The sequence below is a fragment of the Notechis scutatus genome, chromosome 2 (genome assembly GCF_049901735.1).
Source record: "Notechis scutatus isolate UNSWTSFEM ecotype Mainland chromosome 2, rNotScu1.2, whole genome shotgun sequence".
NCBI classification, from domain to species: Eukaryota; Metazoa; Chordata; class Lepidosauria; order Squamata; family Elapidae; genus Notechis; species Notechis scutatus.
Genome location: NC_142010.1, coordinates 168907703 through 168979791, shown reverse-complemented (window position 1 = coordinate 168979791; position 72089 = coordinate 168907703). Strand labels below are relative to the sequence as shown.

The 72089-nt window shown below is 38.3% G+C and overlaps 2 protein-coding genes, 1 pseudogene and 1 gene segment (V, D, J or C); 2 read left to right on the top strand and 2 right to left on the bottom strand.

Moving 5' to 3' along the window:
* Positions 1-26831: 26831 nt before the first annotated feature.
* Positions 26832-30182, bottom strand: LOC148132401 (trypsin-3-like; annotated as a pseudogene).
* A 5331-nt stretch (positions 30183-35513) lies between these two features.
* On the top strand, positions 35514-51183 carry LOC148132400 (T cell receptor beta variable 2-like). The segment is given in 3 exon segments: positions 35514-35770; positions 45525-45689; positions 50494-51183. Coding segments are annotated over 3 exon segments (615 nt in total).
* Positions 36413-38945, bottom strand: LOC113425235 (trypsin-like). Its single transcript, XM_026687287.2, has 4 exons — positions 38176-38945; positions 37633-37886; positions 37109-37245; positions 36413-36622 (listed from the first exon to the last, which is right to left on the bottom strand). Exons 1-4 carry the CDS (start codon positions 38460-38462, stop codon positions 36473-36475), a joined length of 828 nt encoding a protein of 275 aa, XP_026543072.2. The 5' UTR covers positions 38463-38945; the 3' UTR covers positions 36413-36472.
* Positions 51184-66391: 15208 nt separating the features above from the next.
* LOC113425236 (trypsin-like) lies at positions 66392-70543 on the top strand. Its single transcript, XM_026687289.2, has 3 exons — positions 66392-66629; positions 68757-68893; positions 70394-70543. The coding sequence occupies exons 1-3, from the start codon at positions 66500-66502 to the stop codon at positions 70541-70543; spliced, it is 417 nt and encodes a 138-aa protein (XP_026543074.2). The 5' UTR covers positions 66392-66499.
* The last annotated feature ends 1546 nt before the right edge of the window (positions 70544-72089 follow it).

The window sequence follows — 72089 nt, the reverse complement described above, 5'->3', positions numbered from 1 at the left end:
ACTGAACTGTTGGGGACAGAGGATTTGCTGAAATAGCAGTCACTTTCTAAAACAAACTTAAAACAAGCCACACTTTCTCCCCCCCCCCCCCCCCCCCAACACATTCTTCCCTCACTACTTTCTAAACCCAACCCACCCCCCCCCCCCACCCCCACAAAACACACCCCCCCCAACAAAAAAACACCCACCCCCCCCCCCCCCCCCCCCCCCCCCCCCCCCCCCCCCCCCCCCCCCCCCCCCCCCCCCCCCCCCCCCCCCCCCCCCCCCCCCCCCCCCCCCCCCCCCCCCCCCCCCCCCCCCCCCCCCCCCCCCCCCCCCCACATTTGGTTTAAAAAATATCCTTCTGTCATTTTACATATCCACAAGAACCACTCCTCCCCCCCCCCCCCCCCCCTCTTACACAAACTGGATAGACACTCTGGCATGAATGCCTTTCGGTGCTTAGCTCAGATGTTTCCCAACCCAATGCCCTCCACGTGTGTTGGATGTGTTATTCCTAGGATTCCTAGCCCAGTCTGCTCAAGACCTGAAAATAATGATTTCAATGCATATGCAGACACTCAGATATGCAGGCACTCAGACAGAGACCTTTGAGCCTGCAAAGCTTGTTCTAAAGCTCACACTGATTCATCAAGACTTCCTTTATTTCTATTTCACTTGCTATACCATTATGTATCTTAAGCGCAAGAGATACTTGATACGCATAATGGAATGCATTCTAGCTAATATGAAAATGCAGAACATTTAAATGAACCTGGACTATTTAGCTCCTTAAATCCACTCATCCTTAGGAACCTTGGAAGACCTTTTTTGCAGAAAACAGTAATATATATCATTATTGTACCAGACTTGCCCTTTCCTAAGAGAAATCTGGGAGAGGAGCAACAGCTCTTCACAACTTCCATGAGGTTGTGATTATTGTCTATGGAAGACTTCAAGGGTCTTTGATCTACTTTGGGGAAGGAAATTATTCTGGCTGCTGCCCTCTGTGAAAACAGTTGCCCTCACCACCACTGGCCCATTCCTTCCATGGATTGCCTATTATCTTTTGCTGCTCAGTGGTTTCTATTTTTTTTTCATTTTAAACAACAAACATAAACAAATACAAAACATACAACATTATATAAAATCTTCTTTCCATTATACAGTGTGTCGGTTGGTACATATCTCTTGTGCACAATATCAATAGTCATTACATCCTGTTTTTATATTGCAATTCATGTTGTATATAACTACTATTCACTTAATATCGTATTGTTATCAAATCACCATCTGACTGTAATTTCAAGTTCACCTCATCCTTTTTGAGCAAGAATCAACTATTATGAAACCTAGTTTATAGTATCATTCATTCCCATATAATCAAATATAAAATAACATATTATAATTCTTTCCATAATAATCACATCATTACATTATATTATGTTTATATTATATTATGTTATATTTCTCTATCTTCTTGTCTAACCATTGATAAAATAAATCCCATATTTTATAATATTCTTTTTCTTCTTGCTCTCTAATAGCAAATGTCGCTCTACTCATTTCTGCACATTCCATTATTTTCATTATCACTTCCTCCTCTATTGGAACTTTTTCATTTTTCCAGTTTTGCGCAAATACAGTTCTAGCTGCTCAGTGATTTCTTAGCAGCAACAGAAGCACACGTTCTCATTTAGACATAAGAGCCTGGTGGGCATTTCATTTCCTTATCTTTTTTAGGGATAAGGGCAGAGATCATAACCATTGATCCCCTCTTCTTCTCATTGTTTGGGTTTGGAGCAGGCTACATGCATGCAAACCCCTTTAACCTGCCTTTATGTACACTTTTTTCCCTTTGTAAAAGGCATAGCATTGCCATTTCTTTTCATGGTTTTAAAATATAGCAATAAACGAATACCACTACCATTAAAGTAAGAGCTAGCAGCTCAGGTAAAGATACTTCAAAGTAGGTGTGACTAAATGCATGAGTGGTTAAAAAGGATTTTAGCCAGGACCAAGAAGAAAACATTAGCATCTTTTGTGGGGACACCAAGGGACATCTTCCAATCAAACCTGGCTCCTGCTAGCTTCATGGAGATGCGGACTAAAATTTCTTACCAATAATGAGACTGATTTTGTTTTATTGGTTTTTTAAACCAAACATAAACAAACAAAACATAACAACATCAAGTCATCTTCCATATATATACATACAGTGTGCCGGTTGGTTTACAAATTGTTTTGTGCTTCCATTTCATAGTCTTCAATTACAATTACATTGTATATAATCTCGTATTTTCAATCAAATATTAAATACATTAATATCATTATTAATCAATCATTTGACTATACTTTTATTCATTCATGTTTTACGAAATAATCATATTTTACTTAATTTGTTTTATGACAGTTCATATTATCATCCCAAATCTATCCTAGAATCATTTTGTAGATATAATAAGAAAAGAATACATCTTTATATATTTATTATTTTCTAAAAGTCTACATATTTCATTACTATATTTTATTGTCTAACCATTGATAGAATAGATCCCAAATTTTATAAAATTGTTTATCATCTTGTTCTTTAATGTCAAATGTCAATCTACTCATTTCAGCACATTCCAATATTTTCTTAATGATTTCCTCCTGTGATGGTGTTTTCTCATTTTTCCAGTTTTTAGCAAATACAATCGTAGCCGCTGTTAATACATTTACAATCAGGTATTTCAAGTCTTTACTATATATTTCAGGTAAAATTCCCAATAAAAATATCTCTGGTTTCAAATCTATATGTTTTTTGTCATTTTTTCCAACCACGTGTGGATTTTAGTCCAGTATTTTTTAGCGTCCGCACAAGTCCACCACGTATGGTAATATGAGCCAGGTGTCTGATGACATTTCCAACATTTTTCGGATTTATTCTTGAACATTCTTGCTATTCTTGTCAGGGGAAAAATGCCACCTGTAAAACATCTTGTACAAATTTTCTTTATATGCTGTTGACATTGTCATTTTATAATTTTGAGACCACATTTTTTGCCATTTCTCTAAATCAATCCTATATCCAAAATTCTTCCCCCAAGCAATCATAGTTTCTTTAACTTGTTCTTCTTCTAGTTTAATTTCTAATAAATATCCATGCAATTTTCTAATCACCTTTTCATCAGTACCTGTCAAAATCTAATCTAAGTCAGTCAGTTTATCATAGAAACCTTCTGTTTTAGAATCTTTGTCATACCTTGAATGTATTTGCGCATATGAAAGCCAATTCATCTTTATACCTTGTTCCTCTAATTTTTGCATAAGTTTATTCCCTTTTCATTCAATATTTCACCATATCTGTTTGTTCCTTTTTATATATTATATGATAGGAAAATGCTTCAATAGTTGACAGCCAGACTGGAATTTTCAAATAGCATTGCCTTTTAGTCTTCTCCCAGTTTAACCACAGAGACTCCTGTATATAACGTCTTCTAAAATACCCCTGTGTTTTAGTTCCTTTATATCATAGAAAAGCATGCCACCCCAACAACAGATCATGTCCTTCTAATGTCAACAATCTAGTATTTCTTAATGTTATCCATTCCTTAACCCACATCAAATGTGTAGCTTGGTAGGACAACTCCCAATTAGGCAAACTAAATCCTCCTCTTATTCTAGCATCTCGCAAAAGTTTTAACTTTATTCTCGCTTTCTTACCTTGCCATATATATTTCAACACAATTTTCTTTAAATCTTCAAAGTAGTCTTTTCCAAGCCTAATTGGAATTGTTTGAAACAAATATAAAATTCTGGGTAATATATTCATCTTGATTGTTGATATTCTCCCTATTAATGACAGTTGTAAATTTTCCCATTTTGCCAAATCTAGCGCTACCTGCTGTTTAAGTTTGATATAATTATTCTCTTTTAGTGTACTGCATCTTGCTGTCAACTATATCCCCAAGTACTTGATCTTATTCGTAACCTAAATTTTCAATAGGTCTGCCAGTTCTTCCTTTTGTCTTAATAGCATATTCTTTGTCAAGATCTTGGTCTTATCTTTATTTATTTTCAAACCAGCCACCTTTCCATATGTCTCTAGCTTTTCTATCAATTTTGATGCTGTTTCTCTTGGGTCTTCTAAGATGAAAACCAGATCATCTGCAAATGCTTGCAACTTAAATTCTTCCTTTTTAATTTTCATCCCTTTTATATTCTTTTCATCTCTAATATTTCTATTTAGCACTTCCAAAGTTAACACAAACAACAGAGGTGATAGTGGGCACCCTTGTCTTGTTCCTTTTCTTATATCGATAGTCTGTCAGTTCTCCCTCTATCATTACCTTTGCCGTTTGCTTATGATATATAGTTTCTATTGCTTGAATAAATTTTCTAGCAAAGCCCATCTGTTCCAGCAGTAATAACATGAATCGCCAATTCACATTATCAAATGCCTTCTGTACATCTAGAAATATCAGAGCCATTTGTTTTTCAGGATGTGCCTCGTAGTATTCCAAAGTGTCCAAGATTACTCTCATATTGTCTTTAATTTGTTTCTTTGCCAGAAATCCATTTTGATCTGGATGGATAAAATTATTTAAATATTTTTTAAGTCTTTCTGCCAATATTGAAGCAAAAATTTTATAATCTGCGTTTAGTAGGGAAATAGGTCTATAGTTCTTGATTTGTAATGGATCAGTCTCCTCTTTTGGAACAAGTGTGATATAAGCTTCTGACCATGATTTAGGTATCCTCTTCTTTAACATAACTTCATTCATAACTTCTAGCAATGGAAGATTCAATGATTCTTGTAATGTTTTGTAAAATTCTGCCGGAAGTCCATCTGGGCCTGGTGCCTTTCCATTATTTTGCTTCTTGAGTGCTTCAGTTAACTCCATCATTGTTATATTGTTTTCTAACATTGTTTCAATCTCTTTAGGTATCTGGGGTAAATTAGCATTCTGTAAATACTGTTTAACTCTTTCCTCATCAATATTCTCTTGTGTGTATAGTTTCCCCTAATAGTCTCGAATGATTTCCTTCTTCTCTTTACTACCATAGCAAACTTCTATTAACATCTATTAATTGCAATATTTTCCTTGATTCTTTCTCCTTTCTCAATTTATATGCTAACCATCTACCTAGTTTATTTGCATCTTCAAAGTAGTTCTGTTTAGCACCTCTAATTTTCTATGCTAATTCTTCTTTTTCTATTAGAACCATTTTATGTTTGGTTATATCCGTTTTTAATTTAATGTCCTTTTTCTGTGGCATTTTATGTAACTCTTTTTCAAGTCCTTTATACTCATCCTCTAATGCCTTAGAGGCTAATCTTTTCATGGTATTTCTTTTCCTTGTATAGTCTATTATCAAGCCTCTGGCATATGCCTTCATTGTATCCCATACATTCTGGATTGATGTATCTTCTTTTTTGTTTTCTCTAAAGAAAAAAGCCAGTTCTTTCTCCATCCACTGTGTGAAGTCTTTTTCCTTTAAAATAATATTATTTAACGTCCATCTAGATCTTCTTCTTTGTCCTTTCCATTTAATTGTCATTGGATTGTGATCTGCCCAAGTACTTGTTTCAATATTTATTTCTTGAATATTAGTTAACAATTCTGTTGACATCCATATCATATCTATTCTGGACCATGATAAATGTCTATTTGAGTAGAAGGTGTATTGTTTAGTTTTAGCATTTCTTTCTCTCCATGTATCTTTTAAGTTTATTTCATCTACCATTTAAAAAAAAGATTTAGGAAGAGTCTTTCTGTTTTGCTTTATTGTTTTCTGTGCTGTATAGTCCAGTTTATTGTCTACAATTCCATTAAAATCTCCCATCATAATTATATTAGCATAGTCCAGTTCAATTATTTTCATATGTAATTTTTTAATAAAATTCTTCTTGATTGTCATTTGGGGCATAGATTGCAATCAGGAGTGTTTTTGTATTATTGTCCATTATTTCCACCATTAATATTCTTCCTTCGTCATCAGTATAAATCAATTTCGTTGGGATGGTCTCTTTAATATATAAAACCACTCCTCTTTTCTTACATTGTGTCAAGGAAGTAAATATTTTCCCTAATTTTGGCTGTATCAACAATTGTTCATATTATTTTTTAATATGTACTTCTTGTAGGCAGATTATATCAAATTTTAATTTCTCTAATTTATGGAAGGTTTTCCTTCTTTTAACGGCTGAATTAAGTCCATTTATATTAATTGTAATCATTTTTTTCTCTTCCATGGTTATATTTTATAGTTAGGTTTGACAGCTCTCGTGGATCTTGGTTCACGTTGTTCTTTGGCTTCCTCCTTTCCACCTACTGCACCTTCTTCTGTTTCAGTCGTCATTTGGCAGTCCTCTTGGAATTCAATTAGTGAAATTTCTTTTTCTGCCTCTTCCTCTTTCCCTCTGAAAAATTCTGTGTAAAATGATTCCGCTTTCTCAATTGAGTCAATTCTGTGTCTCTGTTCTTGCCATGTGAACATTAAACCTTCTGGAATCAGCCATCTATAATTCACCTCTTTTTTAAGTAGCAATTTGGTCAAGAATCGATATTCTCTTCTCATCTCTCTCACTCTTCTGGGTACTTGTTTCAAGACCACAATCTCCTTATCTTTGTATTTCAATGTTTTCTCTCTTGCCACTTGCAATATTTGCGTTTTAATGGCTTTCTTTGTAAATCTGATGTGAACTTTTCTTGGTAAGCTATTTCTCATTGCATATCTTGTGAAGACTCGATAGACCTCATCTATTCCATCCATCATCTTCTCTTCAGTTATTTCCAAGGCTTCAGCCAATATTTCTATCATTATCTCAGCTAGATTTTGTCCTTTTTCTTCCTCTGTGTTTTGGAATCTAAGATAAAACTCTGATCTGTCCATCTCCCATCTCAGCATACCACTTTTATCTTGTTCAACCACAGTTAATCTGTTATCGATGTCTCCAATCTTCTTGTCTCTTTGTTTATCTTCTTCTTCAATTTTTTGGAGTCTTTCATCATACTTCATCATCATTTGTTGGATGTTCTCCACTTTTTCATTGGTTTTCCCCGTTCTTTGTTCAATGTTCTCTATTCTCTTTTCAATATTCTCTGATCTTGTTTGAATATTTTGAATTCCTTGCATAACCATCTGCAGGGTCACTTTTTCTTTTTCTTTTTCTTGCCTTAACATTGTCTGTATTGAACGTTGTCCTACAGATGGTGGAGAGGAAGAAGTAGAAGTTCAGGAACCAGGAGCTGTTAATTTCCTACTCATTTTGAGCAATTCAAAATCTTCAGTTTCTTCTAGACCTTCTAGATCCAATTGTGAAATAACCAATTGCAGTTCCAAATAAAAATAGTAGGAAAAAAGAAGCCAAATAGTAATAACAATAAAGAAAGAAAAAAATTTCTTCAGGTTCTTGTATATCTTAATCCAATAGATTGGTTAGATAACAGTAAAAATTCAAAAATGAAGGAAAAGACCATAAACATACAGAAAAAAGAAAAAGTTATAAAATCCTAAAAAAGGCAGAAAAGTGAAGAATAAAAAGCTAAAAAAAGAAAGAAAAAATTATTCAGGTTCTTCAACACTTTAATCCAATTAAGAGGTCTCAAATATAAAAGGATGCATAAGAGAAAAAAAAAGAAGGCCAGAAAAAAAACACCAAAACAAAAACAAAAACCCCAATATGAAAGGTAGATGGAAAGACAAAAATACCAGGAAGGGAGAGAGAAAAAAAGGCTACTCCCTTAAAAAGAAAAGGAAGGGAATCATTAATACGAAAGCTTTTCCTTTAAAATAAAAAGCAAGCGTAGAAATTTAACTTCCAAAGACAACCAAAAAAAAAAACAAAGACAAGTTCCAAAGAGCCAAAAATCCGAATAGCTATTACAAAAAGTAAACTGATGAGGAGGGGTAGCGCAGCTTAGAAAAAATAAAAAGAGCACACTGCACTTTGTTTAATTACCCAAGGCTCTTGTTATAACTCTCTTCTCCAGAGACTTATCACTTTTTCTTTTCCTATAAACTTCAACACCAGACTCCAGCTGTTGATAGAAACCCAGAAGAGCACCTGCAATAATACTCTCCTGTGCTCTTCCCTCTATCTTATCAAACAGGCAATGTCCTTGAAAAGAAGTCTCAATTCTTTCTCAGCTTTGTCTGGTCAAAAGAGAAATAGAATATTTCCAAGCCTCTAGTTGGCAGTGTTACAAAGTTTCTTTTGCTTTCACTTTCCCCCTCCTTTTCCAAGCAAAATATAATAAGAATTAATTAAAAAAAGAAAAATATATTAAAAAAAAACAACTAAAAGGGAGTCTCTAGCCTAAAATATTATAAAGTCAAAAAGGAGAAAAAGAAGAAATGAAAGAAGAGAAAAAAACCAGTCCAGTTTCAAAATATAAGATCATGTGTAGAAAATCCAGCAATGAGAAAAAAAAAATATTACTTTGACATTCCTGTTTAAAATCGCCGCTTAATCACTTATGTCCAAACTTTTACAGATTCTTTCTTTTCCTTAGGGTGTCCTTTCAAATCTTAAAATAAAGAAAAAGCTCTCACCAAACCGGCACACTCTCTCTTTCCATTCTCTTTCATTTCGGAGCTGTCCCAACTTTAGCAGCTTTAATTGCTGCCTCTTTGCTGCTGGCAAAAAGATCTTCTCCTGGATCTACCAGGGACTTTGCGGTATCCCTGGGATCGACAGGATGCGCTCTTTAAATCCACCGTCTCTTCAGGATGGTTTAGATCCACTTGGACCATCCAGGAGCAAAGATATCGGCAGCGATCTCAGACCTCCAAGATCGCATGCTGTATCGTTGAGACGCCAGCTCCGCCCTCCCTCAATAATGAGACTGATTTTGTATTGCCTTCTTCTGGGATGATTTTTGATCCCCCAGTCTAACTTATGGCACTATAATTTCCTGGTGCTTTCCTATCCAATATCAACCAGGCTGTACTTAGCATTTCCAGATTACTCCAAGCTAGATAGATAGATGTTATCAACAATATTCACAGGCAAAAGTTCTGTGCAGCACTTTAACCTCAACCTCAAGTGGTCAATCAAAGGTCGCTCATTTTAGAACAAACTGGAAGATTCATATAAATCATAACAATACAAGAGCACACAATAGATACAAACTCAAGGTTAACCGCACCAAACTTGATTGCAGGAAATACGACTTCAGCAACAGAGTGGTCAATGTCTGGAATACTCTACCTGACTCTGTGGTTTCTTCCCCAAACCCCAAAAACTGTAACCTTAAACTGTCTACTATTGACCTCACCCCTTCCTAAGAGGCCTGTAGGGGCGTGTATAAGTGCACCAATCGCGCCTACCGTCCCTGTCCTATTGTTTCTTTTTATTTTTCTTATAAGTATCCATCTCATGTATTCAAAACTATGTTTATTCTTATACCTGTATCTTGTAAGCAATTGACAAATCAAATCAATCAATCAATTAATGTTTGCATATGACACAGATGTATATGTGCCAGAATTCACACTCCAAATAAAAGAAGGCGAAAACAAATTTTTAAAAGAAATGAACTACAGAGAATCCTTCCTCTCCCCAATGCAATTGTAAAATGAATGTGTGGGTTCTTAAGTGAAACATGGGGTGCCTCTGGTTGGGAGGGCCCTTGGCGGCATAGTGCAGGCTCAGGCCCCCTGGCCTGGGCATCCAAAGGATTTGCTCCCTGTTCCTTGGAGTTTCCCAGGCCTCGGCCTGCTCCAAGCCACCTCTACAGCCAAGCAAGGGAGCTGAAAGCTGGTGAGCAGTAGCAACCAAGGCAGTTGTAGCTGGTAGGCCAAGGCTTGCTTCCCATCCAGCCATCTAAGAGACTTGCAGGATTTGGCCTACTCGTCACCTACTTTAAGGCCCAGGAGCACTCACCTTACCTTTTTGTCTTTTGCAGAGGAGCCTTGCCGATGTGATGCAATATGAAGCTCAGCTTTCTTGCAGAGGCTGCTGGACTCATGGCGACCTCCTGCTATTCTGCAAGCAAGCAGTATTTCTCAGGAGACTGTAGGGAGTTCTGTGTTTTAAGGAGGCTCCACAAACCCCACAAACAATCGGAGCCTCCCTTTGTACAGACAGTCCTCGACATAAGGCAGTAATGGGATTTGCTCATTACGGTCGTATGTTGTGAGTCTTGTATGGTTTACGACCATTTTTGTGGTGGTCATGAAGCGAATGTGGTGGTTGTTAAATTAACCCATTTTCATCATGCTACAGTTTTATTGGAGATCAGAACTAACTTCTGGTTTTGTGCAGAAATTGTTGTAACCTTGGCCACGTGACTGCAAAGGACTGTAAATGCAGCTATGTTGCTGAGTACCTAAGTGTGGTCAAAGGACAACTGGTGGGGGAGGAAACATGACTGTTAGAACTGGATCAGAACTCCCTTTTTCAGGTAGGTCATGACTTTGAACAGTCACTAACAGTCCTAAATGGAATACTACTTGTAATGTTAATTCAAATTCAAACATTTAGAGTCTACTCTAAGCAGTGTCCTGCTGGATCGAATTCTCAAGCCTGCAATTCTGCAATTTGTTTGTCAAGGTGGCCAACCAGCTGCACAAGAAAACCAACTAGTTTCCCAGCAAATAGCGTCCAAAGGCAGTTTAACTGCCATCAAAGCTTATAGTCATTGATTCCCATGGACTGAGGTGAATTCATTGGAAACTAGCTAGCTATCGGGTGAACTCCTTCCAGACAGCCTAGAAAGTCCCTCTGGTCCAACTCAAAGAATCATCTCAGAGAATACTGCAAATATTCTGAAGCTAAAACAATTTATGTACCTCACAGTTCCAGATGAGGCTGTAAATTCACAGAATTCTTCAATCTAGACATTCTTTTAGCCTCCCTTGCTCAAATGTTTCCATTCTGATTCATGTTCATGTTATTTCCTGTTCTCACATCTGCATTTTGTCCCAGTTGATATTCTATAGCCCAAATGTCCTTTTCCCCCTAGTCTGTACCCATTTCAGTTCTTAGTTGAAACAAGTAGTGCAAAAAGTAAAGGCATTTCACACTTTTTTTTGCAGCAAATTCTTGTTTCTGTGTGTCCTTGCCTTTTTCTAGACTATCATTTATCATGATGTTAGAAACCAGGAGGTTCTGAATTCTAGTCCCACATTAGGCACGGCAACCAGTTGTTTTCTCACAGCTAAACCACCTCACAGAGATGTTGTTGTTGTGGGGAAAACAGGAGGAGTATTAGGTATGCTTGCTGCCTTGGGTTATTTGTAAAAATAATAGAAGTGGGATGAAAAATAAAATAAGACAAGTCCCATTGTTTTGCTTACTGTGATATCCAGGTCATGTTCATCACACACCCAGAACTGTTGCCTGAATGCCATGGTGGTGGATGTTTTATCCTGGGTCAATGACAGTAACTTGCCTTTCATCCTCCAGGATGGCATCCTCGTTCGCACCATGCCAATCCTGAGTGAAATAGGAAGAACTACAAATATGTTGCCATGGATAGAAAAAAAGACTGTGACTTGGATGAACCTTGGGCCAATCCTTATATTCTTATCTCATTGATCTTGCTGCAGGATAGCTATAGGTAAGTAGATAGGCAAGTGAATAAATGACATACAATAGTGCAGCTGGCTATCTATTACATATGAGACTAGGTTGGATTTTTGTAAATGTGTGTGTGTGTGTGTGTGTGTGTGTGTGTGTATTTGTATGCACACTTTACAAAAGAAAACCCATTTATGTTACTAAATGTAAGGGCAAAAGGAAGCTTGTAATTCAGTAGAAAGAAGCTATATCCCCTGATATTGCAATGAAAAATCATCCTGGAACTAAAGAAGTAATAATTGGCTCTGAAATTCTGCAGTCATGGTTGGTGGCCTAGAATTTCCGTTTCATAAAATTCAGTAATAAAATTAATAATTTCTGGATAGAAAAAAAACCCCACAAATCAAAATAAACTCCCAAACTGTGGGTATCTCCATATCTCCTTTAAAGGACAAAGGATTTTTTTAAATTACTTTTTTTGTTGAGATTTAGGGGAGTATTGCCTTTAGAGTGCAAATTATGCCTCAGAAATGCACATTATTTCTCTATCTTCCATCATAAACTGAGCAAGCCCAAATTGCAAAAGCCATGAGAGGTTGATTGATTGATTGATATTTCACATTTCTGGACTGCCCATCTCCCTCAAAGATTCTTTTTCTGCTGTGCCAGCCATTGGGCTCCAACATCATTTCATAAATGATACTGCAGCTATCATGTCAACAATCATCTCTAAATTCATTTGTAATGCAAATTATCCCTCTCCCCTCCTCAATTACGTGCACTGAGCCAAGGCCCTAATGAAATGGCACTCTTGATTTAGTCTTACTGAGAAATAGATGTTGCCATCAGGAAGAACACCACCAATCACAAAGTCTGCTCCAGGAATCTCCTTATTAATGGTAAAGCCAAAAGCCACCCATCCAGTTGACTGGGCTTGAAACTCAAAACTCATAATGGCGAGTTCATCATCATAGTCCCATCGGAGGTGAGTCTGGTGTCTGGGATCCAGGAAAGTAGAGAAACGCAGTTGGGAAACTGAGGAATGACTGGAGCAAATGCACAAGGTGGACATGAGGAACAACAGGCTTTTCATAGACGAATGGTTCATATATGGGGAAGATTGTGCTTTTTTCTTCTCTCTCATATCTTCTGACAGAGCTTTCCTTCAGTAACCACCTTGTGGGATGGAGAAGACCCAATTTATATGAAAAACTGGGACCAGCTGCCAAAGAGGAAGGACAGCATTTTGGATTCTGAAAGATCGGTTTTCAACCCTGGCATTTGTTTTTCATTTTATCTAATTAAACGGTGTGCTTCCCAAAAGGCATTGTGTGATGTCTTTTTTTAAGGAGAGAAGATTCTTCTTATGTCCAGGTATTGCAAAATGGACATCTTCCAGAAGCATTTAAGATGACATAATCTCTCCTGGATGTGAAAGTGAAGTAGAACATTTCTGAAGTGTGTAAACATTTTGACACCACTAATTTTGTTGATGTTTGTAATCTGAGGAAAGAGGAAAATTCACATTCTGTCTCCTCTAGCCACTTATCGGTTTCAGTTTAATGATCTGGCAGGAAATGCTTTCAAAATGCACAGTCTCACTGTCAGCTGCCCATCCGCATGTCAGTATGCATGATCCAGACAGTTTTTCATGATTCCCACTAGTTCTAACTACTAAATATGTCTTATGTTCTTGTGTTTATTTTGAATATAAACAATGAATTAAAAAAAATATTCCAAAATTGTAATTATTGGTTCATTTAAGTAAATTAGGTTTCTATAGGCAGGTATTCAAACTCAGTTCTAGGCTTGTACACTTGTTTTGGCAAAGTTTCATGTTTCTCTTATTCCATTAGATCATACATTATAAGTGATGCCCAATCTTCCCACGTTATTAATTTGGAATATGTTTTTTTAATTAAAACAAAATCATCACAACTTAAGGCCAATCTGTTAAAAAAAAAGAGAAAACTGTGAGGATAATACTTAATCTATGTTACATATATAATAAGAATCTGAGAGCAACTGAGGCGAATCAGTTGAAAATATTCAGGAGGAATTGTCTTCAGAATGAGATAGTGAGGGAGGAAAGGTTGATTAGCAGGGGTCTCCAAACTTGGCAACTTTAAGATTTGTGGACTTCAACTCCCAGAATTCCTCAGCTAGTCATGCTGGCTGGGCAATTCCAGGAGTTGAAGTCCACAAGTCTTATAGTTGTCAAGTTTGGAGACTCCTGCTGTTAAAGTGTCTCTCACCTTTTTAGAGTAAAATGAGCAAGAGTTTTTGGGTAAAGGTAAAGGTGCTGTGGATTAATATGGATACAGCTTTACTAAAGTAACTAGATTACTGTGTAAGAATAAGGCAGGATTACCTTAGCCATTTTGGGAAATCATGAATTTCTAAAAAGTGAGAGATGTTTACAGGCAATACGTAAGTAATGGAATGGGACCAACTATATTATGATGGAATTCTGCAAATCAAAGGCATTTAATTTTGAGCATTTAGTAGAAATATAATGTATTTGTATGTTGCAGATTTTTCAGATTCATGTAATGGATTTGGGGAATTAAATAGACAGGCAGGACAGAGATAGGTAAATGAGAGAACTAAGTGCATTCTATCAGATTATGACTAAATATAGACTGGGTATAGCCAAACAATATAGAAGCAGCCAATACCTATTGAAAACTAATTTTATCCTGTCCCTTTCTATCAATGTTCTAAATAGCTCTTTCTCAGTTCATGTCTGGAAAATTATTTTTTGCATCAGAAAGTATGAGTTGGATATGGGAGGTACTTCTGATATAATGTTGGGCAGGAAAAAGAGGATTACAATGCAAAGATGGCTTAATAAAAGATAAAAAGAACTTGGTTTCTAAGGAAGATTGTGTGTCTCCATTTTGAGGGCATCTGAGATGTCTTCAGGAAGAGAGAACATGACTTTGTGATAACAAGGAGAGATTAAAGTACACTAAAGAAGATAACAATGATAAAAGGGCACTTGTGGAAACACTTAAGATCTGGCACCAACTAGAGCGTGAAGGAAAGGAATGAAACCCAAGTCCTCATGAGTAACAATGGTTGCATTTACAAGTCATGTACCTGGAGGGAGATGGACATGTTGGCTGATGCAAACAGGAAAGAGATAGTGATTATGAATGACAACTACATTAGTAACACTGTATATATGAGCAAGGTGCTAGGAATTGATATTAAATGTGGTACGAAGTTGGGGGGAAATATAGAATGGAACCAAGAGGAAAAAAACATTCAATCTATGGTCAAGATTCTCTGGTATCTTTAAAACTGGTATCTTTAAAATGTGTTGAAATTCCAGTGCTATGTATTCTTAAACAATATGGTTTCAGGCTGGCTAATAATCCAGAAGAAGAAAACAACTTACAAACCTGAAGTGGCCATAAGACTACGGAAACGTCCAGTGGTGGAATTCAATTTTTTTTACTACTGGTTCTGTGCGTGTGGCGTGGCATTGCTTGGTGGGCGTGGCAGGGGAAGGTTACTGTAAAATCTCCATTCCCTCCTCAGCCCACTAACCTGATTTCCAGCTCCGTTCTCCTGTGCAGGGCAACAAAAGAAGACCCAGCTGGGACACGGGAGGCAGGGAATAGATGGGGGCAGGGCCAGTCAGAGGTGGTATTTGCCGGTTCTCCGAACTACTTAAAATTTCCACTACCGGTTCTCCAGGACTGGTCAGAACCTGCTGAATACCACCTCTGGAAACATCTTTGGACAATGCTGGCTCTTCAACTGTCAATCAGAAAGGAACACCACCCTCAGTTGGACATGTCTGGCAATAGAAAACCTTTACCTTTTTTTTTACAGCTGCAGCTGAGCTGTAAATTCACAGAATTCTTCAATCAGACATTCAGGTCTTTCTATTTGACATTCTTTTAACTTCCCTTACTCAAACGGTTCCAGTCTGATTTCCTTGATCACATGATTTCCTGTTCTCAGGTCTGCATTTGGTTGCTGTTACCCCTTATATTAACGTAGGTATAGCTGGCCCAGCCAGACAAGATTCTGCTGAGATGCCCTATTGCCACAAATGAGCTTCCGTTTGTTGTTTGCTCTCTTGTCCTTGACGGGTAAGGATTTTCTGCTATCACTTAAATCTCTGTTCTTTCATTTTATAGAATCTTTTTTTTTTTTTTTTTTTTTTGCTAGATTTTAACATCAGCATGAAATTAAATGACAGGCACATTCCAAGTGATGTTAAAAAGGAGCACAATAAAAAAACCATTAGCTAGGGTATTCTTGACTTGGTCTGATTTTCAGTTTCTGAAAAATTGTTAAAGATCTGAAAGGCCTTTAAAAGGCCTTTAAAAGAAAAAAATGTGATAATGTCACCGATGTAATTTCAGTGCTGGTGCGACTCATGTGCATCACAAAGACCAATAACTTAAGCTATATCATTACTTCTTTTTACTAAGTTTTTGCTTGGATGTCTGGAAATTGAGTCATAGCAATTGAACTTGTTGGTTTGAGACATTTTGCTGCCCATCGAAGCAGGTTCTTCAGTCTGTGCAAGCTGGTTAGGCATAGAGTCATTGGAATGTACCAACTCCTTCCACACCAAACTCAAGGTTTTCCCCCCAAAGCGCATGGCAATATGTCAATAAAGATTCATAGTCATCTAGACAGACTCAATTTTCAGACAATTCTATTTGGAGGACTGAAAACCTTCATCAATATATTGTTTACTTGATGTGTAACTAACTTGTTAAGCTTAGTTGCGAATTTAGAAGTGAGTTTCTCATTTTAAAAGATGAAGGGATAAAGGTCCTGATCTAAAATTATTTTCCTTTTTGTGTGTTTGTAATAAACATAAATCAATTTATCAGTGCCACAAAAAGCAAGCAGGCAAGTTAGTACTTTCAGAAATATATCTCATTTTTAAAGCTGTCATTTTCCATTATTAAAATGAATGCGATTACCTATTGACAATGAATCCATTAACTATTAATTAATTATGGATTCTTATAGCTGCTCTTATTGATCAGACACCAGATGTGATCATTATGGAAGGGGATAAAACCACACTGAGATGTTCTCAATCTACGACCAAACACGTATACATGTCCTGGTACAAGCAAGAGAAGAGAAGAGAAGCCGGTTCCCAGTTCCAGCTGGTGGCTTTTACATCTGAAGGTTCTGCAGGAGACTCTGCCATTGAGCAACCTTTTCAAAAACGCTTCACGACCACAGGGATGAAGTCATTTGTCTTCCCTCTGTTTCTGGAGAAGGCCCAGCTGGAAGACACAGGCACCTACTACTGTGCTTCACAAGACCACACAGCCAAGCAAATGCTGAGGAAGCCAAGCCAAAACCTCTTCACAGGAATTCCCCCCCACCCTGTGACAGATCTTTCTCAATAACTGACACAGGGGGGCAGCCATGAGCATTTATTATATTGTACAAATATATGTCACTTTTGGCTTAGCTATCTTGGAGTAGCATCTGCTCACTCCGTAGTGACACTCCGTAGTGACAAGGCTGAAGATGTGATTCTGTATAAAATATTTTTAGTCGTAACTACTTGAAGACAGGCTGCCACTCTTACTTGTATTTGTAGTCTTTTATGCTTTATTTTACTTCAGATGTAAGGGACGTGATGGCTCAGTGGCTAAGACGCTGAGCTTGTCGATCAGAAAGGTCGGCAGTTCAGAGGTTCGAATCCCTAGCACCACGTAATGGAGCGAGCTCCCGTTAATTGTCCCAGCTTCTGCCAACTTAGCAGTTCAAAAGTATGTAAAAATGCAAGTAGAAAAATAGGGACTACTATAGTGGGAAGGTAACATTGTTCTGTGCGCCTTTGGCATTTAGTCATGCTGGCCACATGACCACGGAGACGTCTTTGGACAGCGCTGGCTCTTCGGCTTTGTAACGGACATGAGCACCATCCCCTAGAGCTGGAAACAACTAGCACGTATGTGCGAGGGGAACCTTTATCTTTACCTTACTTCAGATAAACACTCAAAAAGAGGTGTATATATATATATATATATATATATATATATATATATATATATATATATATATATATATATATATATATATATATATATATATATATATATATATTTAATAAATATTCACAGGCAAAAGTTCTGTGCAGCACTTTAACCTCAACCTCAAGTGGTCAATCAAAGGTCGCTCATTTTAGAACAAACTGGAAGATTCATATAAATCATAACAATACAAGAGCACACAATAGATACAAACTCAAGGTTAACCGCACCAAACTTGATTGCAGGAAATACAACTTCAGCAACAGAGTGGTCAATGTCTGGAATACTCTACCTGACTCTGTGGTTTCTTCCCCAAACCCCAAAAACTGTAACCTTAAACTGTCTACTATTGACCTCACCCCTTCCTAAGAGGCCTGTAGGGGGCGTGTATAAGTGCACCAATCGCGCCTACCGTCCCTGTCCTATTGTTTCTTTTTATTTTTCTTATAAGTATCCATCTCATGTATTCAAAACTATGTTTATTCTTATACCTGTATCTTGTAAGCAATTGACAAATCAAATCAATCAATCAATTAATGTTTGCATATGACACAGATGTATATGTGCCAGAATTCACACTCCAAATAAAAGAAGGCGAAAACAAATTTTTAAAAGAAATGAACTACAGAGAGTCCTCGACGTATGACTGTAATGGAGCCTGACCATTATGGTCACATATTGCAATAGCCATTAAGTGAAGCATCTTATTTAATGCCCCCATCCTTCCTCTTCCCAATGCAATTGTAAAATGAATGTGTGTGTTATATTTGGAGGAGTGGGCGTAATAACGGAGACAAGGCATCTGTAGTGACACAACTCTTTAATAGTGACTTCAGAACAGAGCAACCAACTTGGGCAGCAGCAGCTCTTTTATAGAGCTGGCTGCTGCAGCAATAACCAATGAGAATGAGTTTAACTGCACTTAGTTTTCCAATCCGGGATGGCCGCTGTCAGCCAATCAGGTTAGCCGAAGGCAGCCAATCATGATCGCTTACTTGCGGACCAATCCAAACTGCAGGTTTACGAGCCTGCAGTTGGAGCGGCTCGAAGAGTTTTTAATAATGAGTTTATTTAGTTAGTTCGTAACAGTGTGGGTTCTTAAGTGAAACATGGGGTGCCTCTGGTCGGGAGGGCCCTTGGCGGCATAGTGCAGGCTCAGGCCCCCCTGGCCTGGGCCTCCAAAGGATTTGCTCCCTGTTCCTTGGAGTTTCCCAGGCCTCGGCCTGCTCCAAGCCACCTCTACAGCCAAGCAAGGGAGCTGAAAGCTGGTGAGCAGTAGCAACCAAGGCAGTTGTAGCTGGTAGGCCAAGGCTTGCTTCCCATCCAGCCATCTAAGAGACTTGCAGGATTTGGCCTACTCGTCACCTACTCTAAGGCCCAGGAGCACTCACCTTACCTTTTTGTCTTTTGCAGAGGAGCCTTGCCGATGTGATGCAATATGAAGCTCAGCTTTCTTGCAGAGGCTGCTGGACTCATGGCGACCTCCTGCTATTCTGCAAGCAAGCAGTATTTCTCAGGAGACTGTAGGGAGTTCTGTGTTTTAAGGAGGCTCCACGAACCCCACAAACAATCGGAGCCTCCCTTTGTACAGACAGTCCTCGACATAAGGCAGTAATGGGATTTGCTCATTACGGTCGTATGTTGTGAGTCTTGTATGGTTTTATGACTATTTTTGTGGTGGTCATGAAACGAATGTGGTGGTTGTTAAATTAACCCATTTTCATCATGCTACAGTTTTATTGGAGATCAGAACTAACTTCTGGTTTTGTGCAGAAATTGTTGTAACCTTGGCCACGTGACTGCAAAGGACTGTAAATGCAGCTATGTTGCTGAGTACCTAAGTGTGGTCAAAGGACAACTGGTGGGGGAGGAAACATGACTGTTAGAACTGGATCAGAACTCCCCTTTTTCAGGTAGGTCATGACTTTGAACAGTCACTAACAGTCCTAAATGGAATACTACTTGTAATGTTAATTCAAATTCAAACATTTAGAGTCTACTCTAAGCAGTGTCCTGCTGGATCGAATTCTCAAGCCTGCAATTCTGCAATTTGTTTGTCAAGGTGGCCAACCAGCTGCACAAGAAAACCAACTAGTTTCCCAGCAAATGGCGTCCAAAGGCAGTTTAACTGCCATCAAAGCTTATAGTCATTGAGTCCCATGGACTGGGGTGAATTCATTGGAAACTAGCTAGCTATCGGGTGAACCCCTTCCAGACAGCCTAGAAAGTCCCTCTGGTCCAACTCAAAGAATCATCTCAGAGAATACTGCAAATATTCTGAAGCTAAAACAATTTATGTACCTCACAGTTCCAGATGAGGCTGTAAATTCACAGAATTCTTCAATCTAGACATTCTTTTAGCCTCCCTTGCTCAAATGTTTCCATTCTGATTCATGTTCATGTTATTTCCTGTTCTCACATCTGCATTTTGTTGCAATTACACCTTATATTAATATAGACACAGGTGGCCCAGTCAGAGATTGCCACAAATGAGCTTCCTTTTGGTTTTTGCTCTCTTATCCTTATCAGGTAAGAGATTTACAGCCATTACTTAAATCATTGTTCTTTCAATTTGTAGAATCTGTGAGTCTTTTCCTTGCCACATTTTAACATTTAAAATAAATGACGGCCATGTCCCAAGTGATGTTAAAAAGAAGCACAATAGAAAAATATTAGCTAAGATATTGATGACTTTATTATCTTCAGTTTCTGGAAAATAGTTGAAGATCTGAAAGGCCTTCAAAAGAAAACTGTGATAACATCACTAGTGTAATCTCAGTGATGGTGCTACTCATTTGCATTATGAAGACCAATAACGTAAGCAAGGTCCTTACCTCTTTTTACTACGTTGTTTACTTAATTCTTTAACTAACTTGTTAAGCTGAGTTGTGAGTTTACAAATGTCTGGGATAAAAGCACTGTAACATTCTGATACACAGACACAGACACACACACACACACACACAAATACATTTACCACAATGTCAGAAAAAACAATTAGGCTAGTATTGCTTAATTCACAACTTTAGTAAATAGATCTCATTTTCAAAGCTTAACTTCCCTTACTCAAACGGTTCCAGTCTGATTTCCTTGATCACATGATTTCCTGTCCTCAGGTCTGCATTTGGTTGCTGTTACCCCTTATATTAACGTAGGTATAGCTGTCCCAGCCAGACAAGATTCTGCTGAGATGCCCTATTGCCACAAATGAGCTTCCGTTTGTTGTTTGCTCTCTTGTCCTTGACGGGTAAGGATTTTCTGCTATCACTTAAATCTCTGTTCTTTCATTTTATAGAATCTTTCTTTCTTTTTCTTTTTTGCTAGATTTTAACATCAGCATGAAATTAAATGACAGGCACATTCCAAGTGATGTTAAAAAGGAGCACAATAAAAAAACCATTAGCTAGGGTATTCTTGACTTGGTCTGATTTTCAGTTTCTGAAAAATTGTTAAAGATCTGAAAGGCCTTTAAAAGGCCTTTAAAAGAAAAAAATGTGATAATGTCACCGATGTAATTTCAGTGCATCACAAAGACCAATAACTTAAGCAATATCCTTACTTCTTTTTACTAAGTTTTTGCTTGGATGTCTGGAAATTGAGTCATAGCAATTGCACTTGTTTTTTGTTGGTTTGAGACATTTTGCTGCCCATCGAAGCAGGTTCTTCAGTCTGTGCAAGCTGGTTAGGCATAGAGTCATTGGAATGTACCAACTCCTTCCACACCAAACTCAAGGTTTTCCCCCCAAAGTGCAGGGCAATATGTCAATAAAGATTCATAGTCATCTAGACAGACTCAATTTTCAGACAATTCTATTTGGAGGACTGAAAACCTTCATCAATATATTGTTTACTTGATGTGTAACTAACTTGTTAAGCTTAGTTGCGAATTTAGAAGTGAGTTTCTCATTTTAAAAGATGAAGGGATAAAGGTCCTGATCTAAAATTATTTTCCTTTTTGTGTGTTTGTAATAAACATAAATCAATTTATCAGTGCCACAAAAAGTAAGCAGGCAAGTTAGTACTTTCAGAAATATATCTCATTTTTAAAGCTGTCATTTTCCATTATTAAAATGAATGTGATTACCTATTGACAATGAATCCATTAACTATTAATTAATTATGGATTCTTATAGCTGCTCTTATTGATCAGACACCAGATGTGATCATTATGGAAGGGGATAAAACCACACTGAGATGTTCTCAATCTACGACCGAACACGTATACATGTCCTGGTACAAGCAAGAGAAGAGAAGAGAAGCCGGTTCCCAGTTCCAGCTGGTGGCTTTTACATCTGAAGATTCTGCAGGAGACTCTGCCATTGAGCAACCTTTTCAAAAACGCTTCACGACCACAGGGATGAAGTCATTTGTCTTCCCTCTGTCTCTGGAGAAGGCCCAGCTGGAAGACACAGGCATCTACTACTGTGCTTCACAAGACCACACAGCCAAGCAAATGCTGAGGAAGCCAAGCCAAAACCTCTTCACAGGAACTCCCCCCCACACTCCGTGACAGATCCTTCTCAATAACTGACACAGGAGGGAAGCCATGAGCTATTCCTTATATTATAGAAACAGTACTCACTAAGATGAGCTAGAGCAGGCTTATGATTGCACTGGTGGGTCAGAATTGCATTTTATTGTCTAGGTGTAGAGTCTGCTCAGTGGTGACACCCAGTTATGCATCCCTCCTTTTAATTAACGTTGCATGATTCTGCAGCCGTTAATTTGGCATTTTCAGAGTTATAAGCAGACTGTCATTGTAACTTGTATTTCTATTCTTTTATGCTTAATTTTTTTATTTCTTAATTTAATTTTTAATTTTTTAATTCAGGTAAACATTCGGAGGCAGAGTAGCAGATAGCTAGATAGTTAGTATGGGAAATTCATATAAATTTTTGCATGTGACACACGTATATATGCCAGAATCCACACTCCAAATGAAAGAAGGCCAAGACATTAAAAACAAACAAACAAATGAAGTAATATTAATTAAAATGTCCAGTCTCCTGCTAGATTGTACTCCTGGCCCTCTGACTAAGAGTCTCTTTCTTAAGGTGGCCAACCAGGAAGCCCACTAGTCTTTCAGCAGATGGGAGGCAGTTAGACTGTCATCAAGGCTAATAGCCATTGATCCCCATGAATTGGTCCAGCCCTTTTGTGAAGCCAGCCAAGTTGGTAGCCAGTACTATATCTCTGAATTTAACTATCCTATTTAATTCAACTATCCTATTTACAAAACTAGTTCATTCATTGACACCAATCTTTTTCCCACATTCAAAAACATAAAAGTATGCATATTTGTATCCACAAACACACATTTCCTTCCTCCTTTCCAGCTGGAGGAGAAAGAAGAATGAGGAAAAATCAACTGGAGGTATGCTGGGATGGAATAAAAAAAGGATGAACAAAAACAGAGATGAAGCAAGGGTGTTTTTTCGAGTAGTGGTCTGTATATAGCTGAGGAGAACCCTGGACGAAATGAGTTATCTAGACCCATTTCAGTCAGGTTTCTGGCTGCAGTTTTGTACTGACAGAGCTTTGGTTGCACTTGTTGTGGAGCTGCAATAGTAGTAGCACACCCATCATTGTGCTCCTTTATCTCTCAATGACTTTCATCGCCATTGGCCATGGCATCTTCTGAGCCAGCTCTGTAGGTTGAGGGTTTAGGACCATTTTGCAATGGTTCTCTTCCATTCTTATGGCTGGTTTGTATCAGTGATGACTGGTGGGGAAAGGTTATCCTTTAAGCCCCCCACTTGTATGGTGCTGCAGTATTCTATTCTCTCTCCCCTCCCTTTCAACATCCACATGAGGTCATCCACTGGTTTAGTGTTTGTTACCCTCAGTACATCAAGCACATAGAAATACATGAAGGGGTGGTTTGTTCTCTTTACTTTACATGCAAACATATACACTTACAGTATAGAGACAAATCCCCCTAAAGTTCAGCAACTTTGCCTTACAACAGTTCAAAATCAAAATGGCATGCAAGACAGTAGTCAGGTGGAGTCTGAGGATCAGAGCTTGTGGCAGAACTTGGTCCGGGTTCAATGTGCATGACTCAAGGTACAAAGAGTGTGAGTTAATGGGCATTTTCAACAGAGAGCTTGTGCTTGCTACTCCATTTAGTAAAAGCAGCCTCAGTGGAGTTCATCTGATGGGCTCTGGAGCTGGCTGCTCATCCTTGGTCCTTTGACTCTGAATCTGAGCCCACCATGATAGCTGATGGCACCCAATTATATATTTTGACTCCAAACCAGCCAAGTGAGGCTGTCAAGGTTGACTCTAACTGAATCCTACCAAGACTGAATGTAGGTATTTGGACCACCTGGTTGTATTTCCCCATTCAAGAATGGTGCACAATTTGAAAGTCTTGTTGGTTGTATACCTCCTGCTCAATGGGCAGGGAGTAACTTTGACCAGGAAGGCTTTTGTCCACTTCAAAACTGCAGGCACCACTTCCAAAAATCACTTTCAAATGACTTCCAGAAGTCACTTCCAAAATCACTTCCAAAAATCACTTCCAAAAGCATTTCCAAAAATCTTGGTAAGAAAACTGCAGTTTACCTGCAATGAGTATTTTAAAGATTTCGAGATGATATATTTTGTATACAACTTAGTTGAATCATTTACTTGGATCTCTCTCTCTCTCTCTCTCTCTCTCTCTCTCTCTCTCTCTCTCTCTCTCTCTCTATCTCTATCTCTATCTCTATCTCTATCTCTATCTCTATCTCTATCTCTATCTCTATTGTTAAACAATATGGGCCAGATACTTTAGCAGCTTCATGAACATACAAGGATGTTTGTGAGATTTTTTTTTAAAAAAATATTGCAGTAAACAAATGTTGGCCTGACATTGATTATATACAGTATTTATGATGCCACTTTCCTTCCCAGGTAATACTGTTTTGAACCACTTCCTTTGAGTGTTTTCTTTTGGTTTTCCTTTTCCTTGCACTCACACACCTTCCTGTTCTCATACCTGCATCTTGTGGCACTATGTCAGTATAACAAGACAGACCAGACTAAGAAACAACAGCATATAAAGCAGTACTACTTTTATTGGGACAGCTATTGTAACAGGATAAAGTTATTTTCTTGGGCTGGGCTCAAGCTCCATTTATCTTATGTGCTTTGCTAGCAGCTCTTTCTCTTGTTCTTCAAGATTATTCCCTATGCCGTCTATACACTGGGCACTTGATGAGTGTCCAAGATGTTAGGTAATCTGTACTCTCGGACAAATGTCTGCTTAGCTTTCTCCTTGTGTTGAGATGACTATTTCCTGTCTGTCATGTCTAAACTGGTAAGCATAACTAGAAGAGCTTAATATATCCTGACCTTAAATCGATATTTTTATCAGATTCTTTAACATTTTTTCCAGTAGAGAGCAATGTTGATTATATGGATCTACAGTGGTTAAAGTTCATGGGAAATCACACATCTCCAATGCTGTTTCCTGACCTAATTTTTACACATTAAAACAGCAGATATATTATTGTACGTGGACGTGTTTTCGCATTCTATTCTATAGTTAACAGGGCAAGGTGATTCAAATGAGAACACAGTATAAAGGAGTAAGATTAATTATATAGCTTTGATTTACAGCAATTCCTGCTCCAACATAGCTACCTTTGTGAATGGTATGGTCTGGTGTTTATGGATTGGATAACTGGGTAATCAAACTGGGTTTTGTTTAGTCTGACTGAATGCTTCTCTCTATCATCTCTCTAGCAAAGGTTTCAAAGAACTTCTGCCACATGCGCTGAACAACAACAATGACTAGAAGCAGTTCACCTTGTAGTCCAGTTATCTTATTAGGCTTTAGAGCAGTTCGCAGAAACTTTCCATGTCATGGATCCCTTTTAAACTTCTGAGCTGGTTATTATTGTGATGTGTGCTCTTCCTCACTTTCTCTAAAAGGCACCTCATTAGAATGAGTCGCCAGCCCACTATGTAAGAATTCATTTGATCAAGTGTCCCATAACATTGCAATACGTACAAGATTAAGACTTCCTTTCGCCCTGGGGAGCAAATCTGGTTTACCAAAGGGAATCTTTCTTGCCACACCCTCCTCAAAAGAGAGCTTTTTATTCAATCCCATATAGTCTTTTATAATAATAGATGCCAATTCAGAGAACATTTCAGCAAAACTTTAAAAATACAGATATGAACAACTGGGAAATGCCTCTTTGTAATTAGACAGTGATTGAAACAGCAATGTTTTCCAGGATCTGTGAGTTGTAACACTGAAAATTCCTGGTAAAATTTGACACCTAGGAAATAAATCTATTTTGCTACCAACATAGAAATCCATTCTTCTAGCAATTCAAGTTAAGCTGAGATCTTACTGAAATACTTGTGTCATAACCTGAACTCTTTTCCTCCTAAATATCGTAAATCATACCTCTGAGGGACTAGCGCTTAGGACTGTCTCCAATTTAGGTTGCTAAGTTGTCTGCCTATGTGAAATAAAGGGTAGGTGGGTAACAAAACAGACCCTCTGTATGGCTGCCTGTAAATGGTGGAATGTAGCTACCCCCAGCAATTTGGTTGACTCCTTCACTTCCTAGTATTCAGGAGCATACTCAAGACTGTTTCAAAGTTGTCTTTGATGTATATGCATAACTGATTCAGACTGGGTGATTATTGTTTTATATTTATATTGCAGTTAACAGACACCTTCTGACCTCAGATCATCATCATCATCATCATCATCATCATCATCATCATCATCATCATCATCATCATCATCATATCCCTTCATAAATACATAGTTTTGGAAAGCATTTTCCTTTGCATTCATTGCCAGTTTAAAATCTTGGTTGCCTGAGACCAGTTGGCGTTGTGGCTGGAACAGTTGGAAAATAATGGAGCTTTGTTGAGCTCCATGAAAATCAGCCAGTATCTGTGTGCCGGGAGACCCTATGTAGTCAAAGCCGCCCTGGAGGGGTGGTGAAGGAAGGAGAGATGCTTCGTCGACCATGAGGAAATTTCCTTGTTAGTTCTGGAGAACGCTTTCCAGAATGGCCGCAGGGACGATGGCCAGTTTCTACAGAGCAATAATAGAAAAGAAGCTCCTCCATAAATCTCCAAAATTATTACCCTAAGAATGCCAATCATTCTTTGCTTCATTGGAAAAATCTTCCAGTTGACCAAATCCTGGACTGAAGGCAAGTCCTGAGTATCTTATAGGGATACATTGTTTTACACGAGATAATCCAATTTGTTAGGAAATGAAAGCCAAGAATCAATATCTATTACCCTCTCCCCTTGATTTTGCTCAATAAACCCAACTGCATATAATCACATCTTCACCCTATCTTGACCAAAGAACATGAAGAAGACTCACTGCTACTGCTGAGGATGTTGCCCCAGCCAGAGACTAAACATATTGCTCCAGTGGATGGACAGCTGCTTGGTAGATAGATTGCTGAAACATGGGAATTGAGACTGGATGGTTTGGATAATTTGATGAGCATGGTGTCATTGTCCAAAGTTCGGGGTTTTTATTCTGGATGACGAATGATTTTGACTGAATCAATGTGCTGCTCAGAACCATCATCTTTGGTCAAACTGTGTTCCTCAAGTCTCACGTGGATTTTTCTGAATTAAAACAAGAAACAGATTTTGATCATACGTATTTTATAATGAGCTGTCAGCTAAAAGCTAGGCCCACTAATATTGCAGCTCATAAGAGCATCTATTATATCATTAAGTGTTGTACTTTATAATTCTTGACTCTTGACGAATGTATCTTTTCTTTTATGTACACTGAGAGCATTTGCACCAAGACAAATTCCTTGTGTGTCCAATCATACTTGGCCAATAAAGTATTCTATTCTATTCTATTGCCCAGAGTGACTGTATCTTGAAAAAATAGGCACAGTTGCATGTTGGTTTTCAGTAGGCAATGAAAACTTCTACACTCCTGTGTGCACCTACATATCAAAGCATGTGTATATATTCTTTATTAAATTTATTAATATATGTAAATTTTTCATGGTCATGTCCCAAGTAATATAACAATAGATGATTACTTACAATTTATAGCAATGAGCAGCTGAAACAATCCATTGGTTGTTTATGATGGAGCCACCACAGAAATGTTTTCCGGAAGACAGAGAGACCTAATAGGGGGTGGAATGTTTTTTGGCAGGTGTAGCCAGCCACAATTTTATCATCTTCTTTATCATCGATGGGGAAGGCAACTGGATAATGAAAATATTTAGAGAAGATTTCATACTGGGTGAAACAGGAACCAAATATTCAACACTTTTTAGAAGTAGGGATTTCTGAAATCTTTGGTGGACTTTGAAGGGTGCCCATTATGAGATCTTCAACTTATTGATATAAGCCACAAGACGGCCAGTCAGCCAGTTTTATATGAGTGGCTGATATATATTGTATGCATGCATAACCTAGAATGCTATTCCTTTTCTGGTAAGCAACATTGTGAAGAATGAAAAAAAAACAACAGTAGGAAGTTATATGAGGAGGAAGGAAGAGAGGGCAGAAGAGAGGAAGGACAGAGGAATGCAGTAAATAATAGAAAAGAAAATCTATCCAAATGTAGATGCATTTACATTCACTATACGTCTCTTAGCTACAAAAACATCCTAATGTCTACCACATTTCTGCACCAGTTTGCCAATGTGTTTTTTGTCTTCAAACTTCCCATTTTTGAGATTTCATAAACTTTGTCCCACCATAAGTCTCTCCATCTTTCTTTTCTGCTCAACCTTCTCACTCCTCCTTCATATATTTGCTTTACCAATTGATGCTTCTTTATTCTCTCTCTATGTCCCAACCAAAAGCAAGTGCTTATTTTGTACTGGTCACTCCCTTTTTATTCTATCATAGGTATCATTTAAGTTTCCTATTCTTCATTCAACTGTTATGTGTCTCCTAATATACAGTATCAATGGCCCACACACTTACACATTTTCACTTCTTTTAAGAAACACGAACTTCTTGCAAATAGGCTATATATTCATAAAATGCAACGAAGAATAAGAAGTAATGAACCACACTTTTCTCCATTAAGGGGGCTATCATCATGAAAAGGGCAATAAAATCAAGTTGAAAGAACAGCAAGAAATGCCACCTGTCTTCATGACAACTGAGACATTGCCCTTATTTCTTATCCCATTACCTTCCTTTTCCTGTCAAAATGTCTTCTCTTCCTTTTTCTTTTGAATGATTTCCACTCTTCTAGGATGGGATGCAGTGGGGTGCATGTTTGTGCCAGTGATGGGATTCAATTTTTTTTACTACCGGTTCTGTGGGCATGGCTTGGTGGGTGTGGTGTGGCTTGGTGGGCGTGGCTTGGTGGGCATGGCAGAGGAAGGATACTGCAAAATCCCCATTCCCTCCCCACCCCACTAACCTACTTTCCAGCCCCATTCTCCTGTACAGGGCAACAAAAGAAGACCCAACTGATCAGCTGGGACTCGGGAGGCAGAGAATAGATGGTGGAGGGGCCAGTCAGAGGTGGTATTTCCCATTCTCCAAACTACTCAAAATTTCCACTACCGGTTCCCCAGAACTGGTCAGAATCTACTGAATACCACCTCTGGTTTGTGCTACGTAATGCTTCTGATCTAAAGGCAAAGCCTGCTTGGAATATGGGAAGGTATGCATATGGCATATCTCCATTTCCTTAGAGAAACTGATTCCCCACCCCCATCCTCCTAGGATTGTACAATTGGGTGATCTGCAATCCTAGGAAAAGCTGGACCTGATTTCAGGAGTTACAGACAAATGTATTTGCAATTTCAGGAGTTACAGACAAATGTATTTGCAATACATTATTTAGCATCTTTTTGCCTTCACGTTCAAAGTACTGCAGACCTCAATCAAAGATCCTTTGAACAGTTTTCCTCCTTTATAGAACAATTTATCTCCTGCAAGAACATGGAATTGATAATGATTTGAGCTTCAAGTTATGGATAATCTTTAAGAATATTTGAGGTGTTGGGCTTAGTTTTAAAGAACCTAGGGTTTATCTGTTGTCATTGCTCCAAAGAAGAGTTTGCTTGTTCTCACCTGTTCCTGTCTACAACACTTTTTTTCACTTGGAGTTATTACTGGGAATAAGTTACATTAGCCGATACCCTGTGCAGAATAGTTTAGTGGCTTCAGCTGAAACACAGCTTTCCTTGGCTATTTCATCAGCAAAGACACCTGGTTCAAAATTAATGGTATTTGTCTAATATTATTTGTTCAGTGTTTCTGAACTTTGACAGCTTTTTGATATATGGACCTTAAACTCTAAAATTCCCTGGGGAAAAATATATATATAGTTTAATCATTGTAGCTTGGGAGCCTCACCTTTAGAATTCAGCCCTGAATTGTTATAAAAAGTTCTTAGATTCACTAGCTTGCTATTCAAATTCTATTTGAAAATCTGCAGAGGTCTCTTTCCAATCTCAAGACGAGATTTCTCAGCACTTGTTCTGAGGAAATGATTGACTTACCAGTTCTTCCCAAGAATGCTACCAGCCAAATGAACTTTGCTCTGAGGACTCAATCCAAAGGAAAATACACAATGGAAAATACAAACTTCGTTACTTGGAATTCAACCAATAACAGGTGGAGAGGAAAGATGGAATTCACATTAATTTCCTTCTTACGTGATCCATCCAACCATTTAATACTGTCATTCTTTGATCAATACTGTGGATACTGAATTTATCATCCTAAAGGATAAATATTCTATACTTGCAGGTAAGTAAATATTATTTCTATGAAGTGGAATAATTTTGTGGCGATCTTATCATTTCAAATGTTCCTAGGTCTCGTTGGATGACATTGCTTAATCGATGGAGACCAGAATGTGGTGAAAAAGTGTATTGAACATGGTCATAAAATTCCAGTTAAAAACAGAAACTGGGAATGTTTCTCTCAGCAGAGTCCACAAAACTGATATTAACCTAACAGCTGGTTTTGGTCATATCTCTGCTTAAATGAGTTTTCATTTTACAAATGAAAAACTCAACTATACTAGAGCATTTGTGTTTAATTCAGTGTGGAATCAGCTTTCCTGTGTATTGCATCTAATACAAAAGAGAAGAAGTACATGTCAAATTTAAAGTTTGTCCTTTTAATTCTCCTGATTGCTAGAAATGGTATGATGCTATCATTGGAGGACTTTTCAATGAGGAAACAACAATCTTTGAATCCATTCTGAAAGTAAATAATGAAGAGCAGCTGCACACAGAAGAGACAGCCTTACACAGAATGTACACTGCAGTGTCTGAAAACTGAGATTGTACAAGAAAGAAAAGGGAGAATTGGGGGGGAAAAGTTACTAATTTCATTCTTATAATGCCTGTCATAATCTGTCATTAACATTGTTAGTGATTCAGCTCCGTAACTGGAAGAGAGATGAGTAGTTCCTCTGGCGTTGAAGGCCCCACCTCCACTTCCTGCTTGGTTAGAGAGGCTCAGAAGCCCTTCCTGCCACCAAAGTGGTGCTCCAGAGAGCTTCTTCTGGGCCAGGATTCAAGGGCAGATGTCAAACTGTGACTTCTCTTGCAATAGGAGCAATGATGTGGGAAGTACTTGGTGTGCAGATATGGGCAGGTAGGGATCCCTTTTCTCAGCACTTCTAGGTTTCCAGTGTGACAATGTGTATTAACTGTCTCTCCCCTGGGATGGATCTTTCCCTCCCATCCAGCCTTCATAGGTCTTTGCCACGGGGTCACTGTGACCCAGAAGGAACGCTTCAAAGCCATCCAAGCAGGGACCCAAAGCAGCATCACTTGTGAACACGATGACAGCAGCTATTTGTTCATCTACTGGTATCGGCAGGAGCTTAATAGTGGACAGACAGAACTGCAGTTAATCGGCTTATCCATACAAGGAAACAGTCCACAGATGGAAAACAAAAATTACAACATATACAGACAAAATGTGACCCATGCTTCTCTCAAGATTCCTCCAGATGAGGCTGCAGAGCCAGCAAAATATTTCTGTGCTGTTTCTCAGGCACAGTGAGAGCTCCAGGTTTCACAGCTGCACATGAACTTTGCAGCACTCCTGTCAGCCTCTGTCCGTGCCACATAGGCATACAAACCAAACTACTTCAATCATAAGGATCTGAATAACAGGAACATGGACCACTAAAAACCTTTCTCATAATACTTGGGGGCAGGGAGAGAAGAGAAAATCTGGCAAAACCAGTTTGTATTTCTCTCTTATAAATTATTAGATAACCTGATAAAATTTTGACTGTTCTGAGTGAGAAGGTATCAAACAGATGGTAGATTGTTATTTGGAACATGGATACAATAGCAAGGAGTTTAAAGCATTCTTCTGCACCCAGGTACCCTCCAGATGTGTTTCACTAAAAATTTCAATGCTTCCAGTCAAAAAACTGATCAACCAGAACTAGGTATTTAGTTAGCATACCTGGCTGGAGATTTCTGGGAGTTGAAGTCCACAAGTCTTAAAGTTGTTATGTTTGGAGACCTCTGTCATAGGTCTTTGCCATGGGGTCATTGTGGACCCAGAAGGAATGCTTCAAAACCATCCAAGCAGGAACCCAAAGGAGCATCACTTGTGAACACAACAACAGCAGCTATTTGGTCATCCATTGGTATCTCAGGAGATTAATAGTGGACAGATGGGACTGCAGCTCATTGGCTTATCCATACAAGGAAACTGTCCACAGATGGGAAACAAAAATTACAACATATGCAGATGAAATGTGATCCATGTTTCTCTCAGGATTCCTCCAGATGAGGCTACAAAAAACTGGCAAAATATTTCTGTGCCATTTCTAAGGCACATCGAGAGCTCCAGGTTTCATAGCTGCATATGGACTTTTCAGTGCTGCAGTCATCCTCCATCCGCACCACATAAATATATAAGCCAAACCACTTTGGTTGTAAGGATCTGAATCACAGGAATACCTCTTATTAATGCACTATAGAATTTTGGCTATTATGAATGACAAGTTACAAATAGATGGTAGAATGTTATTTGGAACGTGGATATAAAAGCAAGGAGTTTAAAGCACACTTCTCCACTCTGGTACCCTCCAGATGTGTTACTTTGCTTCCAATGAAGAAGGTGATTACCATGTAGGCTGAAAGACTGACAAAAGAAAGTTACAATTCTGGGGTCCAACAAGATGACATTGTTTAATGGAAGGGTCCCAAAGCCTGCCCCCCTCCCCCCATAGATGTGTAGGATGAGCAGAGATGGTGGGGATTACATTAGTTGGATTGATTATGTACCATCAAACTGTTTTTGGCTCCTACTAATAGGTGGTTTAGAATTCCAGAGAAAATTGTCTCTGCGAGATCAAAGGGGCAACCAAGGATGACTCAATTTTCTTCTCCAATTCTCTTCTGGCTCAGTAGTGTTCCATGCAAATATTTGTGAACCAAGTAGATCAGGGGTGTCCAACCTTGGCAACTTTAAGACTTGTGGACTTCAACTCCCAGAATTCCTCAGCCAGCAAAGCTGGCTGAGGAATTCTGGGAGTTGAAGTCCACAAGTCTTAAAGTTGCCAAGGTTGGACACCCCTGAAGTAGATGCTTCTTTAGTGATTTGCATGCACAAATGTCAAGGGGAAATTACACTAGATCTTGCACATGAATCAACTGATTTTAAAGATGTACACAAAACAATACATCCTCATCCTGAACAGAATCTCAACTTTGTGATCACAAACATTGTTTGGTTCCTTCATCTCCAGAATGGGACGCTGATACAAGACACTACAACCACTTAGAACTGCAATCTGATCCTGAAATACAATCAGTTCTTGCTTCAAAATGGTAATTAGGACTCAAATTTCTTTTTCTTAGCAATGCAGTTGTGGAGTGCAACTTCACATGACAACATCATTGCATTCTTCTGTGACTTTTTTCAGAATCACACTCTAGTGCAGTGATGGCTAACCCTTTCACTGTTGTGTGCTGAAAGTGCACGGACGTGTGTCCGCATGCGCGTGCCTGCATTCATAATGCAATGCGGGCATGACCCCCGCGCCCCAGCACATGTGTGCGCAACCCCTTGATTCCCTGCCCCCTGCGCATGCGTGCACATCTCCTGCATGCGCCCGCCCCCTACGCATCACAGATACTGTGATGACCCATAGTGTCTCAAAAATAACACAAAAACTAAAACATGAATCAAGGTTAAAATATTGAAATGTTTAGTAATGATAGACTTTAAAATTTAATAAAATATTAAAGGGAATGTTTAAAATATTGAGTTTAATTAAAGAGTTTAATTGACTATTGTGTTGATGTTATTATAAACTTATTTCTGTAGCATTTGTCTTTGAAATAGATAATTGGAATGTTATAAGATTTAATATTTAGATTTATTATCTAATTATGTATTTAATCACTTTGGATTTATTATTTCTTCTTCTTTTTAAAAGTTAGTAGGTAGAATGTACTAAGCAGAATCAGATTGGGTACTAGGCGTTATTTTAAATGTTAACTTAGGGGGACGATAGAAAGGCATCATACTCTGATTAGTGATTTCAGGAGAAATCCTTTTTTTCTTACTATAGGGAATGAGATAAATGGATAATTTGGAAAGAATGGACAAAAGATACAAGCATAATGATTTAAATTAAAATGAATTAAATAAAATAGAATTAAGAAGAGTGAAAAGCGGGGAGAAGCTATATAGAAGATATAGAAAGGTAAATAAGATAGGTAATGGTATATAAGATGAGCACGAATTTAATTGAAGTCCATATAGAGAGAGGTAATCTGGGACCAAGTTACTTTCTAAAAAGAAGTTTTATGTTTTTGTGTTTTGTGTGTTTATGTCTGTGTGAGAATTAATAAAACCTTGGAGGAATGTTGGATGAGAATAACGGTAACCAAATCAGAGAGAAATGAAGATGATAACTATAAATTGGATAAATATAGGAAAAAATAATAATAATAATGAAATTGAATAAGAGTTAAGAGAAATAATGAGAAATTTGTTAAGAGATATTTATATGTTCATATGGAAATGGTGTAAAATAGAATTATGTTGTATAAAATAATGTTTTATTCGACTTGTAAAATTTATAATGGAAAGAGGTTTTATGTATTTCAATGGTTATTGATGGTTTGTTTGTCTTTAAAATTAATAAAATTTGTTTCAAAAAAAAAAAAGTGAGGGGAGCTGAATGTCAACTCGTATAGCATCCCTGGCTTGCTCTCGGCATCTATCGGAACCCTGACAAGGAGCTGCTGCACATATGCTGCACACATTTATATTGTATCTTTGCTCTAAGGACTCAATCCAAAGGAAAAATACATAATGGAAAATACAAACTTCGTAACTTAGAATTCAATCAATAGCAGGTGAAGAGGAAAGATGGAATTCACATTAATTTGCTTCTTACGTGATCCATCCAACCATTTAATACTGTCATTCTTAGATCAATACTTTGGATACTTTGGATACTGAATTTATTATACTAAAGGTTAAACATTCTATCCTTTCAGGTAAGTAAATATTATTTCTATGAAGTGGAATAATTTTGTGGCGATCTTATCATTTCAAATGTTCCTGGGTCTCGTTGGATGACATTGCTTAATCGATAGAGACCAGAATGTGGGTGAAACATGGTCATAAAATTCCAGTTAAAAACAGAAACTGGGAATGTTTCTCTCAGCAGAGTCCACAAAACTGGTATTAACCTAACAGCTGATTTTGGTCATATCTCTGCTTAAATGAGTTTTCATTTTACAAATGAAAAACTCAACTATACTAGAGCATTTGTGTTTAATTCAGTGTGGAATCAGCTTTCCTTTTAATTCTCCTGATTGCTAGAAATGGTATGATGCTATCATTGGAGGACTTTTCAATGAGGAAACAACAATCTTTGAATCCATTCTGAAAGTAAATAATGAAGAGCAGCTGCGCACAGAAGATACAGCCTTACACAGAATGTACACTGCAGTGTCTGAAAACTGAGATTGTACAAGAAAGAAAAGGGAGAATTGGGGAGTTACTAATTTCATTCTAATAATGCCTGTCATAATCTGCATTAACATTGTTAATGAGCTCCGTAACTGGAAGAGAGATGAGTAGTTCCTCTGGCGTTGAAGGCCCCACCTTCACTTCCTGCTTGGTTAGAGAGGCTCAGAAGCCCTTCCTGCCACCAAAGAGGTGTTCCAGAGAGCTTCTTCTGGGCCAGGATTCAAGGGCAGATGTCAAACTGTGACTTTTCTTGCAATAGGAGCAATGCTGTGGGAAGTACTTGGTGTGCAGATATGGGCAGGTAGGGATTTCTTTTCTCATGTGGATAGATAAATTTTGCCATTCCCAAAATTAAGAAAAGGAAAAAAGGAGAAAGAAGAGAAACTTTGTAGCAGGAAAAAGCAAAGTAAACAAACTGATCAAGAAGCGAGAATTAGGAGGTTTGTTTGAGAGAGTTGAGAAGTGTCTGCTAGAGTAGAAGTGATCTGACATTGTTGTTTCCTTCATCTCCAGAATGGGACACTGTTGCAAGACACTAAAACACTTAGAACTGCAATCTGACCCTGAAATACAATCAGTTCTTCAAAATGGTAATTAAAACTCCAATTTCTTTCTCTTAACAATGCGGTTGTGGAGTGCAACATCACATGACAACGTCACTGCATTCTTCTGCGACTTTTTTCAGAATCCCACTCTAATGTATACCTCTTATAGTTCCTATCAGACTTCCCTCTAAGTGCTGATTCATCCCAGCCGTTCATAGCTTCTGTCATCATTTCACTAATTTTGAATATGATCATTGAAAAGAATTAAAACTCATCTAGTTTAAAGGCCAAGACCTTTCCCTGCCAGTAAAGAAAGATACCAATCACCAGGTGTGTCATTGCACAACTTAGTTTTTTAATTTTTGCAGCGTTAATTCTTGGTCAGCGTTAATTCTTCTTGGTCTGTGAAGTGTTAGTTATGGTTGTGAAAAGGGAGCTTTCCAGACAGGAAGTGTAGATCAGTTGGAACGGATGGTTTGCTGAATCCAAGAAATGTAGTTGCAAACTTTAGTGTAGACACCAGGCTTGCCTCTTTGAGCACATCCCTCACCCCAAGAGACAACTCCTTGGAGTACTCCATTGCAGACAACTGGACCGCCAGAGTCTCCCTGTGAAAGAAGCAGGATATTGAGTAAGGAAATATAATTTGCATTATATCAGACTCTGGTAGATGAAGGCAAGGAACAGATTGCAGAAGGTAAAAAGTCCTCCCATGGAATTGATTTCATACTCTTCTATATTAGATGTCATAATTGTTTCCAGGATGGGATGAAAATCCCAGCAATGCTTCATCTAACTGGTAAGAGCTTCCTAAAAGAGAAGGCAGATCCAACATATAGTTCATAGCCTCATAACGGCTGGAGGTTTGATGTGATTGATGTTGTTTGTTTATTCATTAAAAGCAGGCAACTGAAGGCCAGACAGGTTGCAGAAGCAGCTCCTGAATATAGGGATTTCTCTCCAACTACCCACTTCTCTATTGTATCCTCAGGTTTAAACACCAGCCAGCTATGAATTTAATATATATAGTAGGACCTACTTTGAACACCATCTGAAATATACAATACAAAATGGGAAAAAGGAAAAAGATTTACCTGACAAGAGTCTTTTCCACCTTCCACGTATCCTGCACAAAACATATTGTTGGTGATTTGCCCTGGATAAGCCTTATTGCACTGACTCTGAGAAAGTACAGGGATACTCAGGCACTGCAGAAGATCTGGATAGCGTGCTGTGTGAAAGATCAAAGAAACTGTATTCATTTCCAGAAATAGACATTAGACTTTCCCTAGAATGTTTGAACAGCACAATAAAAGAAATGAAGCTCCCCCTTCTTCCATAACTTTGTTGCTCTAAGGATGCCAATCACCTTTTGCTTCATTGCAAAAATCTTCCAGTTGACCAAATCCTGGACTTAAGGCAAGTTCTGTGCATTTCATTGGGGTGCATTATTTTATATGGCATGGTCTGATTTATAATGGGGTTTGGCAGAAAATGAAAGCCAGAAATATTTTTATTAGCAATTTACTCTCTGTAATCATTAGCTTTGTTCAATAAAATCAACTGAACATGATCACAAATGACTCTATCTTGCCCAAAGAACATGAAGAAGACTCACTGCCACTGCTGAGGGTGTTGCCCCAGCCAGAGACTAAACATTGTGCTCCACTGGATGGACAGCTGCTTGGTAGACGCACTGCTGAAACACGGGAATTGAGAGTGGCTGCTTTGGATAATTTGATGAGCATGATGTCATTGTCCAAAGTTCGGGAGTTGTATTTGGGGTGACGAATGACTTTGACTGAATCAATGTATTGCTCGGAACCATCATTTTTGGTCAAACTGTGTTCCCCAAGTCTCACTTGGATTCGGCTAAATCAAAACAAGAAACAGACATTTTGGTCATATCTATTTTCATCCAACCTATTTTAACATCACAAGAGCATCCTGTTGCCCAGAATGGCTGAATCCAGTAAATGATGGACACAATTGCATGTTGGCTTCTTGTACTGGGTAGGAAATTAATGCCTCTATACATTAGTGTGCACCCATACCTAAATATAGAAGCATGTGTTTATATCCTTTATTAAATTTCCTGATACAGGAATATTTCAGTACAATGAGAATGTCCCACATAAAATAACAATAGATGATTACTTACGATTTATAGCAGTGAGCAGCTGAAACAATCCATTGGCTGTTTATGATGGAGCCACCACAGAAATGTCTTCCGGAAAACAGAGAGACCTGATAGGGAACGGAATGTTTTTGGCAGGTGTAGCCACCCACAATTTTATCATCGTCTTCATCATCGATGGGGAAGGCAACTGGATAATGAGAAGATTTCAAAGTGGGTGAAACAGGAACCAAATATTCACCACTTTTAAGCAGTAGGAATTCACAAAACTTTTGGTATACTTTGAAGGGTCCATATGATGGGATCTTCATCCCATCAGGCAAGTGATGGATGGCTAGTCAACCAGTAGGAAGTCACGTGAGGAGGGAGGGTGGAAGGGAGGAATGAGAGAGGGATGTAGGAAATAATAAGAAAGGAAATTATCTAAAAGTAATTTACATTTACTGTATCTCTCTGCTGACTTCCACCACAGAACCCAGAAATGCCACTAAACCTTCATGGCAGTTGAGTTCCTGCCTTTATTTCCTGGCCCATAGGTTTCTACCTCTTCTCAAAATATCTTCTTTTCCCTTTTCTTTTGAGTGATTTCTATGAAAAGATATTAATGAACTAGAATGCAAGTTTGGGATATTCTTTGGTGTGTGTGGAAGTATGCATGCAGCAAATCTCAATGTCCGCAGTGATTCTGCAGTTTTCCTCAGAATTGCACAATCCTTGGAAAAGATATATCTGCTTTCAGGAGTTATAGACGGATGCTACGGAATGCATGAGCCCCTTGTAGATTCTGAAGCAGATTTTTGCCTTCAGGTTTGTTGTTTACTTTTTCCTACACATAATTTTCCTTGAACATTGAGTAGGACAAGGAGAAGTGAACCCTGAGTCAAGATCCCTTTGAATAGCTTCCCTCTGTTATTGGACCATTTGTATCATGCAATTGTATGGAATGGACAATGATTCCATTTTTAAAAATGGGTAGAATATTTGAGAGACTAGGGATCCTAGGTTTGTCTAAAATCTCTTGCCTTAAAAAGCAATTTGTCTACTCTAAGCATTTCCCTGGCTACAACTCTTTCTTGCTATTTAGTTAGTTTACTTTTATTGTCATTGCACCTCGTACAACAAAATTAAATGCCATCTTCGGTGTACATTACACATAAAAAGTAAAACAAAAACACACAACCTTCACATTCTCTACAATTTAATTGAAAACCCCTAATATTGCATTAATATTGCACTACACAATAGAAGCTATTTTTCAGCCTATTTCTCCTTGTTTTTATTGTCCTGTACCATCTGCCAGATGATAATAGTTAAAAAAAAAGGGTGCTCAGGACGAGATGGATCTTTTAAAATGTTTTGAACTTTCTTAAGGCAGCGGGAGCTATAAAGCTCTTCCAAAGAGAGGAGAGGGCAACCAATAACCCTCTGGAGTGCTGTCCTATTTGCCACTGTGCAATTGGCAAACCATACACAGGTGCAGTAAGTTAAAATACTCTCTATGGTGCAGTGGTAGAAGGTCACCAGCAGTTTTTCATTCAGTTGGTGTTTCCTGAGAAGCCTCAGGTTGTATAGTCTCTGCTGGGCTATTATACCTGGGAATAAATTACCTCAGGCCAGACACTATGGAGTATAATTTGTTGGCTTCAGCTGAAACACCAAGAAAGCATAAAGTAAGTTCCTTGGCTACGTCATTGTTAAAGACATCTGATTTAAAATTAGTAATATTTGTCTAATTTTTAGTCTAGTATTTTACAACTTTGGCAACTTTTAAGATTTATGGACTTCAATATCCAAAATTCCCCAGCTAGCATGCTGGAGTGGGAATTCTGGGAGTTGAAATCCATACATGTTATAGTTGCCAAAGTTTAGAAACAGTTCTATAGATTAATTTTGGTGGCTTGGGAGTCCCACCTTTTCAAATGCAGATAAACTGATAAAAAAATCCTTAGGTTCATTAGTTTGCTAGCTCAAGTTCTACTTGAATATATATGAAGAAATTATTGACTTACCAGCTGCTCCCAAGAATGCTACCAGCCAAATGAACTTCATGTTGCCTTTCTTCCTCACAGTAGCAGAACAGAGGAGCTACTGCATGTATTTATGTTGTGGGGTGAGTATTATCTTTGCTCCAAGGACTTAATCAAAAGGAAAAATACACAATGGAAAATATAAACTTGGATTTCAACCATAACAGGTGGAAAGGAAAGATGGAGTTCGCATGAGTTTTCCCCTTATTAACAATTTAATATTGCCATTTTTAGATAAATACTGGGAAAATGCATTAATCATACTGAATGATAAAGATTCTATCTTTAGCTTCCTTGCTATAATATTTTTTCTGTGAAAGTGGAATTTTTTTTGTAGAGATGTTATTGCTATCTGTCATACATGTTATGTTTATGTTATGCATAAAAGTATTCCTTCTTTTTTGCAAAAACATTGAGACATGCATTTTTTTATGGTGAGGGTTGTCTTTGGACTTTGAATAGTGTACTGAGCTCAAATAGCCAAAAGTTAATTAGCCCAAGACAAAAACACAACTTGATTTAATTTAAATAAAAATGAAGTGGGTTCTGTGAATATGATTACTTTAAGCTTCAACTGACTTGCAAAAATTCAAAAAAATCTACTCTCTTAAGAACATTCCTATGAACAGATGCTATTAGGCTTCAGGTATTTTAAAAAAAACACCTCAATACATGTTGGAAGAAATATCCTTCTGGGTTCAGTACCAAGTGGGGAAAAAGACACTGGAAATATTGAGGCTGTTTGGAAAGAAGGTTTAATGGTGGAGAGGACTGCATGGCTTGGAGCTCCAAAGTGAAAAGGATGACCACATGCTTCAATATGTTGGGTGAAGGAAAAGAAGGGCCAAGATGCTGAGAGACCCTTGGTTATATACCCTCTGTTGGGCCCTACTTCAGTGTTTCCTGTTCCTGTGTAAGAAATGTATCCCATTGGCTGTCCGACTCCCAGGGCCGGGGGTCTTAGCTAACTTTTTAGGCTTTGTCTGGACCACATGGCTTCACCTGACTGCTGGCTGATGCAATCTTCCCAGGCCAGGTGGTGAGATTGGTAGAGGCCTTTGTTACGTGGAACACTCTGGCCTAGGCCTTAATGGCCCGCCTATTAACAAAGGTTGGGTGGGGGTGAGCTTCTGCCTCTCTGAGTTTCTACTTCCCTTTTAGGGGAAATATTCTGCCTTTTTAATATTTCCTAGGATATTTCATTTTTCTAGGGGAGTGGTGGGTGCTAACTTCCTACACTTAAAAATATTCTGCTTGAGAAATCAGAATTAATTTTATTTGCCTTAAGGTGTCCTTTATTTATGCACACATACATATAGCCTATAGCAGGGGTTGCCAACCTTTTGGACGTCAGGGACCACCAAACTCATAATTTTAGATCCCATGGACCAGAGACCCTGGGAAAATCCCCCAAAAAGCCTGCAGGAAAATTCTCCACCCTGTGTTCCTACCAATCAATCATTCTTTATTTGGGATCGCAGGATACTCAGGGGAGAGAGAGAGAGAGAGACTTTTGGTTTCATGCAAGGAAAGCAGCAGAAGCAGCAGAAGTATTTCTTTCAACCCCCAAACTCCGCCAGAAATGAGTCTTTGTGAGACTTGTTGCACAGGCACAGCCTCTTGGAGTAGGATGCCTTGCAGGGTCTCAAAGACTCATTTCGGGTGGAGTTTGGGGGAGAGAAAGAAAGACTTTTGCTGCTTTCCTTGCATGCAGCCAAAAGCAGAAGAAAGAAGTGGAAAGAAGCAGCCCAGTGGCCAGGTGAGGTTTGTCGGGTGAATGCCTTCCCCCCCCTCACTACCTCATGTTATTTGCAATGCAAGTGACGCAAGCTTTGTATTCCCATGGGCCATGTGGGTGAAGCAACCTTGTGTTCCCATGTAGCCTGGATTAATTGCTTTGGGAGGTGCTTTGGGGGTGACATTTCTCTGCGGACCACCAAAATTTTCTCACAGACCACCAGTGGTCCCCAGCCCACTGGTTGGCAACCACTAGCCTATAGGCCACATGGTCCTAATGACTCTGAATGGTTTATTATTAATAGTAAGAAAAGAGTAAGAAATCACAAACAGCCTGAAAGTGAATTTATAATTTAAATAAATCCTCCAAATGATGGGCATCATGTTGCCTAAAGCCCAGGAGAACCATTAGATCTTGGTAGGTTCCTGAATGTCACAGGGGTAGAAGGCATGAAGATCTCTGGGGCATTATCTTTTCAAAGCTTCTTGGGTTGTGTTGGATAACACTGCTAAATTTATGGGGACCAGAATGTGGGTGAAACAGTATATTGAGAATATTCATTTAATTTCAATTCATAACAGAAATTGCAAATGTTTCCATCAGCAGCGTGCCAAGAAACTAGGCTTAACCAAATTGCTGATTTTGGTCATATCTCTAGTTAAATGAATGTAGCCATTTTACAGAAATGGTATAATACTAACATAGAAGAATTTTTCAATCAGAAAATAACAATTCTTGAATGTTCAAAATGCTGAAAAGCAACAAGGCGCTAAAAAGTCTGTTGTAACACAGAATATAGTCTGCAAAGTCTAAAAATTGAATACAATAATACAATTCAATTGTACATGAGAGATAGTAGAAAAAAAATGAAAAGAATGAATTGGCAAATATTTATTTCATTAATTTCAGACGGAATACTTTGTAAGCTGCTGCCAAAGTATCTCTGAACTGGCTTAGAGTGAAATTTAATACTCAGTCAGGAAAATTTTATTCTAGATACCTCTGACCATTAGGACACTTCACTAGAACAGGTCCAAGGTTGTGAGAAAAAACAGTAGACTAGGTCTTCTTCAAAGTGGCCTGCCTGTGGGGGTGTTTTATTTTCCACTTGGGAGAGTAAGGCTGTAGAGATATCCTGTTCTACCTTTATGTCCAATAATCTTAGTGCTGCTACTTTTCTTCTGGTATCACATCCATCCTCCAACAGCAAAAACAAAAATAACCAGACAGGCAAAATGGAAAGTACAGAACATGCTCACAATTGTAGGAATTAGTTCTTAGGAGCTGGGCAGATGCCGACCCTCTCAAACCTCTACCATGGTTGTCACTGAAGTAGCACACATGATGATAACCCTAACTATATTTAATATTTACCACAGAAGACGGTCAGCCAATCAGTATTTGCACTTTTTGGTCAAAAGTTCAGCAAAGACAACTGTCAGCCAAGCGTTAGTCATTTGAAATCATTTGAAAATGGCCAGCAATAAAGTACCTCATTCCATCAGGTGTAAAAACTCTCTCCATGCTTCATAAAAATTGCTAATATTCTGCCTCATGCATTTCTGTCCCCCTTCTCATATGCTCCATTAAAAAAAAATCCCACAGATGCTTTGGGAGGAAATTCTGCTAGGACTTAATATATAAAGAGCAATATTATGCATATAATATGCGTGCCTTAAAAACCCTTAAAATATCCTGCACTCCATGGTTACACATTTCTGTTCCTCTCCAGCTCCCTGTGACCTGTAAAGCTCTCATATCAGGAGTTTTACATTTGAGCATTTTTTCTGAGAATCAAGCATCTGTTATGATGCTAGAACAGGAGCTAGAAGCAGGGGGCAGCATAAGGCAAGACTTCCCTTCAAGGGACGCGAACATTCCTCCAAGTACAAGCCTACAATATGTTGCTGTTTTAAAAGTGGCATTTCTTCTCTCCCCCCGCCCAAGGATAAATTAGCATGGCACAAAGACCAGTCGTGACATCTGCAAACTCCCAGTAATATTGTCCTGGGATCAGTTGAAGTGGTCTGAGTCAAACTCCAAAAACTTTAATCTTAGACTGTCTACTATTGATCTCACCTCTTTTCTAAGAGGTCTGTAGGGGGCGTGCATAAGCGCACCAACGTGCCTATTGTCTCTGTCCTGCTGTGTTGTTGTTTTTTTCTTATGTGTATCTATTTCATGTATTCATAACTATTTTTATACTAATACCTGTTATCTTATAATCGCTTGACAAAATAAAATAAAATAAATAAAATATCACCTTGCTATATAGAAACTTCTTCAAAAATTATCACTGCAATCTTTTGTTATCTGATAGAGTATCCCAAGGCTACAGTTTAACTCAAATCTCTGTCTCTGTAAATACAGAAAAAGCTGATGTCAGACAGGGAGATTCTCCTTTCAATGCACCCTGCCACTCCCCTTGTTTAAGATGGATCTCTTTATACATTAGATGTGGGAAGGAAGGAAGCCAATGATAGTGCTTGGAGATAGGATATTCACAGAACCCAATACTTTCCCCCCTCAGATATTCCTCAAATGGGCATCACTGAGAATCTCTCACTGACCCAATAGGGAAAGAGGAACTATTTAAACAACCAAAATAGGGAAGTTATTTTCCCTCTCTTTCCCATTACATTTCTCATTTTTGAACCCCACTGCAGGAGCACATGACATTTTGGGTATTCTCAGAAATCCTGGAAGGGAATTTTTTTTGGCACTAACATATCCATTCAGTAAAACCACATGAACAATGGCACACACACACACACACACACACACACACACACACACACACACAAAAACACACTTTCAAATCAGTATTGAACTCCCGGAGACTGTCTGAGCTAGTCCCTGCAGTTTTCTTCACAAGATTTCAGAAGTGATTTGCCATTGCCTCCTTCCTAAAGCTGAGAGAAACAGACTGGTCCAAGGTCAAGCAGGTGGTTTTATGCCTAAGGCAGAACTAGAACTCACAATCTGCCAGTTTCTAGCCTGGTGGCTTAACCACTGCACCAAACTGGCATTCACCCGGCAATTATCAAGACATACTGATTCAGAATAGACAACCCGCAGATCTGCCAAAGTCCACTTCATCTATTTTTAAAACTCGTTATTCTCTGCAAAAAGCGGTGTGTGTGAGACTGTGTTTGTGTGGGCACATATGCACACATGTATGTCTGCTTCTTTTGTGGGGATTGTAAGGATTTGTCTAAATTTTATAAAAAGAAACAGACAACCTTTTTAGCTACAGTTATATGAGATTAAAGATAGACGGGGAAATAATTAATTTCATTATCACTCAGGGAGCTCACAATTGCAAATAGCTGGAAGCTCGCTTGCCTGCGAGCACAAAGGGCATTTGAAATATACTTAAGGAAAGCAGTGAGCCTAAGCTTTTCAATTATAACTCTAAAACCCAGCAAATAAAAATTAAAAAGTTAAAGACCAGTGAATGACTAGAACAACCAGAGCAGAAAACTCTGGCTGTTTTGCCTTGTGAGAAATGATTTCACCACATTTGACTGACCATGTTCTTTTAAACTTGAGGAATTTATTCATCCATTTGATTCTACAGCCTGAATAGAGTGCCTTTGTCTTTGCAGAACTCTGCATTGTTTCTTCATTGGCTGGACAGGCTCAGAAGCCACTCCTCCCATCGATGGGGTGCTTCGTGTGTCTCAAGATTCACGGGCAGATTCATCCAGTGTGTCATCCTCATGCAATGGAAGCTATCTGGTGGGAGACCCTTGGCTTGAAACTGTTGGCAGGTAAGAATGCCTCTCTTAGGATGCCTCTCTTAACCGTACTCTGGGACATCCATAACTCTAAAAAGGATGAAAAGGCATTAGAAGCATACAACACTAATGCTATGATAGATTTTTTTTAAAAAAAGAAATATCAATGAGAGGAATATCTCAAATAAGATACATCCAATAGAGTGAAAGAAATAGTGGCTGGGATAGGCTTTCCCACAATCTCCCTTTAAATTTGTAAACCTTTCTTTGGTGGTATATAAGTTAATGTTTAATATTAAAAAAAAAATGTGAGAATGAAGAGGCTGTTTCTCCCGAAGAGACAAAACATTTGAAGCATATCAACCCCTTTGGATTTGGGGGATGATGACCATGTGTGTTGAGCAAGTGTTGTTTTCTCCTCCAGTCTATGCAGGTCTTTGCCATGCTATTATAGTGACCCAAAAGGAACGCTTCAAAATCATCCAAGAAGGGATCCGGACAAATATCACCTGCGATTATGATGATAGCAGCTACATCATGCTTTTTTGGTATCGGCAGGGAAGAAGCAATGCTGGAGAGAAGCAGTTCCAGCTTATTGGATACTCCATAGCTAAAAGTGATACAAGGAAGGAAATCAAGACATTCGAGATCACTAGAAAAGCAGTGACTCATTCTTCCCTTATCATCCCTCCGGAAGAGGCCGCAAAGCCTGCAGTATATTTCTGTGCAGTTGGTAGGACACAGTGAAAGCTCCAGGTCTCCCAGCTGTACACAAACTACCTCGTGCTCTTTTGTTACCGGTCTGTGTCACATAAATTGCATACAGGTCCAACCGCATCCATCCACACAGGGCTGAAACAAAGCACTGGCTGCTTTCTGAATCATGGTTTTACTCATAGATTTCTCTGCTAGTATTTTCACTTGATACACATTTCAGCTTTGGGAAGTTAGCCATTTATTTCTTTTTTTAATTTGTGAAATGTCAGTGCTACCCCAGTCACAACACACTAAGAGGATTATAAAGATAAAAGAAGGCACAAGAATACATCTAACTCTATTTATGACTGAATTAGGGCCATTGGTAGTCTTCCATAATTCCAAGCTGGAATTATGGAGAGTTTTCCAAGTCAGAGTCCTAGAAGTGAGTTGTAGTTTTGCAGAAGATATAGCAATAGCATTTACACTAATACACCGCCCCATAGTGCTTTACAGTGCTCTCTGGGTGGTTTACAAGGTAGAAGCATTATTTGCATATTGCCTCCAGCAATTTAGCCCCTCATTTTATCCACCTTGGAAGGGTGGAAGGCTGAGTCAACCGTGAGCTATTCTGTGAATTGACCAGAAAAACAGACAAACAAACAGATTTCTAATTGTTATGCCATACCTACCCAAAACAGGGACTTGGTTTTATCTGCCATTCAAAGGATTTGATGCTAAACATTTGCATTTCCTTCTGTGCCGAGAGAGACCACTATGGCTGTGTTCAGAATTGTTCTGTATTAACATACTCCAAATACAGACTCCTGATTGGTCCACACAAACGGCATTGTGATTGGTCCACTGAACGGCCGTGATTGGTCCGCTAAGAATCAACCGCGATTGGCTGAGCCGATCATGGGAGATTCAAAGACCTGTCATTGGCCGAGCCGCGAGCAATCCCTATATGAAGGGCTGCGCGGCTCCAAGATCTTGTACAGATCTATACAAAAATAAAGAGCTTGAAGTACAGTGGTCTCGCGTCTCTTTCGTACCCGATCTAACAAGAATAGCCTGATTAGGACCACTGTCAGCATTTAAGTGGCAATGCTTGGGACTTCCTTCAAGCCACTCATTCTTCTCCTTTAAAATCTCACCTCCAAGCAGCCAAAGGCTATGTATATATAGTGGCAATACATCATTTTCTGACCAGGCCCAAGAATATGTAGCACTTAGGACAATGAAAAGGTCAATTTGTTCCTGGGTCATTTAGAGATGCCTTTGCTCACTGTTCTCTGTCTACCTCAAGTAACTGTTGAGGAACTTTCTGTCTTTTTGGAGGAAATAAGGGTGGGGATTGCCTATCCTTGCTTCACAGTTCTTGGCAATTTCCATTTACAAATCATGAGATTCTTAGTTCAAACCACTGCTTCCCAAACAAAAATTAGATGGATTCATTATAAGCTTTTTTCAAAAAATGTATCTCAGCCATTTTTGATTTCTGGTGGCTACTTGAACTAGACTCTGCAGTTTTCTTGGCAAGATTTGTTAGAAGTGGTTTACATTGCTGCCTTCCTAGGGCTGAGAAAAAATGGCTGGCCTAAAAACACCCGGCTGGCTCTGTGCCTAAGATGGGACTAGGACTCACAGCATACTGGATTCTAGCCTGATGCCTTAATAACTATACCAAACTGGTTTCCACCCTATCCTAAACTTCCTCCTTTTTTTTTTACAACTCACTGTTGTGTGAACCCAGCCAGTGCACTGAGTTTATGGTTTAGTTGTTGTATATTTTTATCTATCTATCTATCTATCTATCTATCTATCTATCTATCTATCTATCTATCTATCTATCTATCTATCTGTTTTTGTTTGTTTGTTTAATATTGCCACGTATTTTTCCATGGTGACTTGAGACAGCTTACAGAATATAATTTAAAACAAGAAAAACTAACAAAAAGAATCAAATAAATTAATAAAGTACAATATGTACTTTATTAATTTATTTGATTCTTTTTGTTAGTTTTTCTTGTTTTAAATTATATTCTGTAAGCTGCCTCAAATCACCACCAACTCCCAGTCCCAGCCCTGACGACAGCAGACCACACGAGTCATTTAATGGGCTCCATCAAGCTCTGAGGTCTCCAGACCCTCTGGCAGAACCAGGTCTTCAGTGCCTTCTGGAAGAGTATTAGACAGTGGGCCATTCTAATCTCTGGGGGAATGATATTCCAGAGAGAGGGAGCCACCACGGAGAAGGCCCTTCTTCTGGGTCCCACCAGGTGTATCTCCTTCAGGGATGAGATCCACAATATTCCCTGCCTCCCCACTCTGATGGGTCAGGTAGATGTGACTGGCATGAGACGGTCCCTCAAATAACCTAGTCCCAAGCCATGAAGGGCTTTAAAGGTGACAATCAGCACCTTGAATTGCACTTGGAAGCAAATTGGCAACCAATGCAGCTCCCTCAGGAGAGGTGATACATGTGCACACTGGGGTCTGCACAAAACCATGCGGGCCGCTGCATTTTGCACCAACTGGATGCAGCTGATGCAGCCGGATGCTCTTCAAGGGCAGCCCCGTATAGAGCGCATTGCAATAGTCAAGACAGGGAGTGACTAGGACATGAGTGACTGTGAGTAGGGACTGTTGGTCCAGGAAACTGCAACTTGTGCAGTTGCGCAAAGGTCCTCCTCATATAATCAGCTATTGGGATTAATTCAAGAAACAAAGGTTAAACTAATCACACATGGCGCTTTATGTAAGTAAACATATTCCCCATGAGAATTAAACTCTAGTAATAATTGGAATAGTGGCAGTTGATGTTGAACAAGGTTGGTCCTAGAGAACAGAATCATACTGTAATAATTGGAATCAGGGGTTGCAGTAGGCAGAGGCAACCAGCTCCAGGTAATGTGTCATGTTCCTTTTGAAAGATCCTAAATAAATTTAAGCAAAATACATTAGAGTTCCATATTATTCTAAGACCTTTTCCCCACTAGTGGCTGATAGCATTTTCTAGAGCCATTGTTATGTGAAAATAGCAGTAACAATGGAGCTACAGTAACAACTATGTAGTTACCACTGTTTAAGTCATTACTGGGGAAATGGACATTCTGTAAATAAAATCTGAATGAAAAACACAAATATATTTATTAGGGTAGGAATGGACAGCATACATTCACAGCAGAAATTCAGGCAGGAATGGATTCCTTCTAGAATCTAAACAACACATACCAAGGCAAGCTAAGACACTTGGCCTAAAGAGAGATGAGGGCCTGTGGGCAGAGATCTAATCAAACTTTCAGATTACTTAGAAAAGGAAAAGGAAATCCTGCTCTTCCTATCTCAGTGCGATTTTCTTTAACGTTGTCAGAAGTGCAACATGAACCCTCGGCTAACAAGATGGGTAGCTGCTTTTCTTTGGATTGCAGGTAGCTTTTGTTACAGTCCTCTTGTATTAATTCCAAGTGGAGGGATTTGGGCTAAGGATTTAATAGCAGAGTGGAAAATTTCTTAGGGTGGCCACTTTTTGCATAGGACATGACAGCGTTAGCTTTTCAGATTCAGTAGGGAACAAAATGGTCTCTTAGTTATCTCCTTGATGTTTTGGTATAACACTTGGACCTGATGAAGTAACCAGAATAGTGCATTCACTTTCCTTAGATTGGAGCATAGGGATTTCCACCATGCTAACATTAAACACAAATACATTAGGTCCCAATCCATTCTTAGTTTTGTCTTTGTTGTTTACTTACAGATATTCAAAAAAGAAGCAGTCATAGGCATGCTTACATGGGAGAAAGCCATGTTCATTTCACAGGATATATTAAATGTAGGTGCATGTAGGATTAAATATGCATCCCTGGATTATACCCAATCCCATCAAAGAAAATGGAACAAATTATATTCCTGAATCAACTAACCTTCAGTAAATCCAAGTGTTAAACCTAGCTGCCTTATTTTCTCCCTGAACAAAAATAGATGGCAAAGATCTACATAACTGAAACTAAAAATTTGGTTCAGCTGGGTTGTATAGCTTGCTGATTCCACAATAAATTGCAGATTGTCATCTGAAAATATGAAAAAAAAAATTCTCAGAAATGACAGCTTAAGTTTTCTTACATATATTCTCTTCTAGGATGCTCAGATACCAACATCATCCAAATGCAGAGCATGATGCTGGAAGAAGGCCAGGATGTTAGATTGGTATGTATACAAGACTATGGACATCGTAATATGCTTTGGTTTCGGCAGCATAAACAGCAGCAGGATCTTCAGCTCCTCTATAATTTCTATAATGGTAGCATCGTGCAGAAAATCCAATCTTTTCACCGTCTGAATGCTGACCAGCCTACACTGGATCGCTGTTTTTTGAGTATATCAGTTGTGAAGCCAGAGGATTCAGCAGTGTACTTCTGTGCAAGCAGTGAAACCACAGTACATCAAAATACCGTCTTCTTCCTTCAAAAATCTTCTCCATTTGTTTCTAATCTTGAATCTTGTGTGATTACAAAGATACCTTGGTCTTCTCAACCAGGCTCAGCCATGTAATATCAGCTAAACTGAAAAATTCAACTCAAGCAATTTGAAGGCTGGATCACCACACACAGGATTACTAAGGGACTGGAGATCCTATAATAGGCAGGGGGTCATTACATAGCCAAATTGAATTTTGTAATGATGTCATTGAGGAAAAGCAAACTGAGTTTAGAGATATATCATGAGAGCAATTGGGAATAAATCCTCCAAAGGGTGATCCCAAGATTGCTAAGAAATGTCCTTCTTCCCTGAGATAGTCAAGGGGAATAAAAGACAAGGTAGCTGTAAGTCAAGCAGGGTACCAGGCGGAGGAAGAAATCCAGGCAATCTCTAGAAAGGGAAGCTAACTCTTTGCTGCCATCTTGTGGTCTTACTGTAAATAAACATGGAGTGTGACACCGCCAAGCAAAAATCATTTCTATTATATGTTCATGCAATATTATTGTTAAAGTTGCCATTGTTTCTAAAGAGCCAATCCCCTGATTGGACTGAAGCAGACAATAATAACTCCTACTGCAAGATACCACAGTAGGAGAATATAGAAGAAAGGAAATAAAACCAGGATGGTTTTAGAACGGTTAAAGGTCTGGTTTTGGAGCAAAGCCATTTATCACCAGTTTACAAGAAATTATGCCACTTCTGACCAAATAAATTCACTTTTCCCATATTACTTTCCCAATAATTTTTGAAAACATTCCAGCAGCTGTCTCACACTCCTGCTTCATATTCAGCTTCTTGCCACAGACCACAGCTAAGTCCTTTTCAGATGTCCCCTTGTATACGTGTCCTACATTTTTTTCTTCTCCAACGTAATATCTTATATTTCTTTCTGTTAAAGGACCTCTTGTTTCTCTCAGCCCTTCTATTCAGATTAGACTGCAATTTCATTCGGTTAGCCTAGTGTTGGCAGACCTCCCGGTTTTGTGACATCTACAAATCAAATCAAGCAGTCCATCAGTCCCATATCCAGGTTGTTAAATAAAATGTTGAATAATCCTGGCCTCAAATCTGATCTCCAATTACCCAACATAATGTAGAGAGATTAGTGTTGCTTATCTGAGCACAATTAAGCTGGCCAATTGTGAATCTATGTTATTATAGTACCGTCCAAACCACATTTTTAACAGTGTGATCATCTGGAACATTATGGAAGCGGAAAGTTCTCAGTAAAATCAGAGACCCAATGTGACAGCTGTAAAGTCTAATCTAGCCTTGCTTAAGTTCAGGTGAAGGTTGAAAGATCTCTTTGGGAGACAAAACCCATTCAATCACAGATCCAGATGTAGATGGGTACTCACTTTATGTTGTTTCAGCCAAAAGGAGGCAAGGAAGGTAAGTGGAAATTAAGAATGAAATAGGTGACTAACTCCACCTTGACCCAACTGTTTTGTCCTATATTCCATCATTGACTGCAGAGTCTTCCCTGCAGATCACAGCCTCTTTTGGAAATGATTTCATGCATCTCAACCAGCCAGCTGCTAACACTCCAAGCCCTGCCTGAGAGAAGGAGGGCATTTTGGTCACTGAGGGAGAGATTGGAGTTTGGTCACCAGTAATATTTCTTTCATATTGTCATATAGTATAGGCATCCACTTAAAAGAGGTGGGTGGGGGGGGAAATATCTGGATCAGATTAGTGTTAAATTAGGGGTGATGATTTATTGTGAAGTTTTGTTTTCTTTATATCTATTTGTTTACACACACACACACACACACACACACACACACACACACACGGTGGGACTGGTCTATCAGGGCAACCTGGCCCACCCAATTATGGGACAGAGCATACTGCTTCCGTTTTCACCTTTCAGCCCTAATCCAGGAGCCTTCGCAGGCAGTCACTTTCATGGCAAACTATTTTTGAGTTAAATTTAGAGAGCCTGTGGCTTAGAGGTTAATACAGCTGCCTAATATGTAAGTAACCCAGGTTCAAATCCCAGAAGGTTATGGTTAGCTGATGAGAGCTCTTTATTTCTTTGTCAGTAAAACATAAATTTAATACAAAAATTTGTATCTATTGCATTTTTTAATCAGCTTTGTATATTTGACAATTGATTTAATAAACTTTTTCTTCTTATCCTTCATATTGTCATACAGTATAGGCATCCTCTTATTCACTTATGATCCTATGGAGGATCAGTATTTAATCCAATATCCTATGGAGACGTAAGTCAGTGTTGTAAAAATGCTATTATAACTCCAGAAAGCACAATAAAAGAAGTCTTTGTCATGATGTCAGTAGAACCTCCAATATTCAGAGGAGATTATCAGGAATCCAAGAAATGAATACCTGGATGCAAAAATTGCATCCGTTTTCAATCCGAATAGAGCTAGAAGGGACTTTGGGGGTTGTCCAGTTCAACCCCCTGCTTGAGCATTCCTATACCATTCCAGAGAAGAGGCTGACCAGTCTCTTCTTAACTAACCTCCAGTGATGAAGTGCCCACAACTTCTGAAAAAATGCTGTTCACTAGTTAATTGTTCTCCCTATCAAAAAAACTCTCCTTAGTTCTAGGTTGTTTCTCTCCTTGATTAGTATGCACCCATTGTTTCTTGTCCTGCCCTTTAGTGCTCTGGAAAATAGGTTGATCCCTTCTTCTTTGTGGCACCGGAATACTGCTATCATGTCACTCCTAGACTAGCCATACCCAAATCCTGCAACCTTCTTCAAATGTTTTAATCTCCAGGTCCTTCAATCATCTTAGGTACTCTTCTCTGCACTTTTTCCAAAGTGTTGTAATGACAAGGCAGTCGAGTTGTTTGATCATGAACAACTGAATCATGATGATCTTTATTGGAGTCTAGTCTTGCATTTATACACATTTTTAGTTATCCTCCATCATTGGTTAACTTTGGTTACTGCTTAACTTTTGTTACTGTTTAGCACAGTAATTAATTATCTCTAGTTAAAGTCTAACACATGTTTACTTCCTCTCTCTAATCCTCCTTTAGATTACTGACTTTGTTTACCTGAGTTGTATTTGCTTGGAAACATTCTTTATCTGAGATTTGCCATCCGAGATTGGAACATTCCTGCAATTACAACTCTACACCAAAGTTTGAACATCTTTTTTGTAATGTGATGACCAAGACTAGATGCAGTATTCTAAGTGTGGTCTTACTAAGGTTTTATAATATTTCACATGATTTTGATTCTATGCTTCTGTTTTTATACAACCAAGGATTGTATTAGCTTTTTTGAATGCTGCCGTACACTGCTGGTTCATATTTAAGTGATTGTCCATTAGGACTCCAAGGTCTGTTTCACAGTTACTCTATTTGAGCCAGGTGTCACCTAATCTATACCTTTGGTTTTTTCTGCCTAAATGTAAATCCTTACTTTTCTCCACATTAAATTTTATTTTGTTGGGTAGGGCCCATTGTCCAAGTCTGTCAAGATCCTTTTGGATTCTGAGCTTGTCTTCTGGGGTGTTGGCTATTCCTGCCTACTTAGTGTCACCTGCAAATTTGATGAGTTCCCCTTCTATTCCCTCATCTAAGTCATTTATGAAGATATTGAAGAGTACTGGGCCTAAAATGGAACCGTGTGGTTTTAGGACTCTCAGTAAAAATCCAATATCATCTTTGATGTAGGCAGCTTTATTATGAAAACAATAGAAGCCATGTCAAGCCACTACCACCTGTAGAAAGTGGTCCTTTCTGTTGTTTCTGGCCAAGGCATCTCCTGTACAGTCTGCAGGGAAAGAGTGTGCTTTGGAATACGCTGAAGAGATGTGGTAAAGATTTAGAAGAGTTGTTAAATAATTTCCAGGGCAGGAAGGTTTGCTCACCACAATTGCAAATATGTAGTTTCTGCTCTTGAAAATAGTACAGGATTATCACTCTTAAATTTATGCCAAGATCCTGAGAAGAGAAAAACTGACACAATCACAGGATTTGCCAAGATAAAGCCTGCAGGCAGGTATTTAGAAGAGAAGTCTCATTAGCCAATTCCACTCATAGGTCACACAAGAACCACTGGTAGAAATACGGTGAAGTTTCTTGTGATCTTCTTTTGACTTCATGCAGCTCATGGGTATTTTTATTCTTACTCTTTTTTCTCTTTCTCTTCTTACTCTTATTGCTTACTCTCATTTTCTTTCTCAATTCTTTATTGCTTTTTCCAGGATTTATTAGAGAGAACAAACAGCACCCAACCAAATGTTTTAAATTTTGTGGTAATTGCAAATGTCAGCTTTGGTAGCCACCACACTATTTCAAGGAACTGGCAACATTTTCTCGGATCATTATTCATTTCTCACATCATGACCAGAAATGCTTCTGTGATCTGAGTTTCTTTAATAAGAGACACCCAGAGCTTGAATTAAAGATATTAGTGTTGCCAAATACCTACTTTACCCTGAATTGCCGCCTCAGGGATTTCTCTCTGTAGTATTCCTATTTATTTGAAAAACAGAAATTCTAGCTACTGAACCAGGAAAATAGTTTTCATCTTATTTTCCTTCTGATAGTCCACAGAAACAATTCAGAGCCTACCTCCCCATTCCACCATCTCGCTGGCTTCTTTTATCCATGCTAGTTGGGAGTTCTGACTGTTGCTTAAAATATTTGAAGGGGAGCAGCTTAGCAAGAGTAGCTTTAATAAAACCATTGATTGCTTTTTCGCTCTTGGCACATTTTCATTCTGAGTCTTAGATTGCTTTTCAGAACTCTGATCAATTTATATTGAATATCCTAATTAATATGTTTTAATGGAAGAAATGCTTTAAGCTTTCTGTAAATACCCTTCTCTCTTTTAAAAGGTTGTAATTAAATAGAGAAGACATGAATTCAGATTGTGCTCAGTCCTGAACATGAATTGTTGGGCAACACACAATCTCAGCCCAACCTCTTTTTAATAGATTTGTAGTTTGAGGTCAACCACAATACAAATGTACCCTCTTAACTGAGCAATTATCTACTCCTCCAATTGGGAGCAACACAACCAATATTTTCTTCCTAGGACAAACTACTGTCTTTCCCAATTTCATCAGCTAAGGGTTGTTCAGAGCCAAAGATTCTGCTGGTGCTGCTGACCTGGAACAGACTTTTCCAAGATTAGATCCTCTTTGGTAGCTTTCTACAAACTACCGTGTTTCTCCAACAATATGCCCCCCCCCAATAGGAAGACCCAGCATATTTTCTAGGCATAAAATGAAATTAAGCCCCTCCCCCCAAATTTAGGCCTAGTTTAAAACATGCGAAATTGGGGGGGAAGGCGGGGGGAACTTGCCATTAAGAGTGCCCCGTGGGCAGCTACGCCTCACCATCAGCCACTGCTAACACCATGGTGGAGCACGGAGGGCTCCCTTACCCCTCCCTTACCCGGGTCAGCAGGCGGGCAGCATCGGCATGGATGTCCGGCAGCGTTTCAGCCGCTTCTCAGGCCTCCGTAGCTTCCATGGTTCCCACCGGTGCTCGCGCCTCTCTCGCCAGCGCCGTCTCCAACAACAGCATCTGAGTCGCTCCCGCTTTCCCCCCGTCCCCGTAACAACAGGAAAAAAAACACATTTTGAGGTACCTGGGAGCTCCGGCGCTGGCGAGAGAGGGATAGCTGCAGCTCAGCCTGGGTGCTTGGATGCAGGAACGGGCTGCGCACCGGGACTTTTGCAAACTTGCAGAGCCCGAGGCTGGAGCACCAAGGGTAGCAGCAGCAGAGACGCTCACTAGACTCTTCTCACACCCACCCAGCTGCTTGGGATTAAACCAAAACGCAGAACGCAGCGCTCCCAGGTACCTCAAAATCTTTTTTTTCCTGTTGTTATGGGGACGGAGGGAAAGCGGGAGCGACTCAGATGCTGTTGTTGGAGACAGCGCTGGTGCGTGGGGGGGGGGGAGAGAAATTAACTCACCCCCGAAAAGACGTCCTAGCCGTTTTTTCGGGGCTCAAAAAAAAAATAAGGCCCGGCCTTATTTTGTGAGAAACACGGTAGTTAAATGGAAGTTCTAGAGAATATTTTTCCATTAAATGAATGGTGACAACTGTATTGATTGTTTAATTGTTTAGGTTGCTTCCCATCCTTTGTTTGTATTTTTATTCATTAACAAGGATATTTTAATTATCATTATACTTGATTATTCTGTCACTGTTACTTACTGTTGGGAAACTAGAAATTATGGTGGTGTGAAACCAAACCAAAGCAATTGAACCAATCAATAAATACTTTGTTAAATGTACAACTCTTTTTTTAGAAATAGTTGGTGATTTTTCTTGTTTTGAATTTTGGGTTATGGGCAAGTTAGTAACACTTATATTTAGATTTTTAACTCCAGTGGATAGACACATTTTTTCAAGAGTGCCATGGTTGCTATGAGAATACTGATGTTAGAAGGTCCTGCTTTGTCCACCCAAATTCTCTTAATTCATAATATATAGGGTACAATGAAACAGGAACAAAACAAATTAGAATATATTGTTTGAATATGTTGCTATTATCACTTTAGTTCAGTTTTCAAATTAACAGTTCATAGTAATACATTTACTAATATGAAATACATTATATTATTTCTGAAAATATGCACTGTCACCTTTGAACTTTTAAAACGTATCAAAAGAGTAACTTGTCTACCCAAGCATTTAAAACATTTACCTAATTTTCTTGAGACATATACCTTCTTTCAAAGCAGTAATTTAGGAATACTGAATTGAAAGACAAACAAATAGCTTTAAAGTGAATAACAGCAATAAAAAATTCTTATCACAAAGTATATTATGACTGCTACTATAAATATTGATTGGGTCTATGTTTCATTTCAGAATGAGTTAATGATGGTCCATTCAGATCTTTGTTCATTTGTTTTCAAATTGAAAGTTGGTCTATGAACTGGTATTTAATTTGTTATGCTGTCTATCATTTTTTTACATTCTTATGTGGCAGCTTATCCTCTGTTGGGAGCAATCTACCACTGTGCTCTTCAGATATATTGGACTACAACTTCCATCATCCTCTGTCTATCTGTTACTTAAAGAAGTAATCAACTGCCATGATCCATATGGATTAATCATGATCTGGAAGAATATTAATGTACAGTATTGCTTTGCAGATCCACTTGGATCTGTTAAAAGTTTATCAGGCACTGCAACAGAATATCCTTCATAATAGTATGAGGAATATCCTGTTTCATGACTAAAAAGATGTGTTACAAAGTGTAGGTAAATGGATTATAATTGTATTATGCATGTGTTCATACATATATGTGTACAGGAGAAAAATGTCACAGATACAGGTTCCTTAGCATGAGTCAGGGGACCTTGAGAGCTTATGCACGCCAAAGTTGTTTTTTTCATCAAGAATTGCTGGGAAAGAAACATCTGGAACTGACAGATGTAGGAGATGTTATCTTTTATGTTATAGATAAGCTAATGTGAAAATTCAGAACCCATATCTCAAAGTACCCTTTCATATCAAGGACAGGTCAAGCGGGGTGACTCTTAATTATTTTATTGCCAACAAAAGGCCTTGGAGCTGCTTCAAGGGATAAAAACAGGACATTTTGTTCACACTTAATGGAGAAAAAATACTTTTCTATAGTTTCTGATTAAAAAAAAAATCTCTTGCTCTATAACTGGGCTGGCAAACTCATGTCGTCACGGCTTCGTCATGTGATGTATCATGACTTTTTCCCCCTTTGCTAAACCGAGGGTGTGGATGTGGCCAGGGGTGATGCATTCAGCCCACGGGCCATGAGTTTGACACTTCTGCTCTATAGTATCACAATGGCATATGAAGTTTATATATTTTGTAGTTGTTTTTTTTAAAAAAATTCATTTAAATTTCACTAATTTAATTTCACAAATCATGATATTAAATAAAATTGTTAACTACATTTGAAGTAAGAAACCTTTGAATTTGCAGTATTGAATGGTTCAATCAATCAAATTTTTATTATAGTTATAGAACAACATACTTGTTAAATGTATGCTTAGCAACAAGGATTTCAGTAAAATGCTGAAGAATGATAAAGAAAGTGCAGATAAAATTCATAAGTCCTTTCACTCTGCCTGAATTATTATTTCCAGAGCAATCCAAAGAACAAAAATAAACAAATGTCCAGTCTTCTTAAATAAACTTCTACTGTTTTAATAAAAATATAAGATTTTTTTAAAATCAAAATTTGCATTGGAGAGCTGAGGAGTAGCAAATCTATAAAAGCAAATTGAGAGGATATAAGAAGGGGTGAAGTATAGTGAAGTGAAGATTTGTGGCTTTTTCTCATAAATGCAGCAGTCCAGTAGCTTTCGTGTGAAATAGTGTATTTTTAAAAGATTTTTAAAAAACTTTTCCAATTGGAAGAATGAATTTCAAAATAATTGGGTCAGTGCAGTAAAAGCAAACACAAAGTATAGCATAGTGGAACAGCAATAACAAAACCCAAAGTTCACAGTCACATTAATGATAATTATTGGCATAAAATTTCACCCAGAATGTGGCAAGGGTTTAAAAACAAAGTTGAATTCATTGCTAGGAATCATTAAAAGTGAGACTGAAAATAAAATTGTCAGCACTGTAATGCCTATACACATTGTAAATCTATGTTGTCATATAAATAATATGCGGTATCTTCTATGTTGCACTTTAACAAGAATATTTTACAGTTAGAAAAGACAAAAATATGTAGAAAGTACTGCACCTTTGTGAGATTTTTTTTTAAATTGGAAATAAGGTAAGTTATAGGTGGCATGAATATTGAAAAACAAGGTACGGCATCAATATTGAAAGTAAAAACAGATTCTTCTCACACAAAATTATAACTCAGGGTTGTCACCTCAAGCTAAATCCAAGGAAATGCATGCTCAAAATATATGAAAAGTATTTTGTTTACATAGCACATTAAGCTCTTGGGTTGTACAGCACCAAATGAAATGATGGTCTTCCAACCAGTGGTGGGATTCAAATATTTTTTACTATCGGTTCTGTGGGCATGGCTTGGTGGGCATGGCAGGGGAAGGATACTGTAAAATCTCCAGTCAGAGGTGGTATCTTCCGGTTCTCTGAACTACTCAAAATTTCCACTACCGGTTCTCCAGAAGTGGTCAGAACTTGCTTCCAACCCATCTTGGTTTCAAAAGAGATTAAAGCTATGTAGGCTAGCAGATAACAGATAATCAGAGTTGGAAGGGACCTTATAGGTCATCTAGTCCAACCCCCTGCCCAAGCAGGAGACCCTACACCATTTCTGACAAATGGCAGTCCAATCTCTTCTTGAAGGTCTCAAGTGATGGCGCTCCTACAACTTCCAAAGGCAAGCTGTAATAGCTGTCCCCATACATTCTAGTCACCATCAGACAACATTCTATTGACATCGAAGCAAGTGTGAAAAAGAAACTCTCTTCAAATTTCCTGGATCAAAACCAAGAGATTTAGTATCAATGGGAGGTACATGCAGGGAGGTCTTGGAAAGGATCAGCATGATAGCAGATTCCTGTACTTGAGCCTTCAAGAATTTTAGGAGAACACATGGATAAAATTTCATCCCATTTTACATTTTTCTGTAAATCTATGCAAAGCTTTGATTGAGTGCCTTACTTTAATGACGGCTCATCATACAAAACGCTCTTCAGTACCACTTTGGGGAGCAATGACCACACACATTGTGCTTTTTAAAACAAAACAACCCTATTGCTTTGTTTGGCATCCCTTTGAAGTCTCATTCAACATTTCCAGGGATCTCAACCAACTCTTTCATTTTCTACTGGAAATATTAGAGGAAGTTTACAGTGCTTGGGCAATTCATATACAGTATACACAATATGCCTCTTCTGGGCATAAGGTTATAAATACAAACAAGAACACCATGGTAAAAGAAGATTCTTCTAAGTACAGACGTATCGATCTATCTATTGATCTAAATAAGACAGCATGCTGTGCCATCAGTCATCTATGAGTACAGAATGGTGGTCTGTTGTGAAAAGTATTCTTATGTGAAATTTTAGATGAGAGGTATCTCCACATGATGGCACAGGGTTTAAGGTCTTGTGGAAGTTTCTATATGTACAGCTGAAGACAATTCTGATTGAAACTGAACTTTGCATATTGGACCAAGATAGTCCAGCACAGTTTGGGGAGAGATTAAATTTCTTGACTTCCCACATTGGTCTACACTTACCACAAGTAATAAATACATCAAGACATAGAAATAACATATTTGAATAAAGGGGGCTTCTTGCCTGATTGACATTCTTTGTTCAGGGGACTAGTGCAGAGGTGGTGTTCAGCAGGTTCTGACCAGTTATGGAGTAGTTCAGAGAACCGGCAAATACCACCTCTGACTGTCCCTGTCCCCATCTATTCTCTGCTTCCCGAGTTCCAGCTGATCAGCTGGATCTTCTTTTGTTGCCCTGCACAGGAGAATGGAGCTGGAAAGCAGGTTAGTGGAGTGGGGAGGGATGGGGATTTTGCAATAACCTTCTCCCAGGAGTGGGGAGGGAATAGGGATTTTGTAGTATCCTTTCCCTACCAGGCCCACCAAACCATGCCCACAGAACCAGTAGTAAAAAATTTTTGAATCCCACCACTGGAGCAGTGGGAGTTAAAATACCAAACACTGACAATTATTGTGATAAACACTCATATTTCCATTACTCTGCAATGCATCACTCAAACCACAAACTACATAAGGTCTTCCAGCCTCCTTGTTCTGTAAATTGTTCTGCTGGACATGCCACCTTCTGGCTCAATGACTCCATCACTTTTTTGGGGAAGATCAGAAAACTTTATGGGGGCAGACCATGTCTTTAACCAAACCTATGGAAATCCAGAAGGATATCTCTTCTTTAGGTGGCTGTTATGGTGTTCTGGTACTGTTGGAGAAGACACTTGCAGTGTTGCTAATTAGGCAGTACTTTCACATCATGCAATCAAATCTAGGGATTTGACTCTGAGTGAGATGATCTCCCCCAAACCAAGGTGAACTGGGCAAACTGGGATAACTGCCAATAGACTCTCAAGTGAACCACAAGTGGATCAAACTGTTTCAAGATATCTACCCTGCTGTATGTAATGAAGCTACGGTTCTTACCTATGTCTCCAGAATAACATAATCTGACATAAGTATGGGATTTTTTTTCTGTGATCTGTTAAATTTTGGACCAGCTAAGAAGACATCTGAGCTTTGGCAGCCATATCTTTGCCATGTTTCTTTGAAAGACTGTTGATGTGGACAAGTAATTGTCAACAAATAAATGCTCTGTCCTACATATTGGCAAAAAAATCAGAAAATAAAATACAAGCTGAATAGTCAAGACTTTGTTGATGATCCAAACTCTGTCAAGGATCTTGGAGTACTCATCTCAAATGATTTAAGTGCTAGAGCCCACTGTAACTACATAGCCAAAAAGGCATTAAGAGTTGTTAACCTAATCCTACGAAGCTTTTTTCTCTGGTAATATCACACTACTAACGAGAGCATACAAAACATTTGCTAGACCAATACTCGAATAGAAGCTCATCAGTCTGGAACCCGAATTACATATCTGATATTAACACAGTTGAGAAAGTCCAGAAATATTTCACAAGAAGAGTTCTCCACTCCTCTACTCGTTGAAGAATACGTTATGCCACCAGACCTGAAATTCTAGACCTAGAAAACCTAGAACTACGCCGCCTTCGGTCTGATCTAAGTATAGTATATAAAATTATACATTGCAATGTCCTACCAGTCAATGAATACTTCAGCTTCAACCATAACAACACTAGAGCAAACAATAGATACAAACTCAAGGTTAACTGCACCAAACTTGATTGCAGGAAATACGACTTCAGCAAAAGAATGGTCAATGTCTGGAATACTCTACCTGACTCTGTGGTTTCTTCCCCAAACCCCAAAAACTTTAACCTTAGACTGTCTACTATTGACCTCACCCCCTTCCTAAGAGGCCTGTAGAGGGCGTGCATAAGCGCACCAATCTTGCCTACCGTCCCTGTCCTATTGTTTCTTTTTTATTTTTTTATTTTTATTTTTCTTATATGTATCCATTTCATGTATCCATAACTATGTTTATACGTATACCTGTTATCTTATAATTGCTTGACAAAAGAAAGAAAGAAAAAAAGAAAAAAAGAAAGAAAGAAAGAAAGAAAGAAAGAAAGAAAGAAAGAAAGAAAGAAAGAAAGAAAGAAAGAAAGAAAGAAAGAAAGAAAGAAAGAAAGAAAGAAAGAAGGAAAGAAAGAAAAAAAGACTCAGGCTTTGCAAACCAAAAAAATCTTAGAACATTCAGAAACATTCAAGTAGGGAGACAGAGGGTTCAATGGAAGACCCAGCACACAGTTCAAATGGTGCGTGAGTATCTACCTAATGCTTTCCTTCAGATTTAAGACACCTGGAATAATTTTATCACTACAGTATATCATGAAAATGTCTAATATGTGATTGATTGGTAATTATGCTTATGCAAGACCCTGGGAAGTAGGGAGCTGTTGTGGCCTTGGGCCATTAAGATAAGATCCCTGGAAGGGTATAAATGGGGAGAGATTCCTTCAGGACACCCCATTCCAATTTACAAAAACCAACAGACAGAATGAAAGTCCTGTGGATCTTTGCCTTCCTCGGAGCAGCATGTGAGTTTTAAAACAAATACTTTTATTCTTCTGCAGTCTCTGAAGTGGGCCGGTACAGTGGGCACAGCCATCTTTTTCTCTCCATCTTCCTCAGCAGGGCACAAAATGAGTGGGTGCGTTAGGGCTCAAATATCTAGCTTTAAAGAACCATCCCTTTTCCCATTAGAACTTTTGAATCAAAGGTTTACTGTATAGGCAGTTCTGGTTATCTTTCTAACTAGACTTAAGCAAAGGCTGATGGGTATCCTTTGGATTCAACAACATTAATCAGTTGAATGCCTAAATCAGACTGCCATTTTCTCCATCGGTAGAGCCTTGATTTATATACTTCTACTATTCTCTCCGAACCATTTAGAACCCTGCAATTTTCTAAGATGTACTAAGCCCCAATGAATACATGTTTTGCTCTAAGAAGTGTAAAGAAACCTCCCTCGACACAAGGAAGCCTTTGTGAAACTCTTTTGGATTTGATTTAAGTGAAATTCCTTGTATGTCTGACTTGAAAGAGAGTCCTAAATTTCCTTTGTACTTGACTTAAAGCTAAATCTATTAACAGTAGAAACACATACACACACAAATGCCCCAAATCTTTCTTCTCTCTTCTGAAGATTCACCTGAGTATAAATCAGGTTTTACCATTCGATTTTGGTATTGCTTTTTGGTAACAATTCCCATTGTTCCTTTTCTGCTGTTTCCCTCAAAATATATAGAATACAAACATATTCGAAGGTGGCTTGATGCCTAGAACTGTTCGCTCTGATATCCAGTTTTCTGTATGTACTTATATGTGTATATATGTATGTACTTATATGTGTATATAATAATGTGTTCATTATTCATGTGTGTATAATTTTATGTATGAAACATATAGATTGCTCCAATATCCCACAACTTGCAAATAAATTACACATACCTACATAAACCTGCATACATTATATAAATCTGAGAAAACAAAAAACACTGCTGATGATAACTTTTTGGGGAACTTATAAACATATATAAGGAATGTTGAAATAATTCAATCATTCGATAGTCCATTATAAAGTAATCTCAGCTGAGGCTAACATGCATCAAATTACCGAGGAGTAGTGGCCTTCTCTATAAATAGCACTCATGGCTTCATGGTGTCAATAGGAACATATACTGCAGTTGGTTTGCTAAATAATAGTACTGTATTTAATCATTTTGTTGTTCCTGTTCTTATCAGTTGCTGCCCCCTTTGAGGAGGATGATGACAAGATTGTTGGAGGATATACCTGCCAGAGAAATGCTGTCCCTTATCAGGTTTCACTGAATTCTGGTTATCATTTCTGTGGCGGTTCCCTCATCAATCAACAATGGGTCATTTCAGCTGCCCATTGTTACAAATCGTGAGTGAACTGTATTTTTATTATGTTAAAAGCAGATTTCTATTCATAGAAGTTAAACATGCACCAACAATGAATCAATGTCATATTCATTCAGTAAAGTCTTGCATGCTTGTGATTCCACTTTTATTTATTTCTAGTCTGGTGTTTTATTATTAAAAAGCAATCCCAAACCTGAAAAAATGCCTATGATATCAAAGTAAGCTTACAGGAGTGTAACCGTCCACTCAGTTATATAGATTGTGATAGTGGTATGGAAATATCTTAAATAAATCAATTACACTTCATCAGAAAAACTAACATAGTATGCAAATGTAATGATCTGTAAGGGCTCCTTACATCGTTTGCTAAGCTAACTCATTATCTGAAAGTCACAAGTTTCTTCAGAAATAGCTTGTCATGGAATTGATTCAAGGGGCACATTCTTTTGCACCTGGATCCAGTATGTGACAGTAGAATCCTATTCAGGATCTCACAGTTCAGGGAAGTGATCCAAGGATGAAATGCAGCAAGCAGAAAATATTATTTTGATTAGAAGGCTAAAGTCTGTTTCTAACAATTACAGTATAACAGTTAAGGCTGAAGCAGATGTTTTATACTATCTGCCAAAAGTCAGGAATAGTCTTGTGCTATTTTGTTTTGCATCTTAAGAGGGCTTTGAAGCTCTAGTATGCATTATGTATACTTAGAGCATAAAACCTGAATCTAACCTTGACATGGACATTCTTGCCTTGTTTCTCCTGCATTTTATCTTACGAGAAAACACTTTTTACGAGAAAACACTTCTTTATGCTTAAGGGCAAAGTTTAACTTCTCCCTACATCACTAAGGATGTGGGGATTAATAAAATTGTTATTTTATTGTTGTGAACTACCCAAAGTTGTACCCAGTACTGCTTAAGTTCTTAGAAAGAACTTTATGCTATGAAGGCCAACACCAGAACTTTCTGCTGTGACTTCACATTGTTGTGAATAGATAATAATAATTTACCATCTTCTTTCTATAATTTTACAATGGTTGGAGGCCTTGTATGCATATTCCACTAATTTGTGCAACAGTTATATGTAATTTCTAAACAGCTTTTAAAAGAACATCGTATTTTTCTTTGACATTTGCATTTTCTTATATTGGACTTATTAAAAAGATGAATTCCTTCCCATGTACATTCTTTTAACATGTAATTATATTTGTTTGTATGCAAAATTCAGGAATATTTTTTCCAGATACTTTGGGGGGAAGCATCGAATATGATAAAGCAAACACTTTCTTGATTAATACCAGAATTTGTACTGTGGAGATGGGTGAAAATAGACCCCCTAAATTCATATTCATCACTATACAGGCTAGAAGTGTTTTAATCTCTGTTCGTGAAATTTATGATATTAATCATGAATACATGCAAAGTTCCCATTTTAAATGGGAGTGTCTACTAAAACTATGTCTGTTGATCTCATTGCTTGTTCTTTAACATAAGGCATTCAAAGCTTTTTTTTTCAGGTTGAGATCAGACATTGCTTTGTACAACAAATATAACGCTGCAACATTTAACTTCCAGCCGCATGACTGTGATGCTTGGAGAACACGATATTATCCAAGATGAAGGGAGCGAGCAGATTAAAAAACCTGAAAAAATAATTGTCCATCCAGACTACAACTCTTGGCTCTTGGACAATGATATCATGCTCATCAAGTTGGAATCCCCTGTCACTGTTGGTGCAAGTGTTTCACCTATCCCTTTGAGTAATGGATGTCCAGCTGTTGGTACTAATTGTTTGATCTCAGGATGGGGTAACACTCTCAGCAATGGTGGTGAGTATTAACAAGAATTGGCTAACTTATTCTGAGTCCCAGATAGATGACTGAAAAATTTGTAATTGCTACCTGTCTGTCAGCCTGACAACATAGATCAGACTAAGAAACCAATGCCATGTAGGTCAGCTTTTTCAAATGGCCCCCACCATTTATATTTCGAAAGGCCCTGAAGAGATGGCTATTTTCTCAGGAAATGATAGGGATGATTGACGCCTCCTTTCCTTCCTTTTCCTTGTTCTTATCTTCAGATTTTTTTTTCTCTGTCATTTTTGTTTTGGGTTTCTTGTATTGTTCTTTGTTTTTTAATTTGTAAACTACCTAGAGCTGCCGGGAGTCCGGCTGCTTATAACTTTTAGCAACAAGAACAACATCTTTCCATCCCAAGTCTGTTGAAAGGACTCAGTAGGTGGATAGAAATGCCAAATCCATCCTAAACATCAGGCAGACTGTGTGATAAACCATAACACAATCTTGCAAATTTGAATGTACTCCCACTTCCCTCATTTTAGCAGCATGTGAGCTATGAAGGGGCTTGTATGAGACAGTTTTTAAAGTTATTTTCTTGACCTTTGCTCAAATCCCTCTTATCTGACTATTGCCTTGGTAGCAGATTTGCCTCATATCCTTCAAGGCCATTCCCTGAGCCCTCTGCATCACCAAATGCAAACAACACTTCCTAAATCTACTAATGTGTTTCTCACTGTTGAATTGCTAAATGTTTTATGTATTCACAGGGATAGAGACAGTGGTGGGATTCAAATATTTTTGCCACTGGTTTGGTGGGCGTGGCTTGGTGGGCGCGCTTTGCATGCACGCACACACTTCGCATGCACATGCGCACCAAATGCACACTTTGCGGAGGCACAGAGGCGTTTGCACAGGTGCAAAGGCGTTCTAACTCACCTCCTGTAAGCCTGCACGATCCCGGTTGCTTCAGCAGCTGCCGCCTGACACTATTCTGTGCCACGCAAAGCAGCTGCGTTTCAAATTCAGTGGATAAAGGTGAGTATGGGAGCCCGGTGAGCCCAACAGCATAGCGGCGGAGAGAACCATTCAGTCTCTGCTGCTCATCGCTGCTACTGGCTCGCCAGAACCGGGCCGAACTGGTTGAATACCACCACTAGATAGAGACATTCAAGGACAACTTGAATCTATTATGAAATTCCAGGTTTAAGCTCTAACATTAAGAAGAAAACAATTCTTGGTCTGAGCCTTGAACAATGTAAGCCTATAAATACTGATTTGGATGGTTTTAGAGCAGGGGTTTCCAACCTTGGGAACTTTAACACTTGTGGACTTCAACTCCCAGAATTCTGAGAGTTGAAGTCCACAAGTCTTAAAGTTGCCAAGGTTGGAGATCCCTGTTTTAGAGCACTGAAGATGAATGTGCATCAAATTCCATTTTTTCCCCTGAGGTACTTTTCTTGTCTTGAGTTGGCTATCTCACCTCAGACACAGGGGTGGGATTCTACCAGTTCGCACCTATTCGCTAGAATCGGTTGTTAACATTCTAAGCAGTTCGGAGAACCGGTTGTTAGAAGAAATTACTGGCCTAATCCTGTAAAGAAGGCAGGAAGGAAACATTCTGGTGTTGCTTACAGAAACTGCCTCTCGGTTAACCCTTATTACATTCTTGGCAGGACTAGGCTTTCTGTCTCAGTATTTTTTCCATCCTTTGCTGGTACTTTGCTTGTGTGGAGTGACCATTCAAAGTTACAATGGCACTGAAAAAAGTGACTTATAACCATTTTTCACACTTACGACTGTTGCAGCATCCCCACAGTCATGAGAGGCCAGGCGAAGAGATGCGTGCCTCAATGTGAGTGATATTGAGTTGGCCACGCCCAGCCAATAACATGACCACCAAGCCACATCCACCAACTAAGCCACGCCCACAGAACTGGTTGTTAAAAAATTTGAATCCCACCCCTGCTCAGACACCATATTAAGATTCCATTACGTAACTACCATAGTTAGTTGCTTTTACTTGTCTTGAATTACAGGGATGTTGCTGATCATTTAAACAGAATCTTGTAGCATCTTTTAAGACTAACAAATTTTAATATAAAACATGTATTTTCATTGCCGTTCACTTTCTTATTTTTTCCTTTCTCTTTTTTCTAGTAAACTACCCTGATCTTCTGCAGTGCCTGAATGCTCCAATCCTAAGTGATGAGGAATGCAATGCTGCTTACCCAGGACAAATTACCCCAAATATGGTCTGTGTTGGATACCTAGAGGGTGGCAAAGACTCTTGTCAGGTGAGGATACTTGCTTTCTCACCACCTGAAATTATATGCATCCAGGATTAATTTACAGATTAGCTATATTATTTAAACAATCCTTTTAACGTTTCAACAAACATGGGTAAACATTACCCCAAAGCAAAGCAGAAAGCAGAAATAAAGCTAAGCAGAAGAAAAAACAAACAAAAAAGAGGATATTAAAAAAAAAGGAATGAAAAATGCTTGGTGTTTTAAACACTAAGTTAAATACTGACCACACAGAGTAAAACTGCTCAGATTTTCCACTGTGTTAATGAAAAGCTGTTCATATGTAAGAAGTGGAAACCTCTTGAAACCTCTTTTCAGATCAGGGTGTAGCAAGACCTTTATTTGGTATAAGAAGATAATATTTTTAATTGCAGACCACACACAATAAAACCCAAGTTCTTCAAATATCACCAGATGTTGAGTTATGGCTGAAGTATATAAATTTAAACATACATGTACATCTTTAACATTCATTTCTCCTCTAATCAACTTGGTTATGGATATGAATCCATGTGGTGCAATTGTAGAATGCTCTAAACATGAATCAAAGCCCTGCCTGGTAAATACCAAACAAGTCTTTCACAGGAATTTGAGCTTCTTAAGAATATAGAATACAAAGATTTCTTTAAAACTGTAACCACTCATTCCAACTATTTGTTCCACACTTCTTGTCAGTTTCCCTTTTTTTATTTTAGTATTATTTTTCAATTGTACAGGAAATATTAACTGTAGGTTATGGAACCTCTAAAACTCTAATAATATGAAAAATTTTGAAATTTGGAACACTGCTAATATGTTTGGCCCAAACTGTTACATATAAATATATTTTAATTGAATATATTGTGATTCTGCATTTTAGTCAGTCCAAATTCCTTTTGCAACCCATTAAATTTAAACTAATAATAATTTAATCAAAAATATTGATACATTATTTATTCAGGGACTCTGAAAGAATTCTGGGAATTTTCAGGGCGGAATTGAATTGAACTAAATATTTTATTTGGGCAAGTGAAAACAATTTCACTTAAAATTGATACATTTATAACATATTTCGTGTGTATATATTTTGAGTCATATGATACAGAGATATACATGAAGAGACCATAACATTTTTATTTTAGAATTTTTGTTTGTTTCTTTGGAGGGCTACTTGTAGGGCACTGTAGACATTGTAGACTGAAGTGGTAGGAAGGGAAATCTGGCTGTTTTTCTTACATTTTGATTCAAACTGAAGCAAAATATGGAAGATTACAAAGGTCCCTCCCGCTTTGAAGAAAGCTTCTATAAACTCCCAAACTTTTATGAAGCTTGGAGGAACCTAGCTGGGACCACAAAAATGATTTGGCTAATTGTTCAACAAGGTTTCCTTATGATCTGACGCTACTTCTTAGTGTAGGCTTAAAAAAATTCAGTAACAAATTTTCATTTTTATTGATTGCCAACTGGAATATCAAATCTTTCTTCTTTTCAACTCTTTTTGTCTTTTAGGGAGATTCTGGTGGCCCTGTGGTTTGTAATGGAAAGCTCCAGGGCATTGTCTCCTGGGGAATAGGTTGTGCTCTGCCTGGCTATCCTGGAGTCTACACCAAAGTTTGCCGGTACATCAACTGGATTGATAACATCATAGCTGCCAACTGAAACAGATACTTTCCTCTTAATGTGATTTATCTTGAGAATGAAATGAAATAAATAGAGCCTGATTACTTTACTCTCTGTTTAATGTTTTTATTTTGACAATAGTCATATAGATTGAGCAGCATATTAAGCAGCTGACAGATAAAGAGAACATATTAGGCCTACCTTTCTGCCAGTTTAAGAGTAACCAGTTGGAGAGACACAATAGAATGTATGATCCTTGATCTGAACAAAAGATTTGTCTTCCTTTCCTTTCTTTTCTATTTACTATATTTTTTTTCTTTGAGTGTGTTTCTTATTAGATACATAAAATCTTTTAACAAAAGCTATTAAAAAAATAAAATCAGAAACTGGCACAAACTCACTTTTCAGAGTTGGGAAATACTACTGCCATCATGACATTTTTGTTCCATCTGTTCAGATTTCTCCAGTAGTTAGGCAATATAATATAAAGGAGTTTAAGTAAACATAAGAAATGAGACATCTCAGAAAACCAGGTCAACAAATTCTCTCTAATTTACTACATTTTTCAATGTTCATTTCCTTATGGTGTTATTTTTAAGGGCTTTCTTCTAATTGCTAATTTTATGGCAATGTTCTTTGCTGGTTCCTGCATAGTCCATTTCCAATTATAGTTGACTGCAAGAATGCCCTTTTATAGTAAACTTTTCCAAAAACGGTCAATTAGTTTATTAATTATATAAATCTAAAGAGATGCCCATCTTTCAACCATGATTGTGGGCTGCCCATAGAGAATAAAACATATAAAACAAAATACAATGAAAAAAGTAAGAAAAAAAAATAGCAGTTGTGAATGAACACAACTCTAATCAGGACAAAAAGTGATGAGCTGACTTGAACTTCAGACCCAGTGCCAGTCTGACTTGAACCCAGTCTTCAAGGACTTTCATAATGTTAGCAAATTTGGAATCAAAGACAGACGATACAACAGAGAGGGTACCCTTCCTGGGTCCCACCCAATGGCATTGTTTAATAGATGTGACACAAAGTATGCCATTCCATTGGATCAAATGAGATGGCAAAAATAAATGGGGAGAGATGGTTCTGAAATTAACCTGGATCCATGCCAAAATTCTGCATGTGGTATATTTGGAATGCACAAGAGTCTTATTTCTCCCCCCAGGTTTTTTTTTCCTCCAAAGTATTTGGCAGGGCTAGTGGTCTTTCCAACATAAACACACAAAGACACCAAATCATACAAAATTACATTTTGAAAATCAAAGAATATGTAGCAAAATGCTACAAGGCAGGAGCACTGAACCATGGACGATACAGATAGACTGAAAGGGAAACTTTTGATCTGGTTCAGTTTTTCTCCAAAGAGAAACTATCCCATCCAGAAATAGTGATTATATTGCTAGATACCTGGTTGTACAAGAAAGAAAGACTTCAAATAGAGTCTATCCCCAAAAGACAACTTTATTCATCTTATTTATTCATCAGATTTTAAAACCACTCTCACAGAGAGGCTCTGGGCACCGTATAATAAAATATTAAAAACATAAAAACATATATAAAATGTCAAAGA

What these genes read in the sequence shown, in the direction of transcription:
- LOC113425235 (XM_026687287.2), bottom strand. Translation starts at nt 38,462, where the DNA reads ATGAAGATCCCATCATATGGACCCTTCAAAGTATACCAAAAGTTTTGT. An exon ending in CAACACCCTCAGCAGTGGCA is followed by an intron (nt 37,246 to 37,632) that starts GTGAGTCTTCTT and finishes TCTTTCACACAG; the next exon opens with CACGCTATCCAGATCTTCTG. An exon ending in GTGGAAAAGACTCTTGTCAG is followed by an intron (nt 36,623 to 37,108) that starts GTAAATCTTTTT and finishes CTTCTTTCACAG; the next exon opens with GGAGACTCTGGCGGTCCAGT.
- LOC113425236 (XM_026687289.2), top strand. Translation starts at nt 66,500, where the DNA reads ATGCTCATCAAGTTGGAATCCCCTGTCACTGTTGGTGCAAGTGTTTCA. An exon ending in TAACACTCTCAGCAATGGTG is followed by an intron (nt 66,630 to 68,756) that starts GTGAGTATTAAC and finishes TCTTTTTTCTAG; the next exon opens with TAAACTACCCTGATCTTCTG. An exon ending in GTGGCAAAGACTCTTGTCAG is followed by an intron (nt 68,894 to 70,393) that starts GTGAGGATACTT and finishes TTTGTCTTTTAG; the next exon opens with GGAGATTCTGGTGGCCCTGT.